General features: G+C 41.5%; 3 protein-coding genes across 4 annotated transcripts in view; 1 reads left to right on the top strand and 2 right to left on the bottom strand.

Annotated features, from left to right (window-relative positions):
* The window catches only part of LOC147896721 (3-hydroxy-3-methylglutaryl coenzyme A reductase 1-like), a 2,348-nt gene extending 1,827 nt beyond the window's left edge, over positions 1 to 521 (bottom strand). Inside the window, exon 1 of the mRNA XM_087381139.1 lies at positions 1 to 521. This exon is cut by the window's left edge and continues 676 nt beyond it. Coding sequence (XP_087237265.1) covers positions 1 to 250 — 250 coding nt within the window. The 5' untranslated portion in view covers positions 251 to 521.
* Positions 522 to 9,333: 8,812 nt separating this feature from the next.
* Positions 9,334 to 11,681, top strand: LOC147896720 (3-hydroxy-3-methylglutaryl coenzyme A reductase 1-like). The gene is made up of 4 exons (XM_087381138.1): positions 9,334 to 10,530; positions 10,637 to 10,818; positions 10,977 to 11,323; positions 11,418 to 11,681. The coding sequence occupies exons 1-4, from the start codon at positions 9,605 to 9,607 to the stop codon at positions 11,679 to 11,681; spliced, it is 1,719 nt and encodes a 572-aa protein (XP_087237264.1). The 5' UTR covers positions 9,334 to 9,604.
* A 35,458-nt stretch (positions 11,682 to 47,139) lies between these two features.
* Positions 47,140 to 56,503, bottom strand: LOC147896719 (thioredoxin-like 3-3). 2 transcript variants are annotated; one of them, XM_087381645.1, is made up of 4 exons: positions 56,263 to 56,503; positions 56,124 to 56,149; positions 48,613 to 48,814; positions 47,140 to 47,727 (listed from the first exon to the last, which is right to left on the bottom strand). In XM_087381645.1, the coding sequence occupies exons 1-4, from the start codon at positions 56,443 to 56,445 to the stop codon at positions 47,716 to 47,718; spliced, it is 423 nt and encodes a 140-aa protein (XP_087237771.1). In that variant the 5' UTR covers positions 56,446 to 56,503; the 3' UTR covers positions 47,140 to 47,715. The 2 variants fall into 2 exon arrangements, with proteins under 2 accessions (XP_087237771.1, XP_087237770.1); XM_087381644.1 differs by lacking the exon at positions 47,140 to 47,727 and having other exon boundaries at positions 48,035 to 48,814.
* Positions 56,504 to 72,089: the final 15,586 nt, after the last annotated feature.

Genomic DNA, 72,089 nt, shown 5'->3' with positions numbered 1-72,089 from the left:
TTTGTGCAACCACCGCGATCATCTCTTCAAAAGTGAGAAAATGTAGGGGCGTGGAAGCCTTTTTCTTCTCCCCCCACCTTCGTAGCAGATAGTAAGAAGCAGCGCAAAACAGCACAAGGAACACTTTATTGGTGAGACCAACAGGCAAGGGCAGGGCGTCTGAAGCAAGCAGTTTTGGGCTCTGGCTGCGTCTGCTCTGCGTGTGGCGGGAATTCTCGAGGTGAGAACAATCAATCCACTCTGAGCTCATTGTATGGTTTCAGGGAAGGGCTGACTGGTTGTGGGTGATGGGTGATGCGATTCCTGAATAGCAACTCGAGTGCACTGGAGGCAAGACGGGCAAAATGCAGATTGCAGAGGATGATGACCGAACAAGTGCATGCAGCAGCCGGCAAGCGTTAGGTGTTGCGAGTTATGGTGGCGTGTGGACAGGACGATGCGTCGAGCTCCTGACTGCCGTTTCAAATGTGCAGAGAGACCACGCCAGACCCGCTCCGACTCTCTAGGACAGTAAAAGAAATGCAAACTTTTATGCTCCCGTCGCCAACCACGCGACCTCTTCGTCCTCCGAGGTCGCTCCCGCAACGAATAGTATTACTTCGCGACAATCCAGGCAGTCACCAATCTCCTCCTCAAATATTCTGCGATCTGTCGCACGCTGTCTGTCCGCTCTGGATGCTCTCTCCGTGTCTGCACTCTCTCTCTCTCTCTCACTCGCAAAATCTTCTCCTCCCTCGCTCTTCAATCTATGCAGCCCTCCGTCCCTTTCTCTCCTAACAATGGCACTCAGATTCTCTCTCCACACACTTCTATCAACCCTGTTCTTCACTGTTTCTCTCCCCTAGAAAACCACCGTTTCTCTCCCCACAACAACCCAAGAAAAACCACCCGCTTCTTCTCCCTAGGAAAACCACGCGGATTAGCAGGACTACGCACAGAAAAACGTGCGCGGGGCACGCAAAAAAGGCCACGACGTGGGATGGCGCAGAGGACGCCGAAGGGGAGGGGATGGGGAGAGGGAGGAGAATGGAGTGTGAAGGGAGAGGAGAATGGGAGCAAAAGATGGCGGACCGGAAGCGAAGAAGAAGAGGTGGTGTGTGTGAGAGTGTTTGTGTTTGTGTTTTGAGTGTTTGTGGTGCTTGTTTATATAAGCCATACAAGGCGAAAAGAGAAAGAGTTCCCCATTTACAAGGTTTTCTCCTTTCATCTCACTTTTGCATGGGCGCCAAGCACCTTCCATAGACACTAAAACTTGTCACCTTTGCACATGGCTACCCCAAGCCATCCCTCACTGTGCCAATGGGCTTCCCATTGATCTCCTCTTGCCACATCAACATCAATCGACCTCCTCCTTCCCCCACCGACCGCCCTACACCAATCCTAGCCTTGAGTTTCTCCTGCCCATGCAAATCCCTCCCCCACAGACCCCCCTCCATTGATGCTAGCTTTGAGTTTCTCCCGTGCGGATCCCTCCCACCTTTTTTGTGCTTCTAATGCACTCCCTAGTCATTGTCTCATACATCTCCATCCCAACACATCGTTTTCTCCCTTCCACAACGTGCGTTGCCAATACTGCACTCCATGGTCACGATCATTACAACACTATTATATAAAAATGATGTGGAAAGTACTATATGAGACACTAGTGGTCGCAAAGACAAGTAGAGACTGGCATTCTAATGACCAATGTCCTCTCATGCTCATCAATTGTACTTTTGCCATCATTTATATTTATTGCAACAATGACTAAAATTGTATGTCATCTCAGTTTCTATTTGGTTGAGACAAGTAAAGACTGACATTCTAATGACCAATGTCCTCTCAATCTCTAGACCCCAACCCTCTAAGCACCCATCAATGCAAGAACTATCAAGCCCTCTTGGTTTCCTACCTAAGCCATTACTTATGTAGTTATGGCTAACATAAAATAGTAGATTAGCACAACAAGATATTATCATATTACACACCGATACTTCCTCTGGTGATAATACCATGTAAAATAGAGTCATGAGTCCATGCCAGCTGATCTCCTCTTTTGATAATCTCATACAAAGGTAGAGTCGTGAATCCACCACAACTTATGTTCTAGCCCACAATCTCATGTGCACTAGCTTTTGATAATCTCATGCAAAGGTAGAGTCATGAAACCACCACAGCTTATGTTCTAGCTCGAAATCTCATGTGCACTAGCTCCAAGCACTTGCCATGACTTGGAGAGGACTTACAATATGAAGACTTAGTGCCTTAGTACTTACTATTCTCATCACCTCCTGAAGAAGTTGAGATCCATCCATGCAACCAGCCCTATAGATGCTTTGGTAATGGAATATCTAGCATCCTTACAAACCAATCTTATTAAAGCTATCCAAATGGCCCAAAGAGCATGCGTTCTAACAGTTGCACATTTCTCTTCCTTGTTTTGCAAGGATTGACAATAAGAATATCCTTTCAATTAAGTCTCTCTCCCATTATCATGTAAATTTTCTTCCATAATCTCCTGGTAGGTGGACACAAAACAAAAAGGTGAAAGACATATTCTATTAGACTCTTGCATCTCTTGCTCCTTCCATTTGACTTACCTATCCTCAAGCTCCTAGAGTCTGTCCACAAAGCATTAGGCTAGATGAGCCATAAAGTACTAACATTTTCTTTGGAATTCTTTAAGCCATATATCTTCAAGCCAACTATTCCACGAGAATGCAAACATTAACCTAGACTCTCTCACATTAAGAGTTCTAATTAGCCCAGTGGCATCTTTTTTGGGTGTGGGGACATGGAGAAAGTAGTTGTTTCCTACCTAGCTAAATTATTTATAGAAAATGAGCTAGGATCCACACCCCTCTATATATCATTCCTTGACCATAGACTCAATTAGAAAATCTCCTCAGCCTATTGTTAACTCTAAACTCACTTCTGATGTTTGTCCATTGTTTCCAATTAAGCTCAACTTTCTTTCATAGTTCACCCCATGTCTACTCTCCTTTTTGAAAAGTTACCAAGCTTGAGGAACACTCTCATTACCAAACCGATGAACCTTGTGTGAAGATAGTGGGAGAGAGGGAAGGAGTCACACTTGCGGCTTTTTCACATGCACAATGGGGGAATACACAAAAGGTGGAGGCTAAAAACAGTTTTCCTCTTCTTAGTTGTGAAAGCTAAAAGAACTCTAGTACAAAGAAATAGAAGAACCCTATATGTGGGTCTCAAACCAAACTCAACTAACTAAGGTGGCATACTAACTGAGCCACAAACTAGAATAGATAAGGATAGCTGTCATCCAGCTATTATTCGTGGGCGGTGTACCAACCGCATCTCTAGCTAACAAGTCGGTGACATAAATGCACAACAGTCACCCTGGCATATCGCGAGTGGAGCTCGATATCTCAACACTCCCCCTCGAGCTCAATCCCAATTCCTGCACACCAAGCAGGTCTCTGAACTTGCGCAGCTTCTCTGCGCCCAATGCCTTCGTGAAGATGTCAGCTACCTGATCCTCTGTGCTAACATAAACTAGATCAATAAGACCTAGTAACACTTTCTCCTGCACATAGTGATAATGCACCTCAATGTGCTTTGTTCTAGCATGAAAGACTGGGTTCTTTGCCAAGTGTATACTGCTCATGTTGTCACAATAAATGACAACTAGCCCATCTGTAGAGTAGCTTATGCATATCATAGAGTAGCTTATGATGCATATCATAGAGTAGCTTATGATGCATAGAGTAGCTTATGATGCTCATGTTGTCACAATAAATGACAACTGATGCATATCATAGAGTAGCTTATGCAACCAAGCTACCTCACATGTAGCCATTGCTGCACCCCTGTACTCAGCCTCTGTGCTCGACAAGGCAACTGTAGGCTATTTCTTGCTGCTCCAAGTGACTGCAGCACTCCCAAAAGAGAACACATATCCACTGGTAGATCGTCTATCAGAAATACTACCAGCCCAATCAGCATCAGTGTATCCATGTAACTGTATCTGAACCCCAGTCTCATAAAATAGTCCATACTGCAATGTGGACTTCACATACCTGAGTATGCGTCTAGCCGCATCCAAATAAGGTTTCCTTGGAGCCTGCATAAACTGACTTACCAATCCAACAGCATAGCTTAGATCTGGCCTAGTAATGGTCATATAAATCAAACTTCCTACTATGCGTCTGTACATAGTAGGGTCTTCCAAAAGCTCACCTGCATCTACGCTCAGCTTCACATTCTACTCCAAAGGAACTGAAATAGGCTTATAGCCTGTCATCCCATATTTGGATAGCATGTCCAGTCCATACTGCCTCTGCAAGAGCTGTATCCCACTTGGTGATCTAATCACCTCAATGCCCAAGAAATAATGCAGCTCTCCCAAATCCTTCATCTCAAACTTCTGCTTCAATAGCATTTTCACATGAAGGATGTCTTCAACACTATCACCTGTGATGATCAAATCATCAACATAAATGACAAGCAGCATAATACCCTTCTCTGTTTTTCTCACATAGAGTGAGAAATCTGCCTTGGAAATATGAAAACCAATAGTGACAAGATACTGTCCTATCTTATAATACCCTTCTCTATTTTTCTCACATAGAGTGAGAAATCTGCCTTAGAAATCTGAAAACCAATAGTGACAAGATGCTCTAGGTGCTTGCTTCAAGCCATACAAGGCTTTCTTCAACCTGCAAACAAACTCAGGATGAATAGCATGAACATAACCTACTGGCTGCTCCATAAAGACCTCTTCTTGCATATCACCATGCAAGAAGGCATTCTTTACATCCATCTGATGTAAAGACCATCCCTTTGATGCGGCCATAGCAATGGCTGCTCTTACGGTTGCCATCCTTGCAACCGGGCTGAAAGTTTCTTCATAATCAATGCCATATGTCTGTGCATACCCCTTGACAACTAATCTTGCCTTGTATCTATTCACAGAACCATCTGCATTGTGCTTGATCTTATAAACCCACTTACAATTGCATTCTTGTCTTTAGGCAAAGGCACCAATTCCCATGTAACATTTGCATCCAAGGCATCCATTTCTTCATCCATGGCTTTCTCCCATTTTTCATTTCCCATGGCTTGCTCAAAAGAAGTGGGTTCTGGTTCCTGTATCACTTTGACCATATAGGCATAGTGAATGGCTGTAAATCCATCATATTTCAGCCTATCCACAGAACACCTAACCCTGGTAGACCTGCGCAAAATAGGCTCACTTCCAGGTGCTCTCAAAACATCCCTGGTCTTCCTTACTCCAGGTGTAACAACAAAAGAAATACCCAACTCATCATCAATGCTCTGCTCTGAGCCACTGGATTCACCATCCACATAAGAGTGACCTGCATTCACATCAAACATGGGCTGATCTACCTTCTCTTTTCCTTTTTGTGATACCTGCGTACCACTATCTGCATTGCTTTGAGGAGATTCTCCTGATCTCAATCTACCTGTCCATGGCGAAGTATGCGAACCACTGCTAGAGGACACTGTAGGTCCACTGATATTTTGTGATTGCTGCTGTGAATTTTGTGCAGTATTACCATTTTGTGCATCTACATCAATCATCACATTTACTGGTTTATACCAGCTGCTCATCTCATCAAAAACATCTCTGCTCACTGTGAACTTACGTGTAGAAGGGTTATAGCATCTATACCCTTTCTGCTGCAGAGAATAACCAATAAAGACGCACTTCTCAGCCTTTGGATCCAACTTGGACCTCAACTTATCTGGCACATGAACATAGGCAATGCAACCAAAAATTTTCAAATGAGAAATGTCTGGTTTCCTACCAGTATACATCTCCTCTGGCATCATGCCATGTATTGCTGCAGTGGGAGTCATGTTCATTATATAAATTGCTGTAGCAACTGCTTCAGCCCAATAATAATCTGGTAGATCTTTTTCATTTAGCATGGCCCGAGATACCTCTCCACTATGCCCGTTTTTCCTTTCTGCAATTCCATTTTGCTGTGGGGTATGACTGCATGAATATTGCTGCTTTATGCCATGCTCCTGCAGGAACCTTGCAAACTCATTTGAGAGGTACTCTCCCCCTCCATCTGACCTTAGGCATTTTATTTGCAGGCCTGTTTCTTTTTCAACCATAGCTTTAAAAGCTTTGAAGTGCCCAAACACTTCACTTTTCTTTTTCATAAAATACACCCAAAGTTTTCTACTGAAGTCATCAATAAATGTGACAAAATAGTGACAGCCTCCAATAGATGCAGCTTTAGTAGTCCACACATCAGAGTGGATTAATTCCAATGGCTTTTTACTCTCTTGAACATGCCTAGGAAAAGGTTTCCTTGCCTGTTTCCCAATGACAGGCTTCACAAACCTTGTGCATTTCTGCAACCTTGAATTTAGGCAATCCTGCAACAATATTTTGGGCTTGCATTGATTTAAGTCGCTATATATTAACATGACCAATGCGTTTGTGCCAAATATCAATATCTGCAACTACACTGGTCCCATGTGCAAACATTGCTGCACTCAATTCAGGCATGTCCGCATCCAACGTAAACATCCTGCCCTTCTTCTTTCCTTTTGCTATCAAGCGACCGTTATTTTTCATATCCTCAACAAAGCATCCATGAGGATTAAATCTAACCTACAAGCCCTGCTCAACCATTTGACCAACAGAAACCAGGTTCTTGGTGATGTTCAGGACATGAAATACATTGGACAGGTATTTCTTTTTCCTATCCTGCATAGACAAAGGAATTTTACCAATCTGCACAATAGGATGTGCAGTATCATCACCAGTCTCAACAAATCCTGGCTTTTCCATTTTCCTTGCATCTTGCATCCATTCTGCATGACCTGTCATGTGGTTTGACGCACCTGAGTCAACATACCACACATCATTTCGTTCTTCTGCACTTGTCACAGAATTGGTCATATGCTACACCATAAATAGATGCTCATTTCTGTCATCACCCTACCTACTAGAAGATGCATAATTGCCTTGCTGCAATTTTCCATTCATAATGTCATTCTGCTTTTTATAGCAGTCCTTAGCCATATGACCCATTTTGCCACAATAGTAGCATTCAACATTGCTATTTGGATTTTGGCCTCTCTGCCATCCACCACGGCCTCTTTGGCTCCCCTTGCCTCTAGAGTTACCACGTCCTCCTACATAGGACTAGTTTTCTTGAGTTTGCTGCATATTCTGATTTCTACCACGACCTGCAGATCGGCTTCCTCTACCTCTGCCTCTACTTTGCCAGCATTTGAGTAGAAGACAGTTTCTTTTGAAGTTCCTGCTGAAGAAGATGCACCCCCATTTCTCTGCTCTTCAGAAATTAGAAGAGCAAACAACTCTTCAAAATCAAGAAATTTTTCACGGACGGCAATGGATGTCCGGAACTGTGCATAATCCTTTCCTAGACCATTCAAGGTCACAGAAACTAGATCATCATCTTCCACTGGCGACCCAATGGAAGCAAGTGCATTTGCAATTTTCTTCACTTTCATGTGGTAGTCATTTATGCTCAAATTTTCTCTCTACACATTGTGCAACTCCTGTTTGAGCTGCATTTTCCTGGCTTGCGTATTTGTGCTGTACATTTTTACCAAAGTATCCCATGCCTCCTTTGGCGTACTTGCATCCTGAATATGCACAATCATGGAGTCCGAAATACTGATAGACAGCTAGTACATAACTTTCCTGGCTCTCTCATGCCATCCTTTAAATGCCTGCATTTCCTGTTGACTGGGAACATTAGGAAGAACAGGTTCTTCTTCATTTCCTGTAATGAACTCCCAATAGCCTTTTCCCATTAAGAAGGTCCCTGTGCATTTTGCTACTTTGTAATGTTGACGGTTGGTAATTGATGGCATCATTTTTAGCAGCTGATGGGAAGAGGAATAAAGAATGGTCGGTGTAGTTTTGTATTTTTACAATTGTGCAAATGCACTTGAGGAACATAGATTGATGAGGTGTTGAATGTGAATAGTCAAGGGGGGAGGGTACTAAGAGAAGGTCTCTGTGCATTTTGCTACTCAATGTTTTTCTCCTTTGTAAAGTTGATGTTGGCAATGGATGACAACATTTTTTGGCATGTGATGGGAAGAAGTTGGTGGGCTTTTGTATTTGTACGAAGTCAGAAATGTGCACATGCACATGAGGTACTGAGGTGTTGTGCCTAATTGTCATGAGAGGACATTGGTCATTAGAATGCCAGTCTCTACTTGTCTTTGCGACCACTAGTGTCTCATATAGTACTTTCCACATCATTTTTATATAATAGTGTTGTAATGATCGTGACCATGGAGTGCAGTATTGGCAACGCACGTTGTGGAAGGGAGAAAACGATGTGTTGGGATGGAGATGTATGAGACAATGACTAGGGAGTGCATTAGAAGCACAAAAAAGGTGGGAGGGATCCGCACGGGAGAAACTCAAAGCTAGCATCAATGGAGGGGGGTCTGTGGGGGAGGGATTTGCATGGGCAGGAGAAACTCAAGGCTAGGATTGGTGTAGGGCGGTCGGTGGGGGAAGGAGGAGGTCGATTGATGTTGATGTGGCAAGAGGAGATCAATGGGAAGCCCATTGGCACAGTGAGGGATGGCTTGGGGTAGCCATGTGCAAAGGTGACAAGTTTTAGTGTCTATGGAAGGTGCTTGGCGCCCATGCAAAAGTGAGATGAAAGGAGAAAACCTTGTAAATGGGGAACTCTTTCTCTTTTCGCCTTGTATGGCTTATATAAACAAGCACCACAAACACTCAAAACACAAACACAAACACTCTCACACACACCACCTCTTCTTCTTCGCTTCCGGTCCGCCATCTTTTGCTCCCATTCTCCTCTCCCTTCACACTCCATTCTCCTCCCTCTCCCCATCCCCTCCCCTTCGGCGTCCTCTGCGCCATCCCACGTCGTGGCCTTTTTTGCGTGCCCCGCGCACGTTTTTCTGTGCGTAGTCCTGCTAATCCGCGTGGTTTTCCTAGGGAGAAGAAGCGGGTGGTTTTTCTTGGGTTGTTGTGGGGAGAGAAACGGTGGTTTTCTAGGGGAGAGAAACAGTGAAGAACAGGGTTGATAGAAGTGTGTGGAGAGAGAATCTGAGTGCCATTGTTAGGAGAGAAAGGGACGGAGGGCTGCATAGATTGAAGAGCGAGGGAGGAGAAGATTTTGCGAGTGAGAGAGAGAGAGAGAGTGCAGACACGGAGAGAGCATCCAGAGCGGACAGACAGCGTGCGACAGATCGCAGAATATTTGAGGAGGAGATTGGTGACTGCCTGGATTGTCGCGAAGTAATACTATTCGTTGCGGGAGCGACCTCGGAGGACGAAGAGGTCGCGTGGTTGGCGACGGGAGCATAAAAGTTTGCATTTCTTTTACTGTCCTAGAGAGTCGGAGCGGGTCTGGCGTGGTCTCTCTGCACATTTGAAACGGCAGTCAGGAGCTCGACGCATCGTCCTGTCCACACGCCACCATAACTCGCAACACCTAACGCTTGCCGGCTGCTGCATGCACTTGTTCGGTCATCATCCTCTGCAATCTGCATTTTGCCCGTCTTGCCTCCAGTGCACTCGAGTTGCTATTCAGGAATCGCATCACCCATCACCCACAACCAGTCAGCCCTTCCCTGAAACCATACAATGAGCTCAGAGTGGATTGATTGTTCTCACCTCGAGAATTCCCGCCACACGCAGAGCAGACGCAGCCAGAGCCCAAAACTGCTTGCTTCAGACGCCCTGCCCTTGCCTGTTGGTCTCACCAATAAAGTGTTCCTTGTGCTGTTTTGCGCTGCTTCTTACTATCTGCTACGAAGGTGGGGGGAGAAGAAAAAGGCTTCCACGCCCCTACATTTTCTCACTTTTGAAGAGATGATCGCGGTGGTTGCACAAATCGCGTCTTGTATCTATCTATTGGGCTTTTTTGGCATCGCCTACGTTCAAAACTACATAAGTAAAAGCAGCGATGAGCCTTGGGCTTTTGAAGACGAAAGGGAGGACGTGGTGGGAAATTGTGTTCTGCCAAAGCCAACTCCGGTCACACTTGCCAGACCTTCAGTGCAGTTGAAAGGCCAAGCCGTGAAGGACAACAGCGACGAAGAAATTGCGAATGCAGTTAGTACCGGCGCAGTGCCCTCTCACTCCCTAGAAGCAGATCTTGGAGACTGCAAAAGAGCTGCTTTCATACGCAGACGAGCAGTAGAGCTGATGACTAATAGGTCCCTCGAATCTCTCCCGTTGGAGGGATTTGATTACGCTTCAGTCCTAGGACAGTGCTGTGAAATGGTGATTGGGTATGTGCAAATTCCAGTCGGTGTGGCAGGGCCACTCTTGATTGATGGCTTTGAACACATGATCCCTATGGCTACTACTGAAGGTTGTCTTGTTGCAAGCACGAACCGAGGATGCAAGGCCATTCATTTGTCAGGGGGTGCATCAAGCATCATCCTGAGAGATGGAATGACAAGGGCTCCAGTAGTACGCTTTGTAAAAGCCCAGCGTTCAGCCGAGTTGAAATTTTATGTTGAAGATCCAAACAATCTTGAGATGCTCTCCGTTGTGTTCAACAGGTATTTTAATTATGCATTTTGAATAATCTCAATATGAGTGATATCTTGCAGCATAACAGTGGCAATCACATGCATGACCAACAGTACATCGGACCATGTAAAACAGATCTAGCAGATTTGCAAGGCTTCAAGGCATTCAATGTGCTCTAGCAGGCCGAAATTTATATTTGCGATTTACTTGTTCTACTGGAGATGCAATGGGAATGAATATGGTCTCAAAGGGCGTTCAGAACGTTCTTGAATACCTTCAGCACGACTTCCCTGACATGGAGATTGTAAGCATTTCAGGTATGCACCAACAAACCAATGGCTCCATGGGTCTCACAGATGCAATATATACATGGGCATTCTTTCTCTGTCCAAGAGAGTTGTACTTATTCTGAAACATGGGCATTCTTTCTCTGTCCAAGAGAGTTGTACTTATTCTGAAGTGTTGTGTACTGCAGGCAATTTTTGTGCAGATAAGAAAGCCACTGCGGTCAACTGGATTCAGGGACGTGGCAAGTCTGTCGTCTGTGAGGCAGTTATCAAAGAGGAGGTTGTGAGGAAAGTCTTGAAGACGACAGTGCCCGCACTTGTGGAACTCAACATGCTGAAGAACCTTGCAGGCTCTGCCTTGGCTGGTGCTCTTGGGGGTTTTAATGCACATGCTGCCAATATTGTTACTGCTGTATTCATTGCAACAGGCCAAGATCCAGCCCAGAATGCTGAGAGTTCTCATTGTATAACAATGATGGAAGCAACAAATGGTGGGCGTGATTTACACGTCTCTGTAACGATGCCATCGATAGAGGTGAGTGTCTCTTGTTTGCATGTATCTTCAAGGCTGGTCCAGTATGCATAGAAACCTACAAACGAGGATTTATTTATGGCTGTCTTCTCTGCAGGTTGGAACGATTGGTGGTGGTACTCAGCTAGCATCGCAGTCTGCCTGCCTGAACATTCTTGGAGTGCAGGGTTCAAAGATGGCCTCTCCAGGAGCCAATGCTCAGTGCTTGGCAAGACTTGTTGCTGGAGCAGCACTTGCTGGAGAATTGTCCCTTATGTCTGCACTAGCTGCAGGGCATCTTGTAAAGAGCCACATGAAATATAATCGCTCGAATAAAAGTATGGTGGCTGAAGTTGATGATGCAACAAAAAAAGGGAAATGATGTATTGGTAAGGTTTGCCCATGCATGGCAGGCTGATTTGCCAGCAGTCTTTCTGCAAGCAAAATACTCCCATCTTGATTTGATTGTGTGGGAAGATTTTTCAGATCCTGAAAGGAGGCTCTCTATGCCTCCACAGATGTGATTTGTATATTCAATCAGTACTGTATGCTTTTATTAGATAAAAATTTCTACTCCAAAGTTAAATAAGACGATTAATGATTGTGTGCTATGAGTAAAATCTCTCTCCCCCCCCCCCCTCTCTATCTCCCCCCCCCTCTCTATCTCCCGCCCCCTCTTGTGCATCATTCGTAGCAGTGTGAGTAGCCCAGATTATTTAGTGAGCATTTCATTAAAATGGAAGTTGCTCCTTTCTTTCTATGAACTTATTCCTGATGTTTGCACCAAGGGAAGTGGTCAGCAAGCTTTAGACGAAAGTACTCTCATGCTTGTAATCATTTGACACATTGTTATAACTGTAATGGCTCATGTTGAAGACATTGCAGCTTCTTTGCAGCAACTCTTGGCCTTCCCTCTCCAGTCAATTATTAGAGTGAAAGTTCCATGCGTCTCTTTTTCCCCTTTGCATTTCAATTTCATACAAAGCATGAATGATAGTTGGGAAGGAAGAAAAACACCTGCACCCTTTGTAGATGCCTAGGAGGGTGCTTCCTGGCTGGGGCAAGGCAAAGGAGAGGAAATTTGGCCTTAGATTGTGCACGGCCTACAAGTGGCATGTGTTTCTTATTGGCAGCCAAGAAGGGTTTTAGAACAGGCACTGATGAACATGTGGAGGGAGCTGAATTGATACTGAGCATAAAAGGAGGCTCAGATTGTCGAACTTATGGAAGGTTTACACTACATGATGGCCTCCAGCATGTGGTTCGATTGTTTGGAACATCACTTACATGCTGCCTTGTGAGGCTTGCTAAGACTGCATATAGGAGACATGCTGTCAAACTTTTGTTTCTTTAACAACATTGCAAGGCTTGTCCACCTGATGGTTAGAACTCATTTGAATGTATGCATCCAGACACTTAATTATAAATCACGAAAGAATTCAATGGCCTCCATGAGTTTCTTCTAGGATTTTGTTGGCTAACTCCTTAGTTTGCCACCTCTATGAGCGTCATTTGTTGCAAGGTTGTTTTTAAGCTCTTCTTTTGTGTGGTTGATTTTCTATAGGTGCCAAACCTTGTCTTCTTTTACTTCTTCTAGCCTACAATGCATCGTATTGTAGTATGCTTTCTTTTGCAAATTTCTTCGTAAGCTTTCAAGCAGGCTTGGCTTATTTATGCACTATGCTTCAAAATTACGCATGTCCCACCAAAAAACTATGTGGAACCCATGAGAAACTTTGTAAGTATGTGGAACTTACTCAGTTTTATGACCATTGGATAGGGATGGTCATTTTCCTAGCGAAATCTTTCAAGCGTCCAAGCGAAGGAAAAAAAAACCTTCCTTCTATGTAGAAGTATGGCAAAAAAAGATCAGAAGCAAATATAGTTTCACTTAGAAATGTGCAAAGTATTATAGCAATGCCTAATTTTATACATAAATCTTTACATGAATCTTTGGAAATGGTGAGTAACATAATGGGATGGTTTTTGAAGAAATCCATATATAGAGTAGACTTCTCTATGAAAATTCCCTTATGATACTTCTTACAACTTGTACTTAATAGGGGGTGACATTGAAAACTCTCTCTCAACCTATTTGTATGAAAGGGTTTCTCCAATAAACCTCATTGAAGCAAGCTATCAAAGTAGTTTCGCTAACCAAACCTCTTTGAAGTAGGTCTTTCAAGGTAGTTTTGCTTGGAAAACTTCCTTGGACTGTAGTTTTTAAAGTGACATAACTTTCACATCCAATGTCCAAATAGGGTCATTCAACCACTCAAATTGATCAAAAAACCCCATTTGAGAATATCTATGGAGTTATATTTGAAAAATCTTACATATATAATATTAAATATTACATGTATTTTATGAGAGTGATGTATAAGCCCAAGTTAATACTTATTTATAGTAATTTAAACTTCTTTAGAAACATATTCATAAATATCTTGTTATATATGCTATAAAAACACTAAAAAGCTCTTTTCATATTGATATAGATGTGTTTAATAAGTAATTATATATGTATAATATTATTACATTGAGAGTGATTATGAGAGGGATGTTTCTTAAATGAATTATTATTCAACACTTTTTTAAGGTAATAATAGAGGTACAAAGGGATGTCTATGAATAAGAAAATTTATGTTATGTAAAAATGAATGAGTGACTAGTTTATATATTTTTAAGTTAAAGGGATGTAGTTCTAGTGAAAATAAAAGTGTAAAAACTAGTTTCTTAAAGAAATACAAATTTTCAAATCTCTTAAAAAACACACTTGGATAAACTTGCTCATAGGTTTTTGCTCGTAAAATTGAGGCATCCCCATTGGACACCTACACCTATGGTAGAAGCATGCTGACGCACAATGTTTTGTGCACTTATGCACCATGCATGGTTGAAAATGAGAAAATATGCATGCCCTACCATACAAATGATATTTGATTCTAATGAAAGTTTGTGAGCATATAGTCATTAATCATTCTCAAAGGTTTCTTTAAGGTTTCATAAAAGGTGGATGATATAAGCATACCAATGCACAATTTCTTGACATTTGTCTACTATGCATGGTCAAAAATGAGAAAATGTGGGATGTTCTTCTTAGAGTGTTTCTTGTGCAACGGAATCAATGTTTTATGGCAGAGTGTTTCTTGTGCAATGCAATCCCTCTATATGTCCACTTTGGGATGATAGGGATGATCTAGAGGTGAAGGAAACATGGCACAAGGAAAATATATCTGAAGATAGATGAGTGTTTCACTAGAGTTAAAGGCAAACACATTCAGTCTCTATACTCGTGAGGGAATGGAAAAATGGCTTGAAAGATATGAATAGGCAAAAAGAAAATGAAATAAGATTTAAGAAGGACCAATAGAGGGGTCGGGTATATCTTTATTGCCAAGCAAAACTCTAAGAAAATTACATACATCTCCAAGATGTAATTTCAGAGGCTTGTCAAAGGGGAAAGATTTGAGTTGTGGGAATCAAGAAACAACCAATGCCCTATGATCTTCAAATAAGTAGCAGTCTCCTCCTTTTATGGTTCTCAAGATGATAACTTGAAAATAATGCTGAGTTTGGGATGGTCACTTTGTAAAAATCCATGCCAATACACGTAAGCAAGCACACAGTTAAAAAACCCCTATCTAAACTTTATATTTTTTGTATAATTCTATATAAAATATATTTTTTGTGTAATTTTTATATATATACAGAATTATATAAATTTTTCATATTACACATGTTGTAATTTTTATGTAAATTTATTTCTCCGTACATAATTTTACTAGATAAGTATTTTTCTAACCCCCTTCTATCCATAAATGTCCCGTAAGTCTCCTAAATGAAAAATACATGTCCACTAGTGAACCTACTATGTTACATGTGTTGTACACTCATTGTATAGATTTACTACCCTGAGGCATTAACCATTTGAAATACTAAATTTCTTTTTTGTTTTCATGCTTAGCAAAGTTTGTTCAATGTGTCATGGTTACATGGGCAATGTGTTATGATGGTGTCAATGTGTTATTATACGATCATGCAAAAGATTCATCTAATGATTCACATAACTGGCTACTACAAATTTGTTATGCTATACTCATCTTCTAAGATGTCATGCATCATGGATTATTTTATGGTTTAATTCTAGATTCTCATATGCTAAATGCTTTACACACAATGGCCATGTATACAATATGAAAACTCACAATGCATCATATCAAAGTGAGGCATGGACAAGTTTGCAAGTTTGCAAAAGGACTCCTCTTAGAATGATTATCAACACTATGTTCTATGCTTATAATGATGCCCATTATTTGTTGTTTAAAGGATTGAATGGTAATAATACCTACAATGTCATGAGAAGCATAAGTAGGGACACCTACAAGCTCAAGAAAAAGTGCAATAATAAAAAGACATTTACACACACAATCAACATGAACTTTTTTGTTCAAACTAGCTTGGGAGGTATTACAGCATTGTGATGCCCTTCCTTTCCAATTCATGAAGCTATGGTGTGCACATGGAGGTCAATCACAGAGCCTTGCTATATTGCAATAGGTCTAGGGCTTTAAGCTTATTTTATGGGCTTGTATGGTAATGTCACTAGCTGAACCATCTGCCCTTACACATAGAGAGCAAAGAGAAGTTGACTCTCAAGAGGAGTTATGTTTTTATAAAAAGGATTGAAATAACCCTAATCTCCTCCACTGATTCTTGTACCCAAGGCGTTCACTATGTAGAATCCCATAAACTAGAGTGCTTGGCCAACTGGGCTCTTGATGAATACTTCTCTCTTTTGCTATCTTGTTGAGGTTCACATGAGTCACGTTGTCAGAAATGATGCAGAAGATTGATGTTCAATTGCATGCAACCTTTTCTAGAGATTTTGTTATCATCCAGTCCTGCTTGCACTTGATGTTCTTCATGTCGACAGTAAAACGTAGTTTTTCTTTTTTTCGGAGGAAGACTAATTGCTATTCTTTGCACTGTAAGCAAATCTATTGTCATTCCACTTCGAGCGAACGACGAGGAGATGTATTTCAGAAATGTATAAATAATGAATCAAAACCAAATTGAGCCAGAAGCATGCAACTGTGACAGGAATAATCCAAACCCAAAGCTGCATTGCATGTACGACAAAAGTTCCAGCACCATTTGCAACTTCATTGGATCCCTTTTTTCGAAGGCACAAATGTTTATTTTTTGGGTCAAATTATGTTCCTACGCTTTAGGAAATAGTACTTCCGCGCTCTAGCCGGATGGCCCTTGAGCGTGTTGTAACCTAATGGACCTACTGTGTTATGGCTCCTTATGTAGTACTGCTCTAAAGTTCGTGCTTTGTCTACAGTGTCTGTTTTTTCCAAAACTTTGATTTTGAAATTTTCTTTGAAGGGCTTGTAACGCTGCAAGTCCTCTTTCATTTTTGCCGGTGGTTTTTTATTGTGCTGTTTGATCCTCCGCGGCAGGTCCGTTGTGCTTCCTATGTATTTTTTGTTGTTGGGCTTGCACGTGATGCAGTAGACGACGAGGCTCACGCGATTCCCTTGCGCCGGCGCTTCAGTGGATGCTCCTCCTTCATCTCGAGGCTCGCGTCTTTCAATGTCGTACCTGCATAAACATTGACAATTACGTTAGTCATCGAGGTTTTCGGTCTTTTTTTTCCCGTTTGAGGTCCATAATAGAATGCATTTATTTACTTACCCTAGTTTTTCTCTGTTGGCGTGAAAGGATCGTTTCCAATACCGAAGCGCTCCGCGTATAAGTCCCTGTCGAAAATATACGTAAGCTTCTCCATTGTCGTCACCGGGTGCGTCGCGTCGTGCATCCCTCCAAATTGTTCCATGAATTGTTCGAGTATAGCCGTTCCTTGATCGCGCGTCATGTCCCTCAGCAACTCCAAGGATACATTGTACCCGTAAAATGCAGCAGCTCGCATGCATACACTGTGATCCCTTTCGTCTTCGTGTCTAGTAGCTTCTTCCCCTCCAAACTTTCCATCATCCTATCGGTCTCATCGAACTCAATGTCAAGCTCGACGTTCTTGCATCCAGGGATCTTGATATGTCGCAAGCTTGGCATGACAAGGATGATGATCGCATTGTTGGCGAGGTTCCCCAAGGAAAAGGGATTGAAAGAAAGATGAGCGAAGAGCAAATGGAGAAATTCAATAAGTTTTGTATCCTCAATAGCAAGGAGATGCAGAAGTAGATTAAAAGATATAAAGTAGCCAAAGCAGAAAGAATAAATGCAAGGACGAGATTCAGAGTAATGTATAGGCGATCACAACCATATCCACGGGATCTCGCCCTTCTTCCCACTCACATGTCACTTGATTGGCTACAACTGGCTCTACGTAAAGCCGAACATGATGGAGAGACAATAAACGAGCGCGAGCAAGAGTTATCATCTAGATGTATGATGCATCTAAGTTTCTTACCTCTTGACATAATTATTTGTGACAATATATGCTATAAAATAGATGCATCTTCATTGTTTTAATGCTGCTCTTTTGCTATACAAAAAGTACAGTGCATTATAGTCATATGGACGACATTTTCACGTGGAACGCATCAATTCAAAGAGAGTCACGTATGATTGTGGAGTCATGGCTAACTTCACACAAGATAGCCGAGCAAGTGCTTCGGAAACCAATCTTCTCTCCTCACAGTTGGATTATTGTGGAACCATACGTGAAATCTATGAAATTCAATCTCATACCATGACCTAAAAACATGCACAAGGAATCCTAAACTCACATCTGCATTGGCACTTTTGCCATTATCCTACTGCAGCCAATAAAATTAGTGGAATGTCAATCTATAGGTTCAGTCTGTCTAGACTACAACTAGCGGAGAATGGCAGTGGTGCCAATCTCATGCTTGCAACTACATGATGACACTGAGATCATCAAACTCACATGTGGAATGGAATAGGACACCACTCTCCTATGATCACTGGAATACCCCCCCTAGAATAGTAGGGTAAACATTTGTACAAGTGGAGAATGGCAGTGGTGCCAATCTCTTATTAGACCCTAAGAAATGGCATTGAGAAGCCTAAACTCACATGTGCAGAGATCATATGGAATTGTGCCAATCTCTGTGGGGAATGCCACCAGTGGAGAATGGCAGTGGTGCCAATCTCATACCATGACCTAAAAACATACACAAGGAATCCTGAACTCACATGTGCATTCTTCTATGGAGTGATGACTGTCTCCGCTGTTTAGAGATCAAATGGAATTGTGTCAATCTCTGAGATCATCATCACTCACATGTGGAATGGAATAGGACACCACTCTCCTATGATCACTGGAATGCCCCTCCTAGAATAGTAGGGTAGACATTTGTACAAGTGGAGAATGGCAGTGGTGCCAATCTCTTCTCGGGGGGGTCACTATGTATAAACCCTCTATATCACGTGTGTTCAAGGCCTATTTTCAAAATCCCTTATCTGTAAATTTTTCATTAATAAAATGTACCCCTTTTCTATACAAATCTGTAAATTTTTTCCAAAACTATTTTAAATGGTCCCTTATGTATATTCATTTTTGTAAATTTTAGAAATTAAAAATATCCTTCAGTTGAACTCACGTGATAGGGTTACATATGATGAGTGACCCCCCCGAGAATCTCTTGTTAGGCCCTAATAAATGGCATTGAGAAGCCTAAACTCACATGTGCATTCTTCTATGTGGTGGTCACTGTCTCCGCTGTGTAGAGATCATATGGAATTGTGTTAATCTCTGTGGAGAATGCCAACAGTGGAGAATGGTACTGGTTCCAATCTCATACCATGACTTGCAAACATGCACAAGGAATCCTAAACTCACATGTGCATTCTTCTATGTAGAGATCACTGTCTCCGCTGTGTAGAGATCATATGGAATTGTGTCAATCTCTGAGTTCATCATCACTCACATGTGGATTGGAATCGGACACCACTCTCCTATGATCACTGAATTACCCCTCCTAGTATAGTAGGGTAAACATTTGTACAAGTGAAGAATGGCAGTGGTGCCAATCTCTTATTAGGCCCTAAGAAATGTCATTGAGAAGCCTAAACTCACATGTGCAGAGATCATATGGAATTGTGCCAATCTCTGTGGAGAATGCCACCAGTGGAGAATGGCAGTGGTGCCAATCTCATACCATGACCAAAAAACATGCACAAGGAATCCTAAACTCACATGTGCATTGGCACTTTTGCCATTATCCTACTACCATTCTCCCCTAGTGGTAATGTTCATGCTTCTATGTAGTGATCACTCTCTCCACTGTGCAGAGATCATATGGATTTGTGCCAATCTCTGTGGAGAATGCCACCAGTGGAGAATGGCAGTGGTGCCAATCTCATACCATGACCTGAAAACATGCACAAGGAATCCTAAACTCACATGTGCATTGGCACTTTCGCCATTATCCTACTGCCATTCTCCGCTAGTGGTAATGTGCATCCTTCAATGTAGTGGAATGTCAATCTATATGTTCAGTTTGTCTAGATTACCACTAGCGGAGAATGGAAGTGATGCCAATCTCATGCTTGCAACTACACTATGACACTGAGATTATCAAACTCACATGTGGAATGGAATAGGACACCACTCTCGTATGATCAGTGGAATACCCCTCCTAGAATAGTAGGGTAAACATTTGTACAAGTCGAGAATGGCAGTGGTGCCAGTCTCTTATTAGGACCTAAGAAATGGCATTGAGAAGCCTAAATTCACATGTGCAGAGATCACATGGAATTGTGTCAATCTATGTGGATAATGCCACCAGTAGAGAATGGCAGTGGTGCCAATCTCACATGTGCATTGGCACTTTTGCCATTATCCTGCTGCCATTCTCCGCTAGTGGTAATGTGCATTCTTATATGTGGTTGAATGTCAGTCTATAGGTTAGGTTGGTCTAGACAGAGAATGGCAGTGATGCCAAACTCATGGTGGCACCTACATAATGACACTGAGATCATCAGACTCACATGTGGGTTGGAATCAGACACCACTCTCCTATGATGATTGGAATACCCCTCCTAGAATAGTAGGGTAAACATTTGTGTAAGTGGAGAATGGGAGTGGTGCCAATCTCCTATTAGGGCCTAAGGAATGGCATTGAGAAGCCTAAAATCACATGTGCATCCTTCTATGTAGTCATCACTGTCTCCGCTATGTAGAGATCATATGGAAATGTGTCAATCTCTTTGGAGAATGCCACATGTTGAGAATGACAGTGGTGCATATCTAATACCATGACCTGAAAACATGCACAAGGAATCCTAAACTCACATCTGCATTGGCACTTTTGCCATTATCCTACTGCAGCCAATAAAATTAGTGGAATGTCAATCTATAGGTTCATCTGTCTAGACTACTACTAGTGGAGAATGGCAGTGGTGCCAATCTCATGCTTGGAACTACATGATGACACTGAGATCATCAAACTCACATGTGGAATGGAATAGGACACCACTCTCCTATGATCACTGGAATACCCCTCCTAGAATAGTAGGCTAAACATTTGTACAATTGGAGAATGGCAGTGGTGCCAGTCTCGTATTAGGCCTGAAGAAATGTCATTGAGAAGCCTAAACTCACATGTGCAGAGATCATATGGAATTGTGTCAATGTTTGTGGAGAATGCCACCAGTGGAGAATGGCAGTGGTGCCAATCTCATACCATGACCTGCAAACATGCACAAGGAATCCTATACTCACATGTGCATTCTTCTATGGAGTGATCACTGCCTCCGCTGTGTAGAGATCATATGGAATTGTGTCAATCTCTGAGTTCATCAAACTCACATGTGGAATGGATTAGGACACCAATCTCCTATGATCACTGGAATACCCCTCCTAGAATAGTAGGGTAGACATTTGTACAAGTGAAGAATGGCAGTGGTGCCAATCTCTTACTAGGCCCTAAGAAATGGCATTGAGAAGCCTAAACTCAGATGTGCATTCTTCTATGTAGTGATTTTTGTCTCCGCTGTGCAGAGATCATATGGAATTGTGTCAATCTCTGTGGAGAATGCCACCAGTGGAGAATGGCAGTGTTGCCAATCTCATACCATGACCTGAAAACATGCACAAGGAATCCTAAACTCACATGTGCATTCTTCTGTGTAGTGATCACTGTCTCCGCTGTGTAGAGACCATATGGAATTGTGTCAATCTCTGAAATCATCAGAGTCGCATGTGGATTCTTCTACAAGTGGAGTCTGTCTAGACTACTACTAGCAGAGAATGGCAGTGGTGCCAATCTCACATGTGCATTATTCTATGTAGTGATCACTGTCTCCGCTGTGTAGAGTTCATATGGAATTTCAATCTATAGGTTTAGTTTGGCTAGATATTCACTAGCGGAGAATGGCAGTGATGCCAAACTCATGCTGGCCCTAAGAAATGGCATTGAGAAGCCTAATCTCACATGTGCATTCTTCTATGTAGTGATCACTGTCTCCGCTCACATGTGGATCGGAATCAGACACCATGATCATTGGAATACCCCTCCTAGAATAGTAGGGTAAACATCTGTACAAGTGGAGAATGACAGTGGTGCCAATATCTTATTAGGCCTTAAGAAATGGCATTGAGAAGCCTGTGTCAATCTCTGTGGAGAATGCCACCAGTGGAGAATGGCAGTGGTGCGAATCTCATACCATGACTTGAAAACATGCACAAGGAATGCTAAACTCACATGTGCATTCTTCTATGTAGTGATCACTGTCTCCGCTGTGGAGAATGCCACCAGTGGAGAATGGTAGTGGTGCCAATCTCATACCATGACCTGCAAACATGCACAAGGAATCCTATACTCACATGTGCATTCTTCTATGGAGTGATCACTGTCTCCGCTGTGTAGAGATCATATGGAATTGTGTCAATCTCTGAGTTCATCAAACTCACATGTGGAATGGAATAGGACACCACTCTCCTATGATCACTAGAATGCCCCTCCTAGAATAGTAGGGTAGACATTTGTACAAGTGGAGAATGGCAGTGGTGCCAATCTCTTGTTAGGCCCTAAGAAATGGCATTGAGAAGCCTAAACTCACATGTGCATTCTTCTATGTAGTGATCACTGTCTCCGCTGTGCAGAGATCATATGGAATTGTGTCAATGTCTATGGAGAATGCCACCAGTGGAGAATGGTAGTGGTGCCAATCTCATACCATGACCTGCAAACATGCACAAGGAATCCTATACTCACATGTGCATTCTTCTATGGAGTGATCACTGTCTCCGCTGTGTAGAGATCATATGGAATTGTGTCAAACTCTGAGTTCATCAAACTCACATGTGGAATGGAATAGGACACGACTCTCCTATGATCACTGGAATACCCCTCCTAGAATAGTAGGGTAGACATTTGTACAAGTGAAGAATGGCAGTGGTGCCAATCTCTTAGTAGGCCCTAAGAAATGGCATTGAGAACCCTAAACTCAGATGTGCATTCTTCTATGTAGTGATTTTTGTCTCCGCTGTGCAGAGATCATATGGAATTGTGTCAATCTCTATGGAGAATGCCACCAGTGGAGAATGGCAGTGTTGCCAATCTCATACCATGACCTAAAAACATGCACAAGGAATCCTAAACTCACATGTGCATTCTTCTATGTAGTGATCACTGTCTCCGCTGTGTAGAGACCATATGGAATTGTGTCAATCTCTGAGATCACCAGAGTCACATGTGGATTCTTCTACAAGTGGAGTCTGTCTAGACTACTACTAGCGGAGAATGGCAGTGGTGCCAATCTCACATGTGCATTCTTCTATGTAGTGATCACTATCTCCGCTGTGTAGAGTTCATATGGAATTTCAATCTATAGGTTTAGTTTGGCTAGATATTCACTAGCGGAGAATGGCAGTGATGCCAAACTCATGCTGGCCCTAAGAAATGGCATTGAGAAGCCTAATCTCACATGTGCATTCTTCTATGTAGTGATCACTGTCTCCGCTCACATGTGGATCGAAATCAGACACCATGATCATTGGAATACCCCTCCTAGAATAGTAGGGTAAACATCTGTACAAGTGGAGAATGGCAGTGGTGCCAATCTCTTATTAGGCCTTAAGAAATGGCATTGCGAAGCCTGTGTCAATCTCTGTGGAGAATGCCACCAGTGGAGAATGGCAGTGGTGCGAATCTCATACCATGACCTGAAAACGTGCACAAGGAATGCTAAACTCACATGTGCATTCTTCTATGTAGTGATCACTGTCTCCACTGTGGAGAATGCCACCAGTGGAGATTGGCAGTGGTGCCAATCTCATACCATGACCTGCAAACATGCACAAGGAATCCTATACTCACATGTGCATTCTTCTATGGAGTGATCACTGTCTCCGCTGTGTAGAGATCATATGGAATTGTGTCAATCTCTGAGTTCATCAAACTCACATGTGGAATGGAATAGGACACCACTCTCCTATGATCACTGGAATGCCCCTCCTAGAATAGTAGGGTAGACATTTGTACAAGTGGAGAATGGCAGTGGTGCCAATCTCTTGTTAGGCCCTAAGAAATGGCATTGAGAAGCCTAAACTCACATGTGCATTCTTCTATGTAGTGATCACTGTCTTCGCTGTGCAGAGATCATATGGAATTGTGTCAATGTCTGTGGAGAATGCCACCAGTGGAGAATGGCAGTGGTGCCAATCTCATACCATGACCTGCAAACATGCACAAGGAATCCTATACTCACATGTGCATTCGTCTATGGAGTGATCACTGTCTCCGCTGTGTAGAGATCATATGGATTTGTGTCAATCTCTGAGTTCATCAAACTCACATATGGAATGGAATAGGACACGACTCTCCTATGATAACTGGAATACGCCTCCTAGAATAGTAGGGTAGACATTTGTAGAAGTGAAGAATGGCAGTGGTGCCAATCTCTTACTAGGCCCTAAGAAATGGCATTGAGAAGCCTAAACTCAGATGTGCATTCTTCTATGTAGTGATTTTTGTCTCCGCTGTGCAGAGATCATATGGAATTGTGTCAATCTTTGTGGAGAATGCCACCAGTGGAGAATGGCAGTGTTGCCAATCTCATACCATGACCTGAAAACATGCACAAGGAATCCTAAACTCACATGTGCATTCTTCTGTGTAGTGATCATTGTCTCCGCTGTGTAGAGACCATATGGAATTGTGTCAATCTCTGAGATCATCAGAGTCACATGTGGATTCTTCTACAAGTGGAGTCTGTCTAGACTACTACTAGCGGAGAATGGCAGTGGTGCCAATCTCACATGTGCATTCTTCTATGTAGTGATCACTGTCTCCGCTGTGTAGAGTTCATATGGAATTTCAATCTATAGGTTTAGTTTGGCTAGATATTCACTAGCGGAGAATGGCAATGATGCCAAACTCATGCTGGCCCTAAGAAATGGCATTGAGAAGCCTAAACTCACATGTGCATTCTTCTATGTAGTGATGACTGTCTCCGCTCACATGTGGATCGGAATCAGACACCACTCTCCTATGATCATTGGAATACCCCTCCTAGAATAGTAGGGTAAACATCTGTACAAGTGGAGAATGGCAGTGGTGCCAATCTCTTATTAGGCCTTAAGAAATGGCATTGAGAAGCCTGTGTCAATCTCTGTGGAGAATGCCACCAGTGGAGAATGGCAGTGGTGCCAATCTCATACCATGACCTGAAAACATGCACAAGGAATGCTAAACCCACATGTGCATTCTTCTATGTAGTGATCACTGTCTCCGCTGTGTAGAGATCATATGGAATTGTGTCAATCTATGTGGAGATTGATATTGTGTATATTTGCTTGCTGTGTTGGTATAGTTTTTCATAATGCATATATAAGTTGCTTCGCCTTGGTTATTTTGTTAATGGAAGTTGCATTGTGGTTGTAATATTTCCTACTATAGTTATGATTTTCTATTATACATTTCATTGTGTCCTTGGTTCTTTTGTTAACAGAACATTGCAAGAATGGCTAGCAAGGGAAAGCGAAAGGTTCGAGAGGTGTCAGTTTATGATGGAGTTAGTTCTGGAAGAGGATGGTTTTTGGATATATACAATAACGAACTCCAAAAACTTCATAAAGTGCATTGTTTTGTGAACATCCAAGGAAAAACTTTTGAAGATGTTGGACAAGTTCAAGAGATGGAGGATACCGAGAAAGACAACGTTCCTTGTCTCCAAATTCATACATTGGGAGGCAATGTGTATCAATTGGATCCTGCTTGTTTTGATCATGTGAGGATGAATGCTACTGGGGAGGACACGATGATATCTAGGGGTTGGATTAATGAGCCAGAAAATTATACCAACCAACAGATATTAGAAAGCTTTGATTTGGTAACAAAAGTTATAAAGCAAGATTAAAAAAAGAGTAGAAAAGTTTCGAAAAGAACCAAGAAAAGTGATGTTGTTGGATCAAGCTCTCAAGTGTCTCAGAACACATTGAAAGAGAAGGCTAGAGAGACCGGTGAGGAGGAAACAACAGGTGAGAAGGAAATAAGGTCAGATGGAAAAACAAGCATTGGGGATAAACTGGATGCTAAAGACAAAGAGACAACTTTAGGAGGAACACAGGGAGGTACGGTAATAGTCACTGATGGAATTGGAAGTGGAGGTGATGCAACGGGGAGTGGTGAGACACATATAACAGGACATGGTGAGAAATCATCTGAAGCAACTATCATCCTATATAAGAAAATCCAGCCAGATGTTGACTTTAAGGCACTACAAAAGAAATTGGAAAGGAAGGACACAAGTATGACAGGCTTGATGGAGTACGTAGAGTACTTCCCATTTGGTTTGGAGTTTGAGGTGTTGATCCCAGTGATGAATTGCTTTAGAGCACCAAGCCAATATGTGTACAGGACGTTGACCCTCAGCTATGTCAGTGACTTGGTCAAGAGTTTTGCAATGAATGCACGACCTCCTGCAACATGTGCATATCTTATGCCTTACCACATTGGCACAAATACTCCGATGTGCAAGGAAGAGATAAATGTGGAAAAGTTAAAGGAGTATAATTATTGGATTCTCGCAGGGCAGCATTCAATTTATGCTGCAAGGATATTTATAACTAAAGCACATGGAGAAGCCTTCAATCAACGAAAAGGTTTCTATACACAGAGGAAGGCGAGAATTGTTGTCAATGCACCAGTTGAAGCAAGTTGTAAGATATCATCAATGGCCAACATGGAGGCACAGACCATTTTAAAAAATCAACCATATATCGATATCTTACAACACCTAAGGGCACAGTGGATTGCATTCGGACAACCAAAGAAACCAACCCAAGGCCTTGTCAAAGGGCATAAAGATCGACAAAGTTGGGATGTGAGTAATAAACTTTGTTTTGTATGCATTTTTTATTTCAAGAATGTTTATGGCTTTGTAAAAGAAATGATAGTAGTGTCAATTCCCTGATGTGAGAATGGCACTAGTGCCATTCTTCTAGTTACCAAGTCATGCTTTTGACATGGTAATGGGAGAATCGCACTAGTGTCATTATTATCTCTATTACATGATTTGGATTAGAAGAATGTCTAAGATGATTTTGATTTTTTTATACAGAATTTTGTAGGAGTTGCAAGCGTATCGATGGGCGCAAACTTTGCTACCAAGGACACACACATGGTCACATACGATGATGACATCTACGAACAATGGATTAGGATTTTGACATTGGTGAAGGAGGGTGATCTTGAGGGTCGAAATCCCACAATAACATATATGAGGTGTCTGCTAGGATTGGAAGACGAAGATGTACGTGCACTTCAAGCAGAGATTGTGTCTAAAGAAATAGTCTTGGTCAAGTCAAGCAAAGAGAAGGACTCCATTGAAATGTCTCAACGGGCAATGGAGATTAAGCATGATAGAGCCCTGAAAGAAGCGCTCATCAAGGAGTTCAACTCACGTCACCCTTCGCCCCAACATCAAACATGGGATGCCCTTGCAACTTACTTCAAAATTGATTCAATTGTTTATCAGAGCTTCAAGGGTTCATGTGAGTCATGGGTCAAAGAGAAGCTGCAAGTTGGCAAGTCCACACCTGATTTCCCAAAAGCCGCGTCAATCTATGTTGATTGGGTGATTAGTTCAATAGAGGGTAACAAGTCTACATCGCAATCTTGTTTTCCTTGGACAATTATTCAAGTGAACATGGAGATGGAGGGGGAGAGCTTTCTAACACGTCACTCCAAGGGACAACTTCCAATCAGCTTGTGTGTGCTTGACACCTCAGAGGGATCTGCCAAAGGCATGTGTTGGGATAAGGCTGCCTTCAAGAAGTTGCTCTGTGGCTTGATGGAGACCGTTGCCACTCCGTCACAGTATGTATTGCTATCATTTATGACAATGACAGAGATGGTAAATCTCAAGGAAGCAATGATAGAGGCTCGATTTTGGCATAGAAGGTTTGTGGGTGTTATCCATGAATCGGATAGTGCACAAAAGGGTTTGTCTGAGACCTTCTATTTTTTGTCATTTGTCAGCTCACATGATGGGTTTGATGGATTTGAGCACAGGTTAGAAATCACAAGGCCATACACAATAATTGAGGACAATATTCTTTATTCTGATGAGGGCGATGAGTATGGAAAAGAGGCAGTTGTGAAGCATGGCATCATCAAGGAGTGCATCAGGTGCTATTGTAGTAGGGAACATGAAGTTGTTGTTGACGTCTTTACTAATGGATGTGTGGCATTACAAGCATTGTCAAGCAAAAGAAAAGTGATCTCGCTAGTGAAGACATCCCAACAGGCGACAGAGGTCGAGGCTATGTGTGTGGCACATGCATCAAATAATCCCCATATTAAGATTTGGTCTAGCATTGAGAGGCCTCTTGAGACACATAGAGCTGATTCACCTATCGATGAAGGAATTAAAGAGGGTGAGCATCACATTGAAGTCTTGCGACCTTTAACTGAAGCAGATCTTGAAGCTATCCCAAAGATTACATTGGAAGATTTGGAGCAAGGTCTTTAGCTACTCATTTATGCCTTGTGTATTCAGTTTCAAAATAATATGACTTTTATGGATTTTCTCGATTGCACATACTCTCATCATATTAAAGATATTAAACATTAGGTATGATAAAATTGTGTGGGAATGGTACTAGTGTCATTCTCCCTATGTCGGGTTATATGTAAGAGGTACTATTAACATTTTATGCGACCTCATATGGAGAATGGCACTAGTGCCATTCTCTCTTTGTGGTTATGTAGAAATGGTAATACTGTTATGTTCCTTTCTTGAATCTATGTTAGTTGAAAGCATTACAGAGATTAAAAATTGTATAATATTAACTATGCTACCAAAGTTTTGATTTGGGTGCTTTCTACAAATCTATTGGTCCAAAGTAATACAGTATCTATGCTTTCAGATCATGCATTGTACATTTCTTTTGGGACATGGGGGAGGCACTAGTAGTATTCTCTCCTCCCAATGAGGGTATAGAGAAAGGCACTAGTGGCATTCTCCATAACCTTATATGTAAAATGGCACTAGCACCACCCCAAGAGAAGAATGGCAGTATTGCCATTCTCTCTATGAGTTCAGAGAGAAAGGTTGCACTATTTGCATTCTCAATTGACCTTTAGAGAGATTGGCACTTTTGCCATTCCCCAAAAATACAATGGAATCAGTGAACGACAATGGATAATGTTCATACTTTATTGTTATTTATTAGTTTCATATGCTTTTGTGCTTCGACATTGTTGAATACACTCTAAAGAATCAAAATATTTCTATATTCCTCAACTTCCACAGGGACCAATGATGCATGGAAGGATGTGGAGACATCAAATGTAGAGGACAACATACCACCAGTTATGGGGACTATCAATTACGCGATGGATGCAGGAGGTATAGAAGAAAACATAACCCCAAAAATGGAGAAAATTGCAAGGAATATCACGAATCCTATACTCTTAGAAGAGAACATGGATGAACGTACTGTCTCAACATTGGGGACAAAACTAGATAATCTTATTGTTGTTGTAAACATGCATGAAATCATAGCACCTGACAATTTGGATGAGTCAGAAGCCAGCAACTTCAAGGAGAATTTGGATCTATATCCACATACAATTTCTTTGGATATGCCACGATTAACAATCATATTAGACTTGAATGGCCTGTTATTAAGTCGCTGCTTATTCAAGTCTCCAATACATCCGTCTATTATGCATGGCAAAAATAGTTATATGGTTGTTCATCCTGGGTGCATAGAATTCCTTAAAATCTTGCTACAAAGATTTAATGTAGGTATCTGGTCAACTGCGATGGAGCATAACGTACTTGATATGGTAGGAAAGCTGCAAAATTATGCAAATGAGAGCCTCCCTTTCTTTGTTATATGGTCTCAGCAAGGATGCTACACTTACAGTAAGACAAGGATAAATAGGCCTGACAAGGTTGGTGTTGAGGCAATGTTCAAACACTTAGCAAAAATCTCAAAGGCATTTGGATGTGATGCTAGAAGGACAATTCTTGTTGATGACTCCCCATACAAGGCTTGCATTAGCCCTCCATCAAATTGCATATTTCCTTCAACGTTTGATGTACAAGACAAGGATGATAATATTCTACTGAGAGAGTTGATGCCGTACTTACTACAACTCGATGAGACTAGATATGTGCACAGCATGATTGAGACAAATCGGTATGGACAATTACCTGTGATGGAGGGGCATAAGGATTTCAACCTTGTCCAGAAAGTAATTGATGAATGGAGGGAGGAAAATCATGCATGGTCAAGAATGGAATATAAAACAAGAAATCTTCCTCTTGCAGATCAACTAAGAGAGATGGATATAGGTGGTAGGGCAACCCATGGTGGTGATGGCCAGGTGCCTAAACTCAATGCATCCCAAATAAGACTTTTAAGGAACGCTCCGCAACTCTCTAGCATGAATGCTATGCAAGTTTCTCAATTGGCTATAGACCTAGGGTACAAAGGTCGCTATATCAAGAAATACATTGCTAAGGGCTACATAACCCGACTACAGAATGCGTATTTTTCATGAAGGTACATATGTCAAAGTGTTTTTTGATTTTATCTCAATATATATAACTGTTGTTGTAGCTAATTGAATTTTTCTTTTGTGATGTAGATAGATATACGTTCAAATCAAGCTTGAGTAGGTACATACCAGAACGAGATCCATTTGGACCACCAAAGTTACCTGTCCCTATCAACGAAATGTTCTGGATAAAAAATGTGGCTTTCGAGGTGCATGAGTCAACCATTACAGGAGCTGGCTTGGGCTTGTTTGTGCATGGCTCCATCAAGAGAGGGACTACTATTCTCCATTATGGAGGTGACAAGTACTCCTACAGAGACTGGAAGGAATTATGTAGAGTTCATCCAAGGCTAAAGAAGTACTCGATCCAAGAGGACCCTACTGTCCCTATGAAGGATATGGTGCATATTGTTGGTGATGTTCAATATGGCAATGTGGCAGGATTTATTAACAGCAATAGAAATACCATTGTAAAGCCAAATGTTTGTTATGTATTTTCCCCTGATGTTCCACCTTGGTATGACCCCATGATGAACATAGATATTGCAGAATATGGTCACATTTGTATTGAATCCATAGATGATATACATGCAGGAGAGGAGCTATTTGCAGACTATGAGTTTTGAATAACAACATTGTATATCTTTATACAATCATTACTTATGGGAATTACTACTTTCTTGCCAACTGTGTAAATTGGTGCGTAATTGTTGTGTTTGAATAATATGCAAACATGTTCATAACTACAGTGTCTCTCGTGCCATTCTTTCCGGCCGGTGCCATTCTCTTTGGGGCTAGAAATTGAGAGTTTCTTTGGAATCATGATTTATTTCAGGGATTTCAATGGTGTATCAACAAGTTGTTATGTTTCCATCCTAAAGTGTACTTTTTTACTTTGCAATGAGTAATCAACATGACATGTAAAGTTATCATTTTACAATAATGATAGTCAGTCCAAACATTGAAAGTGCACAATAAATGATTGTCATTGCCACCTAAATTACATCACATGCTTGTCATTGCCCATTGATTTTCCATCAACTACATATCTTGCATTCATTCTCCTCAACTACATATCTTGATTTTCCATCAACTGGATATCTTACTAAGTTAAAGAGCTTGTGCGTTTTCATTCCAATACTCATGGTTATTAATTACACTCTACATTTTTTAAACGTTGTTTTGGAGATTTTCAAATGAGAATGCTCACAACAAAAGCGAGTCTCAATATCAATGGAAATTCCAGAATTATGAAGGTGTTTTTGAACATCACTATGGCTCATGAGATGAATCTAACTCAAATGGGTTTCAAAGTTTATTATTTTTTTGATGATAACGTAGTTTAGACACTGATATTCTATTTATTATTTGAGAATGTAGTTGATATTTCACACTTCATGAATGGCTATCTAGTCTATTTTCACATATTTCTCCTGTTTTTTCATTGAGGGGAGCTACAATTTCTTCCAAAACTGCCATTCTGGAAATTGGGTTTTTCCCCGAATTGGGAATTGGAAATGGCATTGAGAAGCCTAAACTCACATGCTCATTCTTCTATGTAGCGATCACTGTCTCCGCTGTGTAGAGATCATATGGAATTGTGTCAATCTCTGTGGAGAATGCCACTAGTGGAGAATGGTAGTGGTGCCAATCTCATAACATGACCTGCAAACATGCACAAGGAATCCTAAACTCACATGTGCATTCTTCTATGTAGAGATCACTGTCTCCGTTGTGTAGAGATCATATGGAATTGTGTCAATCTCTGAGTTCATCAAACTCACATGTGGATTGGAATCGGACACCACTCTCCTATGATCATTGGAATACCCCTCCTAGAATAGTAGGGTGAACATTTGTACAAGTGGAGAATGGCAGTGGTGCCAATCTCTTATTAGGCCCTAAGAAATGGCATTGACAAGCCTAAACTCACATGCTCATTCTTCTATGTAGTGATCACTGTCTCTGCTGTGTAGAGATCATATGGAATTGTGTCAATCTCTTATTAGGCCTTGGAATGTCAATCTATAGGTTTAGTTTGTCTAGACTACCACTAGTGGAGAATGGCAGTGATGCCAAACTCATGGTGGCACCTACATAATTATACTGAGATCATCAGACTCACATGTGGATTGGAATCGGACACCACTCACCTATGATCATTGGAATACCCCTCCTAGAATAGTAGGGTAAACATTTGTACAAGAGAATGGTAGTGGTTCCAATCTCTTATTAGGCCCTAAGAAATGGCATTGAGAAGCCTAAACTCACATGTGCATTCTTCTATGTAGTGGTCACTGTCTCCGCTGTGTAGAGATCATATGGAATTGTGTTGATCTCTGTGGAGAATGCCAACAGTGGAGAATGGTAGTGGTGCCAATCTCATACCATGACCTGAAAACAAGCACAAGGAATCATAAACTCATGTGGATTGGCAGTTTTGCCATTATAGAATGCCACCAGTGGAGAATGGTAGTGGTGCACAAGGAATTCTAAACTCACATGTGCATTCTTTTATGTAGTGATCACTGTCTCCGTTGTGTAGAGATCATATGGAATTGTGTCAGTCTCTCAGATCGTCAAACTCACATGTCGATTGGAATCGGACACCACTCTCCTATGATCACTGGAATACCCCTCCTAGAATAGTAGGGTAAACATTTGTACAAGTGAAGAATGGCAGTGGTGCCAATCTCTTATTAGGCCCTAAGAAATGTCATTGAGAAGCCTAAACTCCCATGTGCCAATCTCTGTGGAGAATGCCACCAGTGGAGAATGGTAGTGGTGCCAATCTCATATCATGAGCTAAAAACATGCACAAGGAATCCTAAACTCACATGTGCATTGGCACTTTTGCCATTATCCTACTGCCATTCTCCGCTAGTGGTTGAGAGTTTCTTTGGAATCATGATTTATTTCAGGGATTTCAATGGTGTATCAACAAGTTGTTATGTTTCCATCCTAAAGTGTACTTTTTTACTTTGCAATGAGTAATCAACATGACATGTAAAGTTATCATTTTACAATAATGATAGTCAGTCCAAAAATTGAAAGTGCACAATAAAGGATTGTCATTGCCACCTAAATTGCATCAAATTCTTATCATTGCCCATTGATTTTCCATCAACTACATATCTTGCATTCATTCTCCTCAACTACATATCTTGATTTTCCATCAACTACATATCTTACTAAGTTAAAGAGCCTGTGCGTTTTCATTGCAATACTCATGGTTATTAATTACACTCTACATTTTGTAAACGGTGTTTTGGAGATTTTCAAATGAGAATGCTCACAACAAAAGCGAGTCTCAATATCAATGGAAATTCCAGAATTATGAAGGTGTTTTTGAACATCACTATGGCTCACGAGATGAATCTAACTCAAATGGGTTTCAAAGTTTATTATTTTGTTGATGATAACGTAGTTTAGACACTGATATTCTATTTATTATTTGAGAACATAGTTGATATTTCACACTTCATGAATGGCTATCTAGTCTATTTTCACATATTTCTCCTGTTTTTTCATTGAGGGGAGCTACAATTTCTTCCAAAACTGCCATTCTGGGAATTGGGTTTTTCCCGAATTATCTAATACGGTCTTTAACTGCTAGTGACATTAACAAGGATGAACAAGCACCAAAATTATAAAGCTAATATTTTACATCTATCACATAAGAGGGCTACTGCACCATCTTCCACCTAGCCATGTGACTCCCTGAGAGCTTGTACATACCTATGCTTGAATTGCCTTCAAGTTCCTTCATAGCTCTCTCTCTCTCTCTCTCTCTCTCTCTCTCTCTCTTCATAGCTCTCTCTCTCTCTCTCTCTCTCTCTCTCTCGTCTTCCCCCATGCTCAGTTCTCACCACTTGGAACCCATTTGAGTGCCATGCATCCAAATGGACCTTAGTACCTCTTTGCCCCTTTAGGCCTTAGCATTGTACTCTAGATTATTGCCTGATAAAGTGGGGAGAGAGAGAGAGAGAGAGAGAGAGAGAGAGAGAGAGAGAGTGGGGGGGGAGTGCACACGATATAGCTACTTGTACACTATGTTGTATTGAACACAATCATGAATATATACAACATGAGAACCCCTTAGGGTTAGGGTTTTTCCCTAATACCCTATCAAGATGGTTCAATTTACACCATCCTCAACACTGCCTCTTAAACTGCACTAGCTAAGTTGAGGGTGCATGTACAAGACCTTTTAAATGTGGATTTCATTTCGTGCATATGATAGCATCCAAAATTGAAATGAGTCAAAGTAGTATGTGCACGTGTGAGCACAATGACTGCATAGCAAAAGTCTATACAATGAGTACAACTTATGTGATCCTATACATAGATGTGTATTTCACCCTCATTTCACCTTCTTAACTTGTAGGTCATTCTTTGCCTTTGGGAACAAAGCTCAAAAAATAAGCTGAAGGGAAGAGGAAGGAAATCCAAAAAATAAGACGGCCATCTGATCAAAGACTGGTATTTAATTTACCTTCAAGGTTCATCGGTTTGGTAATGAGGGTGTTCCTCAAGCTTGGTAACTTTTCAAAAAGGAGAGTAGACATGGGGTGAACTATGAAAGAAAGTTGAGCTTAATTGGAAACAATGGACAAGCATTAGAAGTGAGTTTAGACTTAACAATAGGCTGAGGAGATTTTCTAATTGAGTCTATGGTCAAGGAATGATATATAGAGGGGTGTGGATCCTAGCTCATTTTCTACAAATAATTTAGCTAGGTAGGAAACAACTACTTTCTCCATGTCCCCACACCCAAAGAAGATGCCACTGGGCTAATTAGAACTCTTAATGTGAGAGAGTCTAGGTTAATGTCTGCATTCTCGTGGAATAGTTGGCTTGAAGATATATGGCTTAAAGAATTCCAAAGAAAATGTTAGTACTTTGTGGCTCATCTAGCCTGATGCTTTGTGGATAGACTCTAGGAGCTTGAGGATAGGTAAGTCAAATGGAAGAAGCAAGAGATGCAAGAGTCTAATAGAATATGTCTTTCACCTTTTTGTTTTGTGTCCACCTACCAGGAGATTATGGAAGAAAATTTACATGATAATGGGAGAGAGACTTAATTGTATGGATATTCTTATTGTCAATCCTTGCAAAACAAGGAAGAGAAATGTGCAACTGTTAGAACACATGCTCTTTGGGCCATTTGGATAGCCAAAAATTATTTGTCTTTATGCAGGGCAAAGAACAGATGGTATGCAAGCTTCAGAAAAGGGATATGCAAATGCTGATTTTGCAGGGAATGTAGACACCAGGAGATCTACTACAGGATATGTTTTCTCATTCACTGGAGGCGCAGTTCCATGGGTCTCTTGTTTGTAGCCATGTATGGCTTTGTCTACCACTGAGGCAAAGTATGTTGCAGCCACTAAGGCATGCAAGGAAGCTATATGGCTTACTCATCTAGTGGGAGACTTGAGAATTGCAGGAGAGGTTCCAATTTTGCACTGTGATAGAGTGCCATCTAGTTGGCACGGAATCTTGTCTTCCATGCGAAGACAAAGCATATTGATGTGAAGTATCACTTCATTAGAGAGGTGATTGAGGACAAGCGCATCCAGCTTGTCAAGATTCACATAGATGAGAACCCTGCAGATCTTCTTACAAAGAGTCTTTCCTCAGAGCGGTTTGCACAGCGGTTTGCACATTACAAAGTATTAATGGGTGTCGGATGACATTATGATGCCCATATTCTCCCTTAAAGGCGCATTGGCCTTTAAGTGGGAGGTTGTTGGGGTAAAGGCCAGGCCAATGGCCTAGTATATACCCCTTTGTAGCATACATACATAATAAGAGCTTACCTTGATCTGGGTGAGTTAGCACCCACAATTTTCGATGTTCTCCCTTTCTCTGTTGCTCTCCGATAAGACCTTCTCTCCATCAATGTCCATAATGGACCTTAGTACCTCTTTGCCCCTTTAGGCTTAACATTGCACTCCATATTATTGCCTAGCCCTAGGATAATCTCTAGACCCCAACCCTCTAAGCACCCATCAATGTAAGAACTATCGAGCCCTCTTGGTTTCCTACCTAATCCATTACTTATGTAGTTATGGCTAACATAAAATAGTAGATTAGCACAACAAGATATTATCATATTACACACCCATACCTCCTCTGGTGATACTACCATGTAAAAGTAGAGTCATGAGTCCATGCCAGCTTATCTCCACTTTTGATAATCTCATACAAAGGTAGAGTCGTGAATCCACCACAACTTATGTTCTAGCCCACAATCTCATGTGCACTAGCTTTTGATAATCTCATGCAAAGGTAGAGTCATGAAACCACCACAGCTTATGTTCTAGCCCAAAATCTCATGTGCACTAGCTCCAAGATCTTGGCATGACTTGGAGAGGACTTACAATGTGAAGACTTAGTGCCTTAGTACTTACTATTCTCATCACCTCCTGAAGAAGTCGAGATCCATCCTTGCAACCAGCCCTATAGATGCCTTGGTAATGGAATATCTAGCATCCTTACAAACCAATAATAATAACATACCATGTATCCTGCATGGCTTTGTTGGTATATGTGCAATTCCCACCTCTCATATGTAACCACCAATTTTCCATAGTGCCATTTTGTAGGGCCCCCATTATGAGGAGAAGCCATGGTGTGAGCACTGAACATTGGTAGGATCCTATCTTTGATAATAGATGAGGTCTCATGGTGACCATTTGATGGTTAGGAGATCATAAAATGAATAACACACTCCTTGGTGGTTCGGGGGCAGCGCCCTCAATCTTGGGGGTCTAGGGGCAATGCCCCCAATGGCGACGCTCGTGACGGTATGCCCTCTATTGCATGTGCACGAGTGGAAAATTTCAAGAAAACATGTGCCACTATCCTCACACTGTCACACAAATGTGCTAAGTCAATATACATGTGCCACCACCAGCCCACCAATGTGGTGGAATCAGTCTACTATGAACGGCTATACGGAGGCCACTTCTCAAGCCTCAACATTGAATGCCAATACCCCTACCTTAAGTCCTTCTCCATCCAAAGTCTTTCTAGATTGCCATCAAAGCTCTACTAGACAGTGCAAGGGTGGACAGCACCATCAGTTGTACCTTATTTGGTGATACAAAATTTTTATTTTGCTCTATTGTGTCTATTCTTTGGTTATTGTACTATCATTTTTGTCAAACGATCTCTCCACTGCATCAATTTCTATATGGTATTAGAGAACTAGGTGCTTTGAGCAGCGATAGTGCAAGAAACTTAGTTGCAACAAAGCTTTAGCACTTAGTGTTATGGCTGCTCATGGTGGAACTTTTGGAGTATCTACTGCTACTACTACTGCATCTCCTACTCCAACGATTCCCATTTGACCACCCGCCTTCATGGAAGGCAAACTTGATTATACAAACTACACTCTTTGGAAATTTAAGATAAGTATATTTCTAGACTCATATGAGCTCCTGGAAACCATTCTCAGGAGTGATTTGGAACTTGTTGGCACTATCGATTGTGAAAATCCCACCAACATAATTCCTCTTGATGCTACTCTTCTTCGAGCATGGAAGCAAAAAAATGCTGATGCACTTTGTGCCATCGTCACAAGTGTATCTAATTTTTGGTCACGTTGATTCAACACACGTCCAATGCATCTGAGGCTTGGAACATCTTGAAGAATCAGTACGAGACCCATATTCAGACTTGGATTCAAAATCTGGAAAATCAACTTGCTATCAAAAAGCTTGCAGAAGGGGAGACTATTGAGACATTCATCACGAGGGTAAAGAATGGATAATCAAATGGCTGGTGTGGGCATTGCAAAGACTAGCGAAGAGCTAGCTCCAATGTGCATTCAAATTCTTCCACAAAAATTTGACGGTCTGGGAACAACACTTAACACTCAAGTTCAAACTCTTGCACTTAATTTTAAAGAAGTTTGTGTATTACTACTTGAGGAGAAAAGAAATAAAAAAGAACCATGAAAGAGATGAGTAGGAAAGCTTTACCTCTTGTTTCCATCCTTTTCTTCAGTTTGTAGGCTTCTCCTTGTTTCCTCGTCATTCCTTTGGTGTCTTGCAAAGACTCACTAGTTTGTAGGATTATACTTGTCTCCTCTTCATTCCTTTGGTGTTCCTCTTATTTTTACTCTCCTTCCCTCTCTTTCTCTCCTCTCTTTTTCTCTCTTTCTCTCCTCTCTTTTCTCTCTTTCTTTGCTCTCTTTACCTCTCTTTCCCTCTCTTTTCCTATCATTTCCCTCTTTCTCTTGTCTCCTCTCTTTTCCTCTCTTTCTCTCCTTTATTTCCTCTCTTTGTCTCCTCTCTTTTCCTCTCTTTCCCTCTCTTTTCCCTCTCTTTTCCTTTCTTTTCTTCTCTTTCTCTTCTCTCTCCTCTCTATCCTCTCTTTTTTCCTCTTTATCTCCTCTCTTTCCTCTCTTTCTCTCCTCTCTTTTCCTCTTTTTTCTTTTCTTTCTCTCCTTTCCCTTCTCTCTTTCCCTCTCTTTTTTTCTCTTTCTCTCACTTTCTCTCTTTCTCTTCTCTCGATCTTTTAGTGTTTTGCGTATCCTCTTTTTTGCCTTTTCACTTTTTCATATTTTTATTTTTTTGCTTTTTTTCTTTTCTACTTTTCTGTCTTTCCGCTTTTTTACTTTTTTGATTTTCCATCTTTTTGCATCTCCACTTTTCCACATTTTTGCATTTTTGCTTTTTCATCTCTTCGCATATTTGCTGTATCGCTATTGCGTGTTTTTGGCTTTTCACTTCTTTGCATTTTTAGAGCAACTGAAAGGACGTGATATATCTTTCTCAAGAGCGATCTCCAAGAGCGCGTTAACCAACCTGAAGAATTGCGTGGATGGCAAATCCCAATTGTCATCTCAGTCCGCTGGAGTTACAATGCACCCTCAAAGGGATTTTTGAGCAATACGAGAAGCAGATGTCTCAAAAGGTAACTTTTCTACAAGAGAAAGCCACTGATGCAGCAAAGGCAGTGCAACTTGAGAAAAGTCTCAGGGAAGGTGCAGAAGCCTAGGTAGAAAAGGCACAAGAGAGGGTCTTGTAGGCACAAGAGCAAGCTGAGGCCGCTATAAAATTGGTCGACATGGAAAGGGAGAAAGCAGAGAAGCACATGAAGGAGCACCTAGATAGGCTCAAAGAAGTGAGAAATGACGGGGCATGGCAGACAAGGAGCTAGAAAAGATGCGAAAGGACCTTGAAGATCAGAGAGCCAAAAAGGAGGGTCTTTACAAACGGCTCTGCAACATGCAGAACACATTGAACATTGAAAAAGACTAGATGATGGAGGAGCTGAAAAGGGAGAATGTAGAAACTAGAAAGGTGATGCAGGAACTACGAGAGAGATTCAAGGCCAAGAAGGATGGGGCAGAGAGCAGCCGGGGGTGGAGAAGACAACGAGGCAACTCCCTAGGCCAGAAAGGATGCAGAGAGTAGCCACGGTGGAGCAAGTTCCAGCCACCACGGTGGAGCAATTTGCAGCAGCCATGGTGAGGGTTGTTTTTTTGAAACACTATTGGAAGTATAAACAGTAAGCTACAATACCCTGCAAGAAGATCACGATAGATGTTTGCTCAAGCTTGCTGTGGCTTTCGACAATTATGAAAAGCAGTCTGTCATCCTGCGAGATTTCCAAACTAGCGGAAGTCTTGGAAACTGCCCACCATGAAAATGTTTTTCAGGAATTTATGAAAGTTCAACAGATGCTGAGGGATTCAGATGAAGCTGTTGCACAGAGTGAGCAAAAAGTGGAGGAGATGAAGGAGAACATCTGCAGCCTTCAGATGAGGGAGGCTATCCTGCTATACAGCAGGGTCTGAAATGCGTGGTCTACCATACCCCCATCATAGATGACTGTTGTATTCGATGGCCTGCATGCTACCACCCTGTGCACGTTTTTTGCTTTGGAGTGTTTGTGCATACAAAATCACTATATAGAGAATGCCATTTGCCATTGCCATGTCATGGATAGATCAAATGTGCTTGCCTGCTATAGCTATCTATGATGAGAAAGTAGATGCTGCAGCTCAATTTGCCATTTGGGCAAAAGATCTTAAAGACAAGGAGCTCAAATTGAAGAAGGCCAAGACCGAACTTGACTACAAGGAAAAGGACCCTAAAGGGAGGAACCAACCCCCTTCAGAAAAGGAGCAAGAAGGGACAAGCCTGCAACTAGGAAGCCCAAATCAAGGATAGAGGAAGTGGCATGAAGGGAAGGGCCGGGCCAAGGGCCCAGGCCAAAATATGAATGAACCAGGCCCATTCTGGAAAGGAGCAAGGAGGGCCACCGAGCCTGCAATCAAGGAGCTCAACAAGGAGTCCTTGCAATGTAATCTGAAGTAAAGGAGTCTTTGAGATTGTAATCTATGTAATTTGTGTGTAATCTATTGAATTGTTAATCTTCTACATCGTTTACTTGAGCAATGTTTTCTCAGCTAAGTGACTAGATAGTGTCCTTTGATCCATGCCAGCACAGTGATAATAATGAGACAAAAGATTTCAATTTGACATGTAATGTGAGATGAAAGATTTTGATTAGATCACTAATGTGAGAGTGAAAGATTTCGATTAGTGAAATATTATACCATGAAATAATGTGAGATTGAAATATTTCGATTAGACAACTAATGTGAGACGAAGGATTTAGATTAGACAACTAACATGAAACTGATGAATGAGAAGGTCGGGCTCAATGAACGCTCTCCCTATTTAAGTGCAGTGCAGACACAACTAAGAGCCCATTACGAAATCTAGCCCCAAAACTCTGTACACCGATCCACCTACTATGAATCTATGGCATACCGAAAAGACTTTGGAATGCTTTTGTTCAATCTGAAAACGATGTTAGATGAAATCCTTATAAAAACAGACTCGGAGAAGGAGGAAAATAGTTGCAAGGAGGACATGCTTCAGTGGTGGGTTTATTACTTGGAGTCGGCACAGACCGTGAATATTAATTTTCATGGCTATTGTTTTTTCTGCTCCTTTAAGGTACTTATCAAGCTCATGATGTAGGTTTCTTTTGGCAAGACATGATAGAGGCGTGAAGATGTATAGACCGCAAAGACCAGGATGAAGAGGACCCCTAGCAAAAGGAGAAGTTACTATGGGTGTATAAGTCGGTAGAGTCAAGCAAGCAGAGTGTAATCCAAGTGTGTGAAGAGGTCTACCATTGTGCAGTAGACTGGCCTCAAGAACTGAGAGATGCTTGCTATAGAGAGGTTGATAAGATTGTTGGGAGTCTGGAATTTCCTTGAAAAAGCAAAATGTTGTGTTTTGAAATAATAAAAATCTTTCAGACATTTCTTAAACTTGTGGATATTCTCATGGTGCTCGTAATACCTAATTTTGTATTAACCTGCTTCCATGTTAGTACTTAAATGTTTTAAGTAGCTCGGTGGTTGAAATATGACGGTTAACTATACCCAGTCTAAAGGGCACTAGCACTATGCAACAAATTTTAGGATAGCATGCTAGTAGTGTAGGGATAGCATGGTAGCAGTGCAGGATAAGTTATCGCCAGTGTGGTGGTTGGTTGCACTATAATATGAACAGCCACCAACATGGTGGTTTGCTTCTATTATTACAAGATGAATGGATTCGTTATGGAAAACCAACGCGGTGGTTGTTGGGATATCTTAAAGCAAGCATGGGATGAAATCTGACGGTTAATGAAACGATAAACAGTCTAAATGGCACTGTTTTAGTATAGCACTGTGCAACAAATTTTAGGATAGCACGGCAGTAGTGTAGGGATAGCACGGTAGTAGTGTAGGATAAGTTATCGCCTAGCACGGTGGTTGGTTTGCACTAGGATATGAACAACCACCAGCGCGGTGGTTTGCTTCTATTATTACAAGATGAATGGATTTGTAGGATGTGTGGATTCATTATGGAAAACCAACACGGTGGTTGTTGGGATATACTAAAAACAAGCATGGGTTTTACCATTTTGGATTTACAAAAACAATTTAATAAAACTAGCACGGTGGTTGTTTGGGATATACTAAAAAGAAGCAGTCTCAATACAAGTTCCATTTTGTAGTATAAGTGGACATATTGTTTCCCTGCAATGAGACTACATACATTTTCTTAGTACTATCTCAATCATCCTCGTCCACCAGTCCAAGACACCCCAAGAGGTGCTCATGCATGTCTAAATCCAATTTGAAGACACTCTTGCCCTTCATTCGTTGTGGCACAGGTTGCATCTGGAACTTAATAGCTCTTACTCGATGAGAGTACACACATGTTTGTGGACTCTTATGTAGAAGTTCGTAATTGCAGCCTCTCTTGGATGTTTTCTTGTACCAAAAAGCTCCGACTACTACATCCCACTTCTCATAGGTTGTTCCCTAATTATCCTTAAATGCTTCCTCAAGCTTGTACTTAGGTTTTGTGCACTGCAATAGAAAGTATGGGTCAACTTCCTCGTTCTCCCCAGAATCTGCAACAACTGCAAAGTTATCCCCCTCTTCCAGATAGTTAGTGAGGTCATCGAAACTCGCCATCAAACTATGGCGAGTCGTTTGTCTCTCCATTGTTTGTGATCACACTCCATCTGAATGTAGAGGAAAAACTTGAACTCGCTCCCATGTCTTCGCAATTGCAATGTTCTCGCAATCGTCATGATCCCCTATGATCCACACACTGTAGAAACAAGAAAGTTTTCTCATTTTAATCGGTTGGTTGTTTGAAAAGCCCCATATGCTGTGCAGACCACAAACTCCTTTAATTTTCTCGCAATCGTGCCGGCTTCTCCTTTGCACTTCATCCACTTTCACTTCATGGAACACTCTGTGTACTACAGTATTCTTAAGGCTTTGTTTACTATATGTTGAATGCGCACCTGTGGAGAGGTTGGCTCTTGTAAGCCATGTTACAGCGTCATGGGCATCATTGAGTTTTTCTTGAGGGCATGCTAATTGGTGTTTAAATAGAGCTTGCTTAATAATAGCACCGCATCCATCATGTTCACCCTTGCCATGGCTAGTAGACCCAAATAAATTCCACATCATGTTTAGACCGGTCAGGGATTTGAACCTTGAGACGAAGTAGAATCCATGTGCTGATTTAAATTGAGAGGTAGCACCATCTGACCACACCCAATGTTGTTTTATATTTTTTGCATGGAGATTTTCTTTTTTCAGCCATTCCCAATGCAGTAGAAAAGCATATTGCACAAATAGGGTGTCATGTTCCCCATCATCTGAAATGTAGAAATGGTAAGTGTGTTGCACTAACTTGGACCCAAAGAAATTCCACATCATGTCTAGACCGGTCAGGGATTTAAACCTTGAGACGAAGTAGAATCCACGTGCTAATTTAAATTGAGAGGCATCACCATCTGACCACACCTAATGTTGTTTTATATTTTTTGCATGGGGATTTTCCTTTTTCAGCCATTCCCAATGTAGTAGAAAAGCATGCTGCACAAATAGGGTGTCATGTTCCCTATCATCTAAAATGTAGAAATGGTAAGTGCGTTGCACTAACCTGGACTCCTATGAGTCAACAAAAGCAGATTGGCATTAGGCGTAGTAGTGAAATTTTAGCTGCCACTTTTTTTCCCTCTGACAATACACGTCAGCATAATTGGATATTCCAAACAAGTGCAATGTGGCCTAAAATGCTTCAAAACACAAATAGAACAAAGGGCACGCTATCGGGTTTGATGCTATGTATTATTAAATGCAATGACCTTTGGCATGCTTATGAGCCATATAGCAAGCAAGTGCATGGAAAAAGAAACAATTCAAAATTGTAAATAGTATTGGATTTATTAAAACATCTTTGCACATGCACAAATTGCACTTTTCCAACATCTTCCATTTTAGGGTGAATCTAGATACCAATACCAACAACTATCAATGTTTTAAGACCACCATGCACTAGTCGCAATAGTTTGGATTCTAAATTTTCAATCCGTTTCGGTTTTTAACAAATCAAAAGAAAGTTATGGAGTGTGCTCTCAAATTGGTATGCATCACTTTAGCACAACATTAGAGACCCATTAACCCATGCATAATGATCTCATTTAGGTGTGTCCTTGGGTTGAGGAGAAGCTCACGTAGTGTACTTTAGAATGATTACTTGGTTGCTTGTATATACCTAGATGAATCCAGGAACATTCCCAAACTCATCGTAAAAAAACACAACATAGTGCAGTTTCAATCTCACGAGAGTCACTCATAAGATTGAAAACCATAAACTCCATCACGCATAGCAGGGACTAGCTACTATGACATCTCCACTGACGTCATCAGTGCCCAACAGTGGGTGTAGACCATAGTATAAAAGTATGCTCTCACACATACAAATCCACACACCCACACATACTTGAGCATCCATTTATACAAAGTCTTCGTACTGAGTTTCTGTCGGTACTCCGGAGGTGAAGAGCAAACTTAGCCATGAAGAAGGCTAGCACTAAAGGAGAAGGTATGTATAGAATAAAATTTTAATTTTTTTGAATAAATTGCTATATCCTATAGTCGTCAGGATGCATGCTTCACATGCAACAAAGTAGCTGTAATGCTTTAACGGTCTCATTCCAAATCCTTATTCCATAATTTTTTGCTCTCATGTTCAAGTTTGGAATGTGTACTACAACTTGAAGATAAAGTTTGCCGAATTCCGTTAAGCAATGCATAAGTTATGGGTCATGCAAGATACCTATACATAGAAAAGTCCCTGAACCTCACCAAAAATGGCTACACCCAAGCAAACAATGACCCCTAGGTTGTAATGTGTTCCCAACTCACAAGCTCATGGTTCATCACATTATTATTGACTAAAATATATTATTGTTTTATGTTTAAAAATTTCTTGAGCTACCAAATAAGAGAAAACAAGCACAAGGTCTACCCACACAAGCACTTAAATGCCAAGCAAAAGTCAAAGAAGAAACTACGCGAATCATTATCAACATGCTTATTTTGTACCCATCGTATCCAATCCCGCATTGAAAACCAGACAACTTCCTTTACTACAATAACAAGATAATAGGAACTCCAAAATAAAGCAACAAAAGACCTCAACATATAGAGTTTTCTACAACAAATTTCAATAGGACATTCAAATTCTTAAACAAGCTTTGACCAAGGAAAAAGACAACCCAATGAAAGACCAATGCAACCATGGACCACATTAACAACGGCTACATTAAAAGAAAGTCAAGATTAAATGTGGACCAATATGATTCTAACAACTAATAGAACTCCATAATAAGGACAAGGTACAAGTAGCTTTAAGCAAAAGTACCTACTATCCAAGGGAGGGTAGCGAAATCAATTCGAGGGAGTTATTGATCCTATTGACAAGAACCAAAAGAATAATCAAGTGCACTCTATACGATCAATATCTATATGTAGAGTGGCGACAAAACTCTACTTGTCATAGTTTGCGTCTAAGAATATGAAAACCACCCTCTAAAAAAGATATCAACATACTTCGAAAATCATGATCTAGAGAGAAATTCCTTACCAAACACTCAATATAGAGATAAATATGCTCAATATATAGACAAAATTTTCTTACATGTTATGGCAAGCACAAAGAATGTATAAATATCCAATAATGCAAAGCATTCTCCGCTCTTTTAAGTAGTGTGTTCACTTGAGTCACTCATGTTCTTGTGCATTCTTTAACTAGTGTATTCACTCCACTCGAGTGCTTGCACCTTCTCACTCTTAGTGCCCATGCTTCGTAACGGGTGAGAGCACATTCTAATCCTACAAGTCCTACAATCCTTCCACCACCACTCTCCCTCTCTCACTACACTCCATTTCTCATATGTACTCCCCCTAAACTCCAAAACGCATTCTACTTTCACCATCCTTCTCTTCCACTCTTGATCTACCCATGCAACCCTTAACTCCTAGACTAGAATTGCTCAACCTTGACTCGTGAAGGAGACTACCTCTCCTCTTCGTCGAACCTATCCTCCTATAATCTTTTCTTGAAACCTCATAGTCTTATTCTTAAAACTCCCAATGGAGGTCATAACCTCAAAGAGTCCCCATGAAAATCTCATTTCACCTGAGCTACTTTCCATGCCTAAGCCCACACTTGTAATCAAAATACAAGCTGAGATCCTATGCTACACAATGAACAACCAAACATTGTTCTTGGTGAGGAAAACCCCAAAACTCAAAAATTACATACGAACACATGCGTTGGATTCGATCTATGTAACCTTTGTAATAGCCTTAGGTTTGTCCATTTATGGTATGACGATATTATGAATTTAAATGCTCCTTATTGAAGTACCTTCATCAAATCCATATGAATTGTTGATGAGATGATATTTGAATTAGAAGATCCAATGGTTGCTTACCAAGTAGCTTTAATTCATGTTTCTTATAGACCAAGATATCATCCAATTCTCGGAATACATGCATTACATTGTCAAATTTTTATCATTTATGAAGAATCAAATTCTTGTGAATATATATACACTTATACAATCACAGCATATGCTTTGTCATGCATATGTGTAATCAAGTATGGACTAACAGCATATGCTTTGTCATGCATGTGTGTGATCAAGCATCCCTTTTTCCTTTAAAAATATAGCAAACATTATTTTTGCTGTTCCTAATCTTCTTTGTCCCTATCGCAGGGATACCACATGGCTAATCAACCCGTGTGAAATGAAGCCACCTTGAGACTTGACAGCTTCTCTAAATACTTTAGCATCCCACTTATCTACTGCAGTCATTTGGTCCCCTCTGAACTTCTCTACATTGCCAAATGCCACATTTAAAAAAATTGACAGGAAACGCATATTGACAAAGTAGTTGACTACCACCAAAGAGGCAATTCGTAAGCCATCATTCACTATATAACATTTAAAATCACCCTGCCATCATATGTTCTTGCCAACAATCATACTATTCAAGCAAGCCCCTTGCAAAGTTTTGGAGGTGGCCCATTTTCTACAAGTATTTAAAACCACAGCACCGCTGTATGTTGAAGATGACATGACAACACTTGAATATCACTGAAACACGGATGCCAACCTTATATGATGGATCAAACTTAAGTTCCTGTGATGACGTATGATAATATCCACTCCACATTGATAGCATGCTTTGTCAAGTGAACTCTTGAAAAATGGCGAGTTAAACAAAGCACAAAATTTCCGGCTTTTCATTCTCGAGTTCTACAGGAATTGAACACCAATAACATATTCTGCTAATTCCCTGCACATCTCAACCAAGCCTGATGATTTCTTTTGCCATGCCCTTAACTGTTAAGGTAGAACGACGGCTTATCCTTTCCACGAAGGAAGTACACCCCATAGTAAGCATCCCACAATGAGCAGCTTCAAGACCACTATAGCCACCTTATGTGCTAGTGACATGCTAGTTGCTCAATTGATCTTCACCAAAGTTATCTTATGAAAGACTCAGAATAGAGGCTACATAAAATGAAATCACAAGTGAGGCTACATAAAAAGAAATCTGTTCTATTTTACATCTCTGTTCCAATAAAATAGACCTACTTTCATCCAGTATATGTCAGTCATTGCAACAAACACTGCTTCCTGCTGTGTACAAACTTTAAATTGGCAACCTTCCCATGCCCCCCGGTGCTTGCAAAAGAGGCTTTTTCTATATGTACCAGCTTAGCTGGATGGTTATAGGGATAGATATGTACCTCGAAAATTATGCATGGAGGCAAGAGTGGTAACATACCAAAATCCAGTGTAATACACTATATAAACGCTTTGTCCTATGGTTTCCCTCAACCAAAAAGCCACATCTTCTCTAAAAAATCCAGCTTGAACTCCTCTTTGGAGCTACTATTAGATTCCAAACCACTTCATGCAAGACCAATGCCAGGTCAAAGCATATTCAAATATGATGCACAAGCATAACGAACAGAAAACAGGCCAAGATCACTAGCAGGAATATTCATGAGATGCATCCATTCAAAGTTGGCAGAAAAATATAAAAGGGTAAATACCCTGCTATATGCCAAAAAAAAGGAGCAAGCATAACCTGCAGTGCAGCTTTCAATCCAACAATGGGTTGACAAGGCCCAATATCTACACCTTGCACCCATACCTTTTGCAGACAAAAAGAGACCAGATGCAATCTTAAACGCAACAATGGGTTGCAAGGACCCCACGTGGTTTGCAATGTATTTCCAAGCTCATTGAGCTTGCAAAAAGTGACAAGCTTAAGATGCAAAAAGGGACTACTCACATTGTCAAATAAAAAAACATAGGAATTCCATATAAGCACAGCCAACAGAGGTAGCACATTTAATTGTGCAAGCCTAATCATGCATGCAGCCGTACTCGGTCACGAAGCCTTTGAGGACCAGCTCCATAAAATTCATCAACTTTCTCTCCCTCTCTGTAAAATCGGAATGTTGGTGTGTAACGAACATCTTGAGTTTCTTCAGGGCATTCATCAATATCTGTATAGATGAACATCGAATTTGGATAGTCATTGCTTAAATTACAAAAAGTTGGGAGCATTTGTCTGCAAGCATGGCACCTGCATGTAAAGAACTAGGAATTACATGGAACCATTGAGTCTGTGGAAATTATGAATCTAAAAGGATCAAACTAAATCACGTTAGCTACAAAAAAACACTACTCTTTAAACATAGTTAAACCTTAAGGAATGAATCTGGACCTAATCATATCCCTCAGTAAAGGGCGTCTGTGTACATAGTGAGCAAAGGATACTAACTCTTCAGCATGACGGACTTAGGTTAAGTCCAACATTATATCTGGAACTTTCCCCGAAGTGGAGACAAGGAAATTGAAAGCTACAACATGTGACCTAAAAAATGAGACCTAAGAGGTGATGTTTTTCTACTCATAGGTGCCTTTTGGTTGCAGGTGTTCATGCAGATTTCAACAAAGGGTTTGGAAAACCCCAAAAAAAGATGAGTGCATATAATATAGTTAGTAGTTAATACAAAACAGTGGTTACAGAAACTTAAAAATGAACCTTGTGAAGAGAAAAGACAACCTTGTGCGTAATACCCAAAAGACACGTGTTCATCCAAGACTGCAATGCTCCCTTAGAGAAGCCCTAGATCCTTGGTCAAAAGGTTGCCAAAGTTTCTCCCAATCTACACTTGGCTAAAGTAGACAGCAGTAGAGAACCAGTCCGTCGTCTCCAAAACTGATTTGCCATACCCATAGCAATTGTAGCCCTATTCTCTGAGTGACGCTCTCCACTAATGTATGTCAAGAAGCACAATCGAATCCCCAATAAAGTTAACCATCTAGGGATGCCTCTCTTTAGCGTGAGCATTGAAGTCTCCTGGCAAGAGAACTTCACCTCAATGGAAAACATTTGATGGCTTGAGAAAGGAAAAAACAAGAAGGATCAGGGCCCTTTTCTAGAACAAAGTTTGAGGCATATGTGATGTCTCCAATGACAAGTAGCAAAATAGCTAAGTGCAAGGCATGGGTGTTATGTCCATAACTAGAGTAACTATGACCTAGCCATGATTGGACCATTTGGGATAAGGCTAGGCTAACCTAATATCTAGGATTGGATTTGGGTTAGAACAGACTCTAAACCGGGGTTGGGAATATATATATATACCTAGATGAATCCAAGAACATTCCCAAACTCATCCTCTAAAAACACAACATAGTGCAGTTTCAATCTCACGATAGTCACTCATAAGATTGAAAACCATAAACTCCATCACGCATAGCAAGGACTAGCTACTATGACATCCCCATTGACGTCATCAGCGCCCAACAGTGGGGATAGACCATAGTATAAAAGTATACTCTCACACATACAAATCCACATGCCCACACATACTTGAGCATCCATTTATACAAAGTCTTCGTATTGAGCTTCTGTCGGCACTCCGGAGGTGAAGGGCAAACTCAACCATGACGAAGGCTAGCACTAAAGGAGAAGGCTAATCAAAAAGTAGTCCAAATCTCTTCATTCAAGCTACAACTGCTTGTAAAGTCTAAACGATTTCATTTTAGTCTCTCCCAAATAAGCATCTAAATCTAAATCTAGCTGATAGGGCAACACACCATTTTAAGATAGAAAGAATTATCGCAATACCAGCAGACCGCAACTTGGACGAAAACTTGGGAATAACCTAAGGTTGGGACTGGAGCTAGCATGGATGAGGTCCTCTAGATAGAGATGATCCAAGTAAAACGAGCTATTATGACAAAAGCTAGGCTTATAGGAAAAGAGGTGGCCCTTATGAAAAGTAAAGCCGGAAGCATAAACTTAGGACCAGCTACTAAAGATAGCCAAGTTAGGGTTATAAATGCAAGCCAAGAGATCAATATCGGGATCATCTTGGAGATAGATGTCTCAAGTGCATGTAGACCTGTAAACTCAAGATGGTCTTGTGGCAGCGTATGCTGCTGTTTGAGACTTGTGGAATCTAGGTGAAATACAACTTAGGACAAAGGTTGCAGCAGCAAGCATGGAAATGATGAGTTTGGGCTTCCCCTCCTACTAGATATAAAGGTATACTGGCTTTTACACATGCATATAAAATCAACATCTCTTTGCAAAGTTCGCTGTTCTTTTGCCTCATATAAATTACTTTCCTATGCACAGGCTTACATCAAGCCACAAACTTTTATCATTCACACTTACATGCACTCCTTGCAGTGCAGCAGTCCCATAATCACACATGCAATCCTAAGGCAACGTTGCATGCTCAAGTACATACTTTTAACACAGCATTAGTGACGAATTCATGCATTCAGCAGCAGACTGATTTGTATCATGGCTTAAAATATTTTAGGAAAGCTTCCAATCTGAAGCATGCGCACGTTACCCAATAAAAGTTTGCAATTTGAGAAATACAGCTCATAAGCTGCATCATCAAGCCACACGTGTACCACAGAACTGGGCGACACCTGCTCACATTGACCGCACAGCTCCCGCCAGCCACAACGTAGTGCTGTACATTACCGAATCCTTTGCTCATTAGCACGGCAGCAAATCGTTAGCAGCCTCAGTGATCGAATCTTCTAGCATTTATAGGCCTGCCAATCCTTCACGATCAGTAGCACAATACTGATCTTTCAGCAACCACCAATCACTCTACTTACCTGACTAGTCTCAAACAGCCCCAATCTCTTAATCACACTTCAGCTTGCCAACCACTAATCACTCTACTTACCTTCCTGATTTCAATCAGCCCCAATCTCTTAATCACCCTTCAGCTTGCCAATCAGCAGGTCGCTCTTACCTGGGGAGAACCGAGGTCAGGCTTAGATCGCCAGCGCACAACAGCCAGCACCATTCTGATCGTCAGAGCACAGCAGCAAAGCTGCTCTAATTGTCACAGCAGCCACCGCTGCTAAATGGAGATCACACAGCAAAACAGGCATAAATTGTCAGCGCCACTGTGGTCAACAGTGCACAACAGTTAGCATTGCTGCTTGTGAACAAAAACAGAATCTAAGCCTGTCCTTGGTAAGGTTACATGTAATCTCACGGCAGCTATTCCACAGTCCAAAAGGTGGGCGAAACGGCCCACAAATAGCTCTCAGCTATTCGCCATCTCTGTAATGAAGGCCAAAAGTGGGTCAAGATAGTGGGGTTAGGATAATTAGTATTTGGGGTGTTCGCAAGATAGAGGGGTCTAAAGGGCTAAGGAGGTACTATATAAGTACCATCCTCTCATGTACAAGGACACCTTTTTTATGTGAAATCTAATCCTATCTATGCTTCCACCCCCTTCCTACTACCTGCTCCCTACTCTCTCACTCTCACTCCTTCAGCTTTAGCTTCCACTTTAGCACTAGTTTCAGCTACAGCCTCTACATCCCCAGCTACAGCTACAGCCACTATCAGTGACATACCCATACCCATGACATCGGCTGCTTCCTTCCCTTCCTCTCCTGTGACAGCTATCTCACCGCTTATGACACCTACTTCGGAGGTGTCATACACTGCTCCGCATTACGCCTCGACCTTTCTCTCCCCCCTGCCTCTCAGTAAACCTACGCTTCCACACCCTATGGGGATTGCCTCATCCATGCCACTATCATCTCCATATCGTACCCAGCTCACCCAGTCAACACCCAGCCTCCGGTCTCATCCTCACACATTCATGCCACAGCCCTTCTAGTTTCAGCTAGGGCACAGATGAGCTGACCCATCAGAGGCTTGGGAGAACTTGCTGATGGAGGTATACAGTATACATGAGCGCCAGTTGGAGCTGACACGCTTCGCACAAGAGCATGTCCGCTTCACCCAAGAGCAAGAGCGCGTCATATAGGAGCAAGCTCGGGCTATTCGAGACCAGGCTGATCTCATTCAAGGACTTAGACAAGACATCTCACAGCTCCGACAAGAGGTCGCCGCCAAACGCACAGTCCCAAGGAGCACTCCAGTTGTTGAGGCACAGATTGCGAGCATGCAATCTGCTATTGAGGAGACATCCAGATGGGTCGACTGGCCAAACGGGGACCCACAAGGGCAACCGTTTCGGCTACCCTCTTGGAGTAGCACATAGAGCCAATAAGGCTTCAACATCAGAGTGCATGGGATTCCGCACACTGAGGCTACACCAATGACAGATGCGATGGCCTTCGTGGCCACTACTCTGGGGGTAGCTGAGCACAAGATCGAGAGGGCATGGCGGGTGGGGAGAGACCCCAACCGAGAGCAGCCCCTGATCATACGGTTCCATGACGCTCAAGCACGACTTTTGGCTTGACGGCACAGGTCAACCCTACAAGACCAACCAACAATCTCCATGGATAAGGACCTCACCCCACTACAGGTTGAGGAGAGGCACTCCCTATTGCAACAACGCGATCAGGCCCGCAAGGAGAGGAAGTGGGCAGTAGTACGAGATGGACAACTCCTTACAGGCCCCCGTCGGGCATCCATCCCCCCACCCACATAGGCAGGAGAGACCCTATCTTATACCATTTGGAACTGTAATGGTACCTTATGGTCAGAACTAGGGAACTTCTCGGAATCCTACACAAGTCGCGACATAGTCTTTTACACAGAGACACATCAGAGTCCAGAGCGCCCACTACCAGTTGTTAGCCGGTACACTTGGGAGTATGCTTACAGAGATGAGACCAGAGACACAGGGGGAGTACGAGGATTAGGAGTAGTAGCAATTCTCTACACCCTCCCGAGACATCCCACTTTGCTAGAGATATTCGAGATGAGGCAGAGACATCTCCATTTGCAGCCATATATCAGTCCATTGTAGACTTCTCGAGCCGCAAAGTCCTCCTCCTAGTGGGAGACTTCAACGTGAGGATAGGAGCCCGTCAGGTACCACTCCTCAACTTCAGGGATGATTCCATACTACTGCCAGACATTGACCTTGAGGATGCAGGTATACTACGGGTTTCGGCTGACAGACGAGGTATGCAATCGATGGGAAAGCAGCCCACGCTTCCTTCTATGCACCAAAATGATGGGGATGGGAAGGATATCAATCCACCCAAAGAGTCTCCTAGAGCTATGATGCCTAGAGGAGCTATACAGCCTAGCCATGCTATTCCTTTCCCTAGTACGCCGCGAAATCATGCTTCAAAGCCGTGGAAGATGCCTCAATATGCAGGACAAAAATCTGGTTTTTTCCAGGCTATTACAGCTGCAATTACAAAAGGGTTATGTTGGGGATAGCTGCTCAAATAAAAGCAGCGGCCCACATGATGGAAACAAATATGGGCAGCAAGGGGGCTGTTATATCAGTTTGCAGGACCAATACATTACTCCAGATGATGCCCTAGCAATTCAGCATTCTAATGGAAGAAATGCCTATATTCAAAGTAGCCTACATAACCGTGACAATGAAGCAGACCTAATGGGTGAAAAGATAGATGAGGCGCTAAGCAATGATGAGCCAATCTGTGATATTGATGAAGATGCACAGCAAGATAAGGATGTGGATGCACTTACACTCGATCCTTCTAGGCATGCAAACTTTGAGGACAAAGTTTTTGAGGAGGTGAGTATCCAGCATTGTATGGTCTCCATTAAGGATGAAAATATAGAAGCCCACACAGATGATAGCAAAGGATGCCAAAGTAAACTTACCCACAGTGACAAGGAGCAGCTTGTGCAGCATGAAAAAGATATGCAAGACAGATTTAGTCCTGAAGCTGTGTCACAACACATTCAGGAGCATGACAGTGGGGAATATGGCCACAACTTCAACATAACTGATGCCCTTCACTGCTGCTCACTAGGTGAGTATAGTTGGGAGTTTTGCTTGCTACACTTAGCAGCCATTAGGAAAACAATGGCATCTCATAGGATTGCTGTAAATGCGAGGGCAGAACTTTGCAAGGGTGTCCTCGTGCTTGGTACAATATGTGATAAATGCTGCCATGTATTGGCACTCGCAAAAAAGAGAGGAGACTAGTGGAGTCTTTCATAAAGATGCCAATCATGAAGATGTGGGGTAGCTAGAATAGGATGCCTCTCTGGGGCAGGCAAACCCACAAGCAAGGCCCTCACTCTCCCTCACATGGGCGGGCAGACCCACAACCAAGGCCCTCACTCAAAGAGACAGGAGATGAACTCGAAAAGATTTTCCAATATGCAAGTGAACATTGCCAAGACCGAAATCATGATCATTGGACACAATGCAAGCAACTCACATTCACATTTAAGGGAAAAGATTTAGAAGTGATACAATCATACAAATACTTGGGTCTATGGTTCCCAGATAACTAGAAGTAGAACACGTGTGGAAAGAAGAATCCTAGGGGGAATGAAAGCATGCTTTAGCATCCAAAGTAAATGGAAAAAGTCACACATCCAGAATTTGGGAGATGAGAAAATCTATGTCTACTACGCTAGTGTAGATAGTGGTTCTCTATGGGCGCTAGGCTCAGTCTCCAAGACCCATTCTGCTAGATGAGACAGGCATCCTACCATTGGAATGAGAAGGTCTATGCCAATACATAAATTCGATACCTCACTACAGTGGCAGAAATGGACATGACTATACTCCCTCTCAAGGCCATGGAGGCAACCAAACATAAGGGCTGGTATAAGGAAGGAATAGAATTGATGGGCTACCGCTGGACATACACATAAGATCTCCCAAACAAAGACATTGACATCAGACAGCTCGTAACACAGAAAATCTTAGACAAAATACGGAGAAACCAAATGAGAGGATGACTTTCTACAAAATAGAAATTAATACAATGCTACACCCACACACACGCGTAAAATCTCAATGTAAACATCTTTCTCCAAGAGACAACTAACATGCGAACTAAGAACCAGCTCTCATGAACTCCAGGTGGAGATTGGTAGAATGGAGAATGTGCCAAGAGAGGACAGAGTTTGCAAACTATGCCTATCATGAGACACTGAGGATGAGGACCATGCAGTTCTCATCTGACCCATGAGCCTACATGCAGTTCTTGTTTTGGGAAGCTTCTCCCTACATCTAGCATAGTACATAAGAAGCTTCAACAGTGGCGTTAGGCATTGCATCTATAATGTTTTTCGAACACTTCTAGGGCCTATCTGCAGCAGTTGGTTATTGTGCTCTTGTTGGAATACGGTAATGAGTTGATTCGTGCTACTCCAGCTCTCTACACAGTTCATCATGTCAAGAACAAACTAGCAAGATATCATCTTTTACGGAGACCAAAAAATGACTAAGAGACAAATTCGTTCTAGTTTGTTTCTAGGGCGCAGGGTTTGTTGTCCTTTGAAATAAATGATTCGTCATACAGGTCATACGGTCGTTCTACAACACTTCAGAGACAGCAGATTGTCAGACAAGACGTGAATGAATTTTTTTTCGAACCCACAATAACACCAATGGGCAAGTTACCACGAATCAACTTACCATCCAGCTCCATAGCTGACAACTGCCTGCAAAAGAGTGCAAAGGCAACGTTATGCTGACAATTTAATGGCCCTCTTATATAGATAATGCATGCTAAGGGGGTTAAAGAGAGAGAGATAGAGAGAGAGAGAGAGCTAACAGTTTGCTTGGCCTCCTTGGCTTGCAGAAGAAAGTCCTTTAGCTGTCGATCGCTACAAGCACTACGTAGGTTGCCGTGAAAATTGACAGGCAAAGAGATTCCGGTGCCTTGAAGGGCATTTGTAGAGGGGTTGGCGGGCTCATGCTGCCCTCCCCCTCCTCCTGCTTCACCATTAGCCTGCATGAGATGAATGACACAGTAAACCTCGGAGGGAAAGAACTGGGGGTTTAGTTCTTGTTTATATAGGTGTCCATAGAACCAAAATTCGTTTATATAGTTCTTGTTTATATACGTGTCCATAGAGCTAAAACGTAGAATTAGAGGCACTCTTGTGCCGCACTGCCCTCTAGCAAAATTTTAAAAAATAGGCTTTCCTGCTCACATCCCTCAACGGGGCAGAAAAGGAGTGGAGAGGGAGACAAGGGCGAGGCGAGACTGAGTGGAGGGAGAGAGGATGGGACTATGAATAGATGATTGCTAATTACAGTAGGAGAGGAAACTCTACTTTTCTAATGTTAAATTCACTTTAGGATGTCCGCTTTAGTTGGGTACCTAAAATGGCAAGTTTCTAGTTGCTATAGCCTGCTGCCCCTAGCAAGGCACTGCTAATAAAGTCTACTCTTTCGGCGAATAATTTTTAGAGCTTTTTCAAAATTAAATTCATGAAGGTTAAGCAAAATCTCAGCCTCTTTTTTGGTGATTGCAAGTCGTAAATTTACATTTTCTTAAGCATTTATGTCTGCTATTGAGTGATTAATTCAATAAGCGTAGATGTTTCATTATCGAGGGTGTTGTTCATCCAACTATGGTCTTGATGGGAATGATACAACGTGGTCTGGCTAGGAATGATAGATTATGGTTCGACGTAACAGTCGGCCCATTAATGACAACTGGCTCCACACTCTGGCCAATCAGATTGTCTTTAACCCCGACATTGGTCCCACTCAGTTTCAGGACCTCCGCATTTGCAATCTCCACAGCCACCACATCCACACGTATGAAGACATGCACGCCACCCATTTTTGGAAGTTCTGCTCATACCTGACTCGGCTCACTCCACGCCAATTGGACCACTACGTAGTCCTCCAGACGGTCCTCTCCACACACCTCCTCCAACGCGGCTTATCCGATAGTGGCTCAGCAACAGGAAGGGGGGCATGTTAACATCCATAGAGTACAGTCGCGCAGAATGCAGGGTAACCAGTGATTAGAGGTGATTAGGCTTCATGATTTACTTCAACGGTTGCAGCCATGGAAGGAGTACAGTACAAGCTCATGGGGTTTGAGCCACAAATATCCCAAGGGGTCACAAGTTCAGATGTTTAACGGAGTCCCTAGGTTTTGAAGAGCTATGATTATGGTGTCATTTGAGATCTCATTTTCAAACTTTAGTGGTGATATGAGTGAAATATTAATGGAGGTGGAGAGGAGACTAGAAGACAAATACCTAATGCATGATATCGCAAAATTTGTTAACAAATGAAGTTGGTATGGTGGATGGACATTGAAACATGAGTGTAAGGTCTTGGGTTCAAGTCCCCATAATGCAATAGAGAAAGGTGAGAGACCTTGCAAAAAAGGTGCAAATTTTTTAAATTTCAAAACTCAAAATAATTGGTGACTACTTTTGGCTACCCTTTCTTACTTCCTACCAAAAATAGGGTAGCTTAGACAAGCTACCCCTTTATCACAAAATGGAGGTGTCAAAAAGTTTCCCTATAAAGTAAGGGGGTCTCTAAAGTGTAGTCACCTAGTCCACCCTATATATGGTCTCAAAGGGTTGTTTTAGGCTCTCATAGTGCAACATGAAAATGATACAATATTTACATAACCCTAACAAGATTTTCCCTAAGACCATAATGTTGTCTTAGGTACCACACTTAGGGAATTATGTAAAATTACTCTTCTACCCTAAACACCATATGCATTGCCATTTGTACAAGGGTATGACCAATCCATTGATCCATACATTGCAATGGATGGTCTCCATACCACCTAATGTGAAAGAAAATATGTAAAAGTCATAAAACTTCACTTGAGACAAGGTTTTCATGTATAAGTCTATTTCTTGATCTTTTGAGAAATAATGGACTGGCTAGATAGTCCCTTCTTCTAGCTATTTGACAAAATAATAGGAGATGTCTATGCACTTTGACCATTTCTAGACCAGTCATGATGCTTTGGATTCTTATGTGATTGCACTCTAGTTGTCAAAAGATCATGGTAGCACTATCTTCAATTTCATCAAGATCCTTGAAGAGCCAACATATCCAAATTTCTTCAAATGCCCAATAGACACGTGAGATATACTCAAATCTACTATCAAAAGTGCCACTATTGCTTTGCTTGTGGGACTAGGATGCAATGTGAATTCAATATAAAAAGTGTATCATGAAGACGACTTACACGTGGGGTTGCCTCCTTAATTTGCATCGTAGAAAAGATGAGGTTTTGCAGATAGGCTCTCTTTCAAATATCATAGAACCTATGGGTTGGTTGTTCCATTGACATATCTTATAATATGCTTCATAGCATTCCAATGATGGATGCATGGGTTCGCCATAAAGAGTCTAGTGGGACCAACTGCATAGCATATATCACACCTTCTAATGTCATCAAATAGATGGGCTTATCAATTGCATCTTGATACAAAGTGGGATTTGCGAATTGAGCATTGTACATGTTATGTGTGGTCTTCATGGTGTGCATCCATTATCCTAATTGGTCCATCCCTGGAGTCAATATGTCGCATTTGGATCAAGAAATTACCACCTTCATTTTGCTTTATCTTAACACTCTAAATCTAATCCATCATGAATCCCAAACTACCTACAAAGAGTAACTTTGACTCGAGGATGCGTCAATTTTACGAGCAAAAACCTATGAGCAAGTTTATACGAGCGTGTTTTTCAAGAGATTTTAAAAATAGTATTTCTTTAGGAAAAATGGTTTTTACACTTTTATTTTCATTAAAACTAGATTCCTTTATCATAAAAATATACAGACTAGTCACTCATTCATTTTTACATAATATAAATCTTCTTATTCATAGACATCCCTTTGTACCCTTGTTATTACCTTAAAAAAGTATTGAAAAATAATTCATTTAAGAAACGTCCCTCATAGTCACTCTCAATATAATAATATTATACATAAATAATTACTTATTAAACACATTTATATCATATGGCAATATCTTTCAAGTGTTTTTATAGTATTAATAACAAGATATTTATGGACATGTTTCTATAGAAGTTTAAAGTACTGTAAATAAGTATTAACTTGGGCTTATATATCACTCTCATAAAATACATGTAATATTTAATACTATATATGCAAAGTTTTCCAAAATATAACCCCATAGATGTGCTCGAATCGGGTTTTCCCATCATTTTGAGTGGTTGAATGACTATATTTGGAGATTGGATGTGAAAGTTATGTCACTTTTAAAAGTGCTGTCCAAGGTAGTTTCGCCAGCGAAACTACCTTGAAAGACCTTGTTCAAAGGGGTTTTGCTGGCGAAACTACCTTGATGGCTTGCTTCAATGAGTTTTCTTTGGAGAAACCCTTTCATGAAGATAGGTTGAGAGAGGTTTTTCAATGTCACCCCCTATTAAGTAAAAAGTTGTAAGAAGGATCATAAGGGAATTTTCATAGAGAAGTCTACTCTACATGTGGGTTTCTTCAAAAGCCATCCCATTATGTTCTCACCATTCCCAAAGATTCACATAAATATTCGTGTATAAAATAGACATTCCTATAATACTTTTCATATTTCTAAGTGAAACTATGTTTTCTTCTGATCCTTTTTTGTCATATTTTTGCATAGTTGGAAGCTTTTTTTTTTCCTTCGCTCGGACGCTCGGAAGATTTCGCTCGAAAAATGCTCGTCCCCCTTGACTCCTTAATCATCTTATGGCTGTTGCATGCTATGATGAGGCCATCAACATAGAGTGCAATCTTTGTTAGAGCATGTGCATTCATCTTTATATAGAATTCTTATTCAATTTCCCTCCTTGTGAACCTTGTTGACTAAAATAGGTGTCAATCTTGCTATACCAAGCCCTTCAAGCTTGCTTAAGACAGTAGATTTCATTTTTCAATTAGCAAACCAAATGTTTAGATCCACTCAATGAACCCTTCTACTTGCTTCATATAGGTGTCCTATTGCAAATTACCATTGTAGAATGTACACTAACATCGATCTAATGCAAGTGTAAACCCAAGTTTCTTACAAGAGAGAATAAGGCAAATGGAAGTCATGATTTCATCATGAATGTTGAGCAAAGGTCACCTTATAGAACCATTCACAACATATGACATTTTTTCCTTTGTTCGGCCCTACTAAATCCCATACATCTTTAGAATGCTACCATTCATGGCCATCATGGAAAGTTGTTCCTTTTCATTTGGCCTATTTGACCATGATGGCAAGTTGTCCCTTATTTTGTCTCATTAAATAGATCATGAGAAGAAAACATTTTGTGCATTATTAGATTACATAACTTGTATGCCTTGTGCTCTTTTTCATAAGCAACCATTAGCACCAAACTTGAAATTTACGCATCTTGGCCTTTGACACAGAAGCTTAGGAGGTGGATGAAAGATCTTGAGATGTTGAGTGTTTGAATAATGTCATAACCAACCTTGATGCACTTTCTATACACTTTTCACTATTAGCATCAAGCTTCAAACTTACCCCTCTTATGATTTGACACATAGCATAGGCAGGTAATCCAAAGACCTGGAGATGTTGAACGTCTAACTTATGTCCTCCAACGGCACAGTCTAAGTTGCATTTTGTGGAGCATTGATTATGTAACTCAAGGATCAAGATTGTCCTTTAGCAATTTAATCCAACCTATGTCAGATGTTTGCAGACTTTGACTGGAGTACAAACATATTTGTTTGCATGCACATGCACGTGTTTTGTTTGTTTGTGTGTGTGTGTGTGTGTGTGTGTGTGTTGAGGGGGGGGGGATTGAGTATTAATTCTAATTTTGTGATTGTGTTTGTGTTGTGTGTCTGTAATACTATGGAGTGGTAGCATATATTGAGGAACTCCCAATAAATAGATGTGTGTGTGTGGGATGGGACTGGGTGGGGGGGTGGGGGGAGTGTTACTTATAATTATGTGGTTGTGTGTGTAAGGGGGGCAAGAGGCGGGGTGGTTTCAAGTGGTAATTCTAATTACGTGCTTGTGTGTGCCTGTGTTTATACATCTTAACTTTAACAAAGGTTTCTCTTAATAGAATAAAAGCACCTAATTGCTCATTAGCATTGTTTGTCTACACGTCATCAATAAATCTTATTGTGGGGAAAGTGAGATTACGTTTCCCATTCTTTTTTTTGGCAAAAAAATAGACTTCCATTAAGTACAAATAAAACCAGCCAGAAAAAGCTCAATGTGGTAATACATCATGACATGCATGAAAAAACTCATTAAGAAGAGGTGAAAAATAACCAAGGTTGAGGCTGAAAATGCCATCTCAACCCTATGGAAGTCTCAGAGAAGAAGGGGAAATGCTCTCTCTAGCAAGATGTGATTTGAAGATCTGGACAGCTTGCCTCTTGAATCCACATTAAAAACTAGGGCATCCTCGTGTGCATCTTGAACTACAATAACCTGAAGTGGAATGCCCATACTAGAGAATGTAGGCATCCAAGTGGACCAAGTGGTAGGCATGTCATCATCCCAATCCACTAGCAAGGCTACATAGATATGCTAAATTTTGCTTGAACTCCCTCTAAGATGACTAATCATCTGAGCTTTGCTATCCTCTGGAATGTTTTTGAAAGCTTTCTAGGCACCCATAGTGGAGGCAAGTCCCCTCTACCAACTGGACCATTGCATGTAATGAGAGTGGTCTACCATGCTCATCCAATATGTTGTTGTTCCACATGAGTGGCTGGCTATCAATATTTTCATAATAGGAAGGGGGAAACCTCTGAAGTGTACTCCTGAAGCTAGCCCATGCTTTCAAGATAGCATCCAGGGGAAGGGAGGAGGAAGATTTGAGACGGGCTGAAGTGAAAGTCCATCTGGCAATATCCATCCAGTCTCCTCCTGAAGACGGTGTGCATGATTGTATGCTACGAATGAAAAAGTCCTTTCGTGGCTCCTATCCAAGTATAAGTCCCCTCACAACCATCTTGTAGAGCAAGGACCTACAATGTAAATCTGGATTAATTATATTGAGGCCCCCTTCTGAAGTGGGGAGAATGAGAGTCTCCCAAGCAACTCTGGCTGTAACATCATATGTGCCATCAAGTCCACTCCATAAAAAATTCCTTATTTGTATCTTAAGCTGAGTTATGCAGTCCCTTAAATGGCACCAGCAAGAACACCCAAACCATGCCATGGCCAAAAGGACCTCGTTGACCACGACTACTCTGGAGGCAAGGTCAAGCTTTATAGAATCCCAAAAAAGGAGGTTTCTCCTTATACTCTCCAACACCAGAGTGATCTGTTGTGCCCAAGCCAACTTGGCATCCCAAGTATCTGACAAAAATACCCCTCTCAATGTAAGTGAAACCTATGTCATTTCCCTAAACTAGAGTGTCCTTGTCAATGATCCAAAAGCCATTGGATCTATGCTAATTAACATGCGCCCCTGCAAAGCAATGCATTAAAAATCCAATGCTATCCTAAAAGAAGTGAGTGTTTGTGGCATGGCATCCAAAAAAATAGCATTGTCATCTGCCAGCTCGCTATCCAGAAGCTCCACATCTCATCTCAAAGGAAGTCTAAGCCCAAAATATCAGCTCAAGATCTAATATAGATACTCATAGCTTTAGCCACAACTTAAAAAAGAAAGGGAGCAAGGGGACATGATTGGTAGACTGATATGGAGATCTCAAAACTATCTCCCCTTACATCACTAATAAGCACCTGGTTGTGGGTTGATTTGTATACAGAGAAAACCTCTCTAATCCATGCATCTGTAAAGCCAAAATGAAGAAGGGTGCCCTCCAAACAGCCCCAATCTACTCTATCATAAGCTTTCTCAAAGTCCAAGAGTAGAATGGACAACCTCTTGCCACTGTGCATGGCCCATTGTGAAGCCTCCTAGAATGAGAAGATATTATCAAAGATGCTTCTGCCATGCACAAAACCAATATGCATGTCATGAATAAGATTGGGAAGTAAGGGTTGCAATCACAGGCTTATTGCGTTGGCCATGATTTTGTAACACATGCCCAAGAGTGTGATAGGCCTCCACTAGGACACTAAATTTATGCAACCTCCCTTTGGGGTAAGATGAATGAGACCCTCCATAAGTGAGCTAGGAATCTGACCCGAGTCCCAAATGCCCTCCAAGGCTGAGGTAATGTAATCCCCAATCATATCCCAAAAAGCAATAAAGAACGAGGGAGAAAGTCCATTCTGAACTTGGGCACTTGCCCTTGTGAAGGGCTAAGAGGGCAATCCTGAACTCTGCATTGGTGAAAGGTGCATCCAAGGAAACTCACATATCTGATTTCAGCACAACACGGGAATAGTCTACGAAATAAAAGTCTACAATCATCTCTAGTATGAGTATCAGGATCTGATGTGAGAAGGGAGGCATAATTATCTAAATCTATGCATTGTACAACATCTGAATCTGTTTGCAAAATCTCGTATGAGTCAATGAGCTGTGAAACACTCTCTTTACTATGTCTAGGGCCAAGAGTAGAGAAGTGTTTATTGACTCTACCCCCCATCTGTTTCCAGAATGACTCATGGCATGAAAGGCATACTCTGCTCTGTGATCAAGCAATATCTGCAAATGAACCCTTGCTATAGCAAGGCACTCCTGAATCCAAGCATTGGTGGGCCTTTTTTGCTCTTTGCTTTGTAGGTCTACCAACTGCTATGGCGAATATCAATCTCTTGTCTAAGAATCTCCCATCTCCTAGTACTGGTGATTGAATGATTGAAGTCACTAATACCAGTTGGGGCTGTAGCCACCATAAGTGAAGGAGATGACACTCCACCGTGCATATGTGACATTCATATTTGCAAAGCTATGTCTATGAGATCCTACTCTGCATAAAAAGCATCTAGAATCCTAATGCTAGTAGAGAATCCCCTCAAGTGAGGATCAAACATCATGGGTACAACCGAAAAGTGGTCCAAAGTAGAAACATCAGTGGCAATGCATACTGGCCCACCTCTAGCCTAATCATCAACATAGAATCTATCAATTTGTGCATGTATAGGCATATGTTATCTCCTTTTTTACCATAAGAATAGGAGAGACTGAGTCTGAGTGTGAAACATGTCATCAATGCTATCTGCCACTAAAATGAAATAAGAAGGCATCCTAGGCTACTCTCTCTAGAGGGTGAATGTCACCCTCTCTAGCCCCTTTTCTATTAGAAGGCAATGCAACCATGTTAAAAGTCACCTCTAATGATACATGAATCTACAATGGGGGTCATGGAGAGCAGCTTACAATCCCTTATTGCTGGGGCTGTATAGGTTCAGAAACCTTACATCCCCCATTCAAGAGAAAAATCCATGGAGCTCTAGAGGGAATGATCACTTTGTGTCCAACAACCAAGGGAAGAAAAGGCTATGAAACTAAAATGCAAGTACCTCCTCTAGTGCCGAAGGCAGGTGACCAAAAGGTATGACCCAAAAGAAGTTTGCTTGACTTGGCACAATATCTGGCATCCAATTTGTGCTCATGAACAACAGGAATATCAATGGATCCCCTAGTAACACATGGATGTAGTTGATTGTGAATCAACTTCCTACAATGGTGCAAGGTAGTTGGACAAAATACCTTACCCAAACTAGCAACTGAAACAAACCTCTCATGAGTAGTATCCCTTTTGTTGAGGGGAGGAAAATCAACTGGAGAAAGAATCCCTACACCTATGGAGGGGGATGCCTTGTCAATAGGGATTCCCAAAACCGCATTCCCAAAGGTGGAGGGAACAAACTCCTCCTCGATGTTTGCCAAATCTGCCAGTATAGAGAATGAGTTCTTGTGAGTCAAGCTTGGCTAAGGAGTATGAAGAATGCCTGCGCTCAAAAACGGTGAGGGTGATAGATTGGCAACCCTCTTGCCTCTATCAATAGAGGTGGAGTGAGGAGCAATAGAGGATGGGGTTTGCACTCAAGAGGAGTCAAGAGTCTAAAAAATAGAATGAGCATTGTCACTGGTCCTGTCCCCTAGAGGGTTTGGAGTATCTCTGGCAAGGAATGAAGCATTAGAAGGCCAATCCTGATTTGTAGCTAGTGGCATGGGGGTAGAGGCATCCATAGCACCACCCTCTTGAGTCTGAGGAGGATCAATAGCTAGAGGGGTATCCTCCTATGAGGATGGAGGATTTATAGCACCTAACTGTGGGGAACCGGTGTGGGCCTAACTAAGGGTTACACAAGACGCACTTGTGTTGAGGGTCTTGGGCACATTGTTGAAGTTGAATGTGATGCTAGAGGTGGCCTAGTAGTGGAAGTCAAAGGTGCAAGGTGAGAAGATGGTGCCAAGGGTGTGGTATGAGGAGGGGCCACACTAGAAGACTATTTGGGCCTTTTCTTCTTTCTTGGGCAATCCTTGGTAAAGTATCCAAGGGCTTTGCATATCCTACACTAGTCATGCTTGCCTATGATGTCAACTCTCTGGCAAAAGAAAGAGCCATCCAGATGTTGAAGCATAATATGGTCACCCATGATGTTAGGGTCACATACTAGGACCCTAACTCTAGGCACCCCATCAAACCTAGTTGCTTCTACTATTAAAGTGGTGTGCTAAAGAGGGAGAGTATCTCTATGACCAGACCAAAGGCAGATCGAATGGAAGGAAGGATTCAATGGTATACTTGAGGGAGGCCAAAAAATTGATGAAGAGGGAAGAGATGTGGTTGTCCTCCTCAATAGGGTCAAAATCCAAATGTGAGAGGAATATCCTCCTGGAGCCTAGCATCCAAGGGTTACTTTAAGCAATGTGGCCGCAGACTCTGGAGTATCAAAGAACACCTGGAAGAATCCTCATCCCAATAACTAAACGTAGGAGAGATGGGGTGCGAGGTGTCCACCACGGAACGCTACATGCATCTAATCCCAAGCCTGTAGCCTAGAAGGATGGGATCCAAAGATCAAGGCATGGAGAGAAGTAGAGATTTCAAGCTCTACTTTCTGAGCTACTACAACTCCTCTTTAGAAAAAATTACTTGTCTCATGGGAGTTGGTGGAAGCAATCAAGGATTGATTGAATGGGAAACCATTTGTAAATTTGGGTGGACAAGGTTGATTTATTCACAATAAATATTCGTTCGACAACCTCTTCTGCTATGTTAGGGGAGAGGAGAGGGATCCAGAAGAGAGAGGAGGGTAGAAAGAAGAAGGGAGAGGGAAAAGGATTGTGAGGGGGAGGGGGAGGGGGAGGCCCAGGGGGGCAGAGAGAGGGAGGAGTAGGGCTAAGAGGCGAGGGCAGGGGTAGGGGTAGGAGGTGGAGGTAGGGGGCTGAGAGGCAAGGGAGGGGGCAGGGGTAGGGGACTGAGAGGAGGGGGCAGGGGTTAGGGTTGAGAAGCGGGGGTAGGAGGTAGGGATAGGGAGCAAGGCTAGCAGGGTATGGAGCAAGGGAAGGGGCGAGGTAGGGAGGGAGAGAGGGAGGGCAAAGGGGGCAAGGAAGAGGGGGAGAGGAGGCGAGGGAAGGGCCAAGGAGGTAGGGAGATAGGGGTTAGCTGAGGGAAGGGTGGCAAAGGCTAAGGGGGGGTTGACGGAGAGAGGGGATGGCAAAGGGAGGGGTCTAGTTGAAACACAATAGAGGAGCACAAGAAGGAGCATCCACTCTTGCTTACGGATTTGTGTTCCCACTCTATAAGAGCCATCCATTAAATCCCATTTTATGTAGTTTTACTATTACTACCTAGCCCATGTTATAAGGTTCCCACTACACTCTTTCAAAATGGACTTATAAGAATAGAAAGCACTTAATATAATAACATTATGCAAAACATGTTTTGTTAGAAGATGGGTCAAATCATGAGGGAATTCTGATTGCGCATCTCCAATAAAGGGCACCTTGTATAACATTACCACAAAAACACTTCTATGTACCACATTCTTGAAGAAAACCATGTTTACACATGATTGCCCCTCCTGCCCACGCACCCCCTTGTTAAGAGTTCATGCTCAACATCATGTGATCATGTGTGCATAGCACCATCATGTGATCATATGTGCATAGCACTAATCCAATAGAGTGCTATAAAGGAAAGGGTTAGATCCCCTAACCCTAACACTAAATGGGTTTGTATATATTCTACATTTTTCAACTAAATCTAGTGTACAGTTAGTCATTTGTGGCATGCTCTCTAGCTATGCCCTCTCTCCTCATCTCCACTCTTCTCCTCTCCCCTCTTCATATTTTGTCACCCTTATTGAGATATGGTGCCATGAGCACATAGATTAAAGGCTAAGGTATGGTATAGGAAAGAATTAAAGTAGCCACCCTAGGATTTGGACTACATGATGTGGATCAAGGATATCCACAAGGAGAGATGTGGATCAGAGGATCTCACAAGTCTTGAATATTCTAAGGTCACTCTCCATATAAGAGGCCTATCATGTATTGTTGAATATAAAAAAAGAGAAATGCACATACACTCAAGATCCCAGCTATGAGTCCAAGCTAATCTATCTTGGAACCTAATTGACTTGAGATACATGCCATGAGCACTCTCTTCATCATGTTTGCACTTAGGATGCATCCTCCTTAGATTAGTGTTTAAGTAGGATGTTGTCTCATGACTAGGAGAGCTTGATCCCTCACTTTAACATGGTATCAGCGCTTAGGTCTAGTCTCCTAGTAGATTTGTTGTAGGCACGCCTTAGGAGTTCATGTTTTCTCCTAGATTAGTTTTTAGAGAGATTTTTGCAATATTGCCTTACAAGTCTGTGAGTTCGAGATAGAGAAAGAGAGATCTTTCTCCTCTCCCTTATGCTCAGCCGTTTGAGCTAGTAACAAACCCTTACCACCTCTTCAAAAACCTTGAGCCTGTATTTTTGGCATAGATTGCGGGGTCTATCTTTGCAAAGGGCCAGCTCCTGACTTTATGGGACAACAAACTCTCTATGTGTCTGTAGCTTGAACTAATCTTCCTTCAAAATGCCGATTGGATGCGTCAAAAGCTAATTCCAATTACCCATGGAGCTCACTCTTTGATAGCCTTAAACAAATGCCATCAACGAGCAGCCTAACAAAGTCTTCACGGGCTTTCTACCTATGCAAAAGGTCTCCATAGGCTGCGCAATTGTCCAATAGCGGCTCAAATGACCATCCACAGTCAAATTCTCCATTTTCCAAACAAAATAATGCGATGGAAAAAGCTCAACCAGCGGCCTCCATCAGCAACACAAGCAGCTCTAATACCTGCTAGTCGACCCCACGGTAAGCGTCCTCCTTCAGTGAGCCCTTGAATAAATGTTACTATTTTGAAGCGAGCTAGGCAAGGCCAGCGCCAACAAGTAACCCTCAATGACCCCATCCAACGACTCAACCTTCAACCCTTAGCAATGACCAATACAGTAGCTAGCAGACGACTCCAACAACATAGCCAATGCAATACTCACCTAGCAACCACCACAGTTGACGACTGTGCTACAAGCCAATGAGGCCACCATAGGCTGCACTACAACTGACAAGCAACTAAGGTGATGTCTCCTCAATGATAGCTTTTGCATTAAGCACCAACAGAGCACCATAACCATCAAGGAAACCATCCACGTAGCTAACTGCAAAGTCCCACAACGTCTGTGGATTATGCTCCTTGCTTACAGCTAAGGAGACAAGGTCATCCCTCATGTAAAACTCAACCTCCTCAACTAGCAACCTTCAACAGCACGAGCCAAAAAGCAAGGCAACTGTGGCAAATCAGAACCCCACCGATCCAATCGATCAAAAGCACACTACAATGCAAGATCGACGGATCCCATAGAGATCCAGGGAAAGAATTGTGGCTGCTGCTACCTAGCACATGTCTAAGATGCGACTCCAAGAGATCGATTCTTGTAAGAAAGATGTGCAAAGAGAAGTGGCGCAGGTACGAAGACGGAAATCTCCATCAGAAATAACTCACCTAACTATAGATTAACTTAATCACACTAAATCTTATCTGCCATGTGTCAGGTAAGGAAACCTTAGGAATCATTGTTAGCAATTAGACACTACCATTGAAGCAAAACGAAGCTGATGGTGGTAAGACCTTTGCAACAAATGGAAAAGCAACGCATGAATGCACAAAGCATGCCAAAAGCATAAGTGTATGAGCCCTGAACATGGCATCCACACATAAAGCATTAAGGCACATGGAATAACAAAGCATCATGCATCAAGCTATGTCAAGCAAAGAAGAGAACACCATCGAGAATAGGCATTGAAAAGCAACAACCTTTCTAGCTTTAGCCCACATGTTTATAAATCAAACCTGACCACCTGAGAGTAGCTATGAAAGCACCTACGGGAGGTATTGACATGTAAAAGCCACACTTGACCACCTTATGTAGAAAGGTATGCACTAAGGGGACGTGATGGAATGTAAACTCACATCTGACCACCTTGAGGGTAGCCAAAGGATCATGGCACCAAGGGGAGGTGTTGAGATATGGTGCCATGAGCACATAGATTAAAGGCTAAGTATGGTATAGGAAAGAATTAAAGTAGCCACCGTAGGATGTGGACTACATGATGTGGAGATGTGGATCAAGGATATCCAGAAGGAGAGATGTGGATCAGAGGCTCCCACAAGTGTTGACTATTCTAAGGGCACTCTCTATATAAGAGGCTTATCATGTATTGTTGAATTAAAACAAAGAGATGGGCATACACCCAAGATTCTATTTATGAATCCAAGCTAATCTATCTTGGAACCTAATTGACTTGAGGTACATGCCATGAGCACTCTCTTCATCATGTTTGCAATTAGGCTGCATCCTCCTTAGATTAGTGTTTAAGTATGATGTTGTCTCATGACTAGGAGAGCTTGATCCCTCACTTTAACACCCCCCCTTGGGGTATGGTAAAAATTACCCTTAATCTATGACTAAGACCCAAACAACTCACTCATCTCAATCTCAAGTCTTAGTTATTGAGCTTATTGTGATGCAACAATGTATACGTTGACTAATATGAAAGATTGATTCAAAATGGGCTTTGACATGGAAGACATTGAGTTTGTGGAAACGACTCAATTGAAGGCCATTAAGTAACAATGGTACAGGCAGAAAATTCAAGATAGATGAGTTTTATTATTAAGATATAGAATATGCACATCAAAGGAAAGAAATCATAATCGAATGAATAACATAATGGCTCTACACCCAAGCATGGATGGAATAAGTGCAGTTACAACTAATAGCCTCCTCATTCAATAGAAAAGGAAACTGGAAAGGTGAAATTCTATCGTTGTTACAAATTATGCCACATTGCCAAGGATTTCCACCACAACAAGCCAAAAGATTGGGTAAGGAAATCTAGGGAACTAGCAACATTGTGCACATTCAATGGATCTAGGATATGCTTCATAAGGGTCAATAGACAAAGGCCACACATCTAAGAAAATGTGTTTAGAATGGCAAGAGGCCCCATAGAGTTAGAAAGGCCATACAAGATTGTAGGGCACATCAATCTTAGATTATGCATGTCTTTGATTATGATAATGGAATTAGGTGCATCATAACAACTATATTGAATAAAATAATGTAAAAATACACTTACTCCAGTTAAGGGTGCACTAAATTTGTAAGCATGTGAAAGTATTCTATTATCAATCAAGGGACAGGTGACATTCAAATATCTTAGATTAGTAATGATTATCTTATTAGTCTTGCATTGTGTTACTAAGAAGGTAAAGGTTCACTTGGATGATAAGAAGTTAGCATTATCAAGAAAACAAGCAATCATTGGGCACATTAAAGATGAAACTTTCTATAAGTTTATAATACAATTACCTAGATCACTATGTATGCACAAAAGTGAATCTACTACACCACTGATTTGGTCATCTTCACTTTAGGGTCATGTAATTGCTTGGCCACTGGAACAAGGCCAATGGTGGACTCTAATCTATTAAGGAAATGTTATAGATGACACTACTAAAAAAGTATTCATCTATGTCATGAAGACATGCTTGAATTACTTTAGATGTTTTCAAAAGTATTGAAGAAGATTAATCTAACTACTAGATTAAATGTCTTGGAATAATAATGGGAGAGAACTTCAAGGGCCCACTATATATGTCATTGATACCATCTATGAAAACCACCAGTGAGAACATGTCTCAAAATTATTTCCTAAATTTGCAAATAGAGGGATATCCATAGATTTTTTTTTTTGCCAAGTACTCATCACCAAAATAGTGTGTGTAAATGGAAGAAGCGCAAGATAATTGAGAGTGCAAGAAGTAGCATGATCTAGACAAAATGAAAGCCCTAAAGTTTTAGCCAAAAACAATAGTATATTGATTAATAGATCACCCATCAGTGCCTTAAATGGCATGACATTGGAGGAATCATAAATGGGACACAAGTTAAGTGTCTATCACCTTGAGTTTTTGGATCTATACTTACACACAAAATAGGAAAGTTTGATGCCAAATGTGGGTGATTGGACTAAATAATTTATGTTCAACATATTGATGCAAGTGATCATACTTATAAATCCTCATAAATAGTATTCTATGTGCTAATAGATATGAATCAATGTAGATAAGAAAGATAGAATGGGACCCTAAGCTCTTTCTATCCAAACTCTCACATGATTGAATAATTAAGAAAGTGACACAATAGTCATTGTTTGTTCCAATGCTAACAACTTCAATCTAACCTTCAA

The sequence above is a fragment of the Dipteris shenzhenensis genome, chromosome 11, assembly GCF_047967505.1.
Source record: "Dipteris shenzhenensis isolate YYH24624 ecotype China chromosome 11, Dip_SZ_1.0, whole genome shotgun sequence".
In the NCBI taxonomy this organism is placed as follows: Eukaryota; Viridiplantae; Streptophyta; class Polypodiopsida; order Gleicheniales; family Dipteridaceae; genus Dipteris; species Dipteris shenzhenensis.
Note: the sequence above shows the minus strand (reverse complement) of the source record. Positions and strands in the feature narration are given on the sequence as shown.

Bases quoted from the DNA above. Each gene is read 5' to 3' on its own strand.
- LOC147896719 (XM_087381644.1), bottom strand. From the start codon at position 56,445: ATGCAGGCTAATGGTGAAGCAGGAGGAGGGGGAGGGCAGCATGAGCCC. The intron at 56,150-56,262 runs GTTAGCTCTCTC...ACTCTTTTGCAG, and splicing joins CCAAGGAGGCCAAGCAAACT to GCAGTTGTCAGCTATGGAGC. The intron at 48,815-56,123 runs GTAAGTTGATTC...CTTTACATGCAG, and splicing joins GTCAGCTATGGAGCTGGATG to GTGCCATGCTTGCAGACAAA.
- LOC147896720 (XM_087381138.1), top strand. From the start codon at position 9,605: ATGAGCTCAGAGTGGATTGATTGTTCTCACCTCGAGAATTCCCGCCAC. The intron at 10,531-10,636 runs GTATTTTAATTA...CATGTAAAACAG, and splicing joins CTCTCCGTTGTGTTCAACAG to ATCTAGCAGATTTGCAAGGC. The intron at 10,819-10,976 runs GTATGCACCAAC...TGTGTACTGCAG, and splicing joins GGAGATTGTAAGCATTTCAG to GCAATTTTTGTGCAGATAAG.